The following is a 57573-nucleotide window of genomic DNA, read 5'->3' as shown; positions in this document are numbered from 1 at the left end:
CGAACCGGACATGTCAACGGTCCGATCTAGTGCTAAAACCGGAAGTTCATGAAAACCATTGAAAACCGGATGAACCGTTCGAACCGTAAACCGACGGTTTTTTTAATTCCTCAACAAAATATCAAAAATGGTGTAGCTCCGATTCGAACCTAAGCTTCCACATTTACATATGACAATTTTACCACTAGACCATAGTTAAGCTTGTTGACAATTCTATTTGACTAAAAATATATTAAAATATCAGGTACAGAAAAAGCAAAGTGCATCAATGCAGATGAACTTTTCTAAATTTTCTTTCCATCAATTACTTTCTCGGCTTCATTAGGCGGCGCTCTCTAGTTCTTCTCTTGATTTTTTTTTTCAATTTTTTCTTCATAACCATTTTAAACCCAAATATCCACAACAAGATTTTCTCAAGTCTTCACCATTATTATCAGGTTATCATCTTTGGCAGATTGTAAACAAGTTGGAAATTTCAACTTTTCTTGTTTTCCATCATTTTGGTAAGTTTAATTTTTCTCTTTTCAAGCTTTTTTTTCTATATTATTATCTTTAGTTGATTTTTTTTTTGCATTTTCTTCTTTTTCCCTCCCCCCCAATTTTCATCTGTTTCCCTAATTTTTGTTTTATTTTTATTTGAGTAATTAAGGATGAAATTTTTGCAAAAGTAGCACACCTCCATGTAGGAATTGGGTAGGACTTACAAATAATAACATTAGGCTGGTAAAAAATATGTTAGTTGGCATATAATCGAAGCTATTGATCATTGAATTTAAAATAATTAATTGTATAGGATCATTGAATTTAATATAACATGTTAATTAGTGATGTTTAGTAATAATTAATTTTTAATGTGTTTAGCTGTATATTTGTTTTTCAAATTTTTTTAGTTTTTTTTAGTTTGAGCAATTAATTTATATTTTTATAATAAAATTTTAACTTTTCCAAGTTAAGTTGATGAAATTGTGAAGGTGGTGTTGTTGCTACTTGTCATGCCACTAATGGAAGTTTGTCATTCAAATGGTTTGTCTTGAGTTGAACTCTTTTATGGATTTTTTTAAGGATTGTAAAAGAATTTCAATATTTATTTTAGTTATTTTTTGTGTTTTTATTTGTGATAATTGGTGAACATTTGGATTGTATCTATTTATGTTTATAATGAATTTATGAAAACTTGTGGTGAATTATGATATTTTAATTATGTTTATCATTCCATGTTTTATGTATAACTTTTAGGAAATTTATTATTATTTCAACTTAAATTTAGTTATGTTGGTGAATGCATTTTAGAAACTTAAGTTATCAATAATTATATTAAATTGTACATTAGCTGTCAAGTAATGAAACTTGCTTAGTAAAAACAAAAAAAACAAAACAGTGAACCTGTGAACCGGCCGGTTGGACCGGTCGAACCGCGAACCGGCCACCTCTCCGGTTCGCTGACCGGTCCAAGTTTAAAAACATCGCTGGTCAGTGTACCTCGGCCTTGCCATTAATGTGGAGTTCTCCTAGATGTCGTAATCCTCGAGTGTGCGATCTTCATCTAGTTGTTTGCCGGCCAATACGAGGCTCTGGTGCTGAGGAGGGATTCCATCTTTCAGCTGAAGCTTGGCCTTGACGACTTGGATGGTATCGGAAATTTCCACCTCGAAAACAATGGTCCTGCTGCTTTGGGATATGACGAAGATCTGCATGCTTGCCCGGAATGGACTTAGAATGGTTAAGATAGTTTCGAGAAAGCGTGGACTGTGTTTAGCTGAGAAGCGTGAATTTTGGATTTGAATCATTAAGCGCGGGTTGATTAAGTGGTAGCATATAAAGCAGGTTATGCGGATTGAAATCCAAAGGGGAAAAGGATTAAGCAATGAAAATCTTTTTTGTGAATCATTCAGGACACACTACTTCACTTTAATCTGAAATTTTGGAAATTTCTATTGCCTTTTGGAAATCCTTTTTACCCTATAAAACTTTTTAAAAAAAAAATTACCAAGGGACGTGTGAGATTTAAAAAGTAAAAATGGAGAAAGAGGATTTGAATCCAAAACTCTTTTACACCATGGATTGGGGCGTGATGTGCCTTTTAATTTAATATTAGTTAGAAGATATCATCCACAGACTATTCTTACATGATTCATGGCCATCGTTAATGTAAAATAAAGGAACATGTGTCACTTTATTATGTGGGGTAAAGAAGTATAATATTAAAAATGTGACAATGTTTGTGAACTCCCAAAATACTAATGTATACTTACTTTATGGAATGAAAAATATAACGTCTAACGAGTAATAAAGAATACATACATATATATATATATATATATATATATATATATAAAAGTATACACATACATCTGATTGGTGTAGAAAGCTACCATTATGAATTTTCTTTGCACTTCTTTCTTGCTTTCTTTGTATTTCCTATGTTTACTTTACTAATCAATCCCTCCATCCCAAATATTTGTCATTTTTGGGCAACTCAACATTTTAACAATAATGACCTAATGGTGATACTTACACAGAGTTTTCAAAGTTCACCCTCCACATTAAGAAATTTGAATGGTGTATATTATCTTTCTAAAAAGGACAAGGAATAGGAGTGGCAAAAGAATAAAAATTATGTACTAATTTTTTGAAAACGACACCAATTTGGAAAACGCAATAATGAGAAAATTACGCTTTTAATGTGAGGCTAGGAGCTTGCCCACCAAAAAAAAAAAAAAAAAAAAAATCGAGGCTAGGAGTTTCACGTAATTAGCAAGATTGTCAAGTGCTGTGAATTGGACCGGTTGGGGTTTATCCCCATAAATCTCTGGTTTTGGTGATTTTGTGTTTTATTGGTTTGACTGAACTCAAATTCGACCCACTAAAATTTTAAATTTACATATGTCTCACAGATATACGCAAGTTGCAGGAGCTAGACAAGTCCTCTTCACGGTGCTAGAGACGGCTGTGAATAAGGTGGTGGAGCCTATATTGCGTCGAAAATCGTAGGCGTATATTTCGTGAAAAATCGTGAAAAATCTCAATCGTCTAAATTCAACTAGTTTCTCCATTTTTCGCCCGATTGCTTTGAATTTTTTTTTCTTTCTGCCAAAAACTTCTGTTTTTGAGGGTATATTTGACATGGAAATAATGGGGATGGGCGCAATAGTGATGATGAGGATAGAGATGGAGGCGATAATAGTGGCAGGGATGGAGGTGGAGGAAAATAATAGTGGTGGTGGAGATGGCGGAGGTGATGGAGACGAAGTTGGTGGTAGAACACGTATACATTTTGTTTGTTGGGATTGAAGCATGGAAGCAAAGAAAGAAAACAACTCTCAAAAAAGATCCCAGTCCAAGTCAAAAAAAAAAAAGAGATTCTATATAGGAATTCAATAGAAAATCAATCCTCAACTTGCATCTGATATTATCCCAAATTCTCAAAATTTTCATCCTGAGAACAGTATGATCTTTTGATAGATATGTAGAGAAATAGGTTTAGCTAATTTGCAATATGAAACATAGAAGGATTTTCTTGATCTTTATTGAATCAACAAATATGGTTCAATTGGAACACTCCACAAATTAGCCCAAATTGCATAGATTTGTCTATATTAGAAGAAATGAAAACTGAATAAATATAGATGGATGTTGCGAAGAATCAAAGAATGAGCAATTTTTTATGTTACTGCAATGCAAAATTTCTTCTTCCTAGCAGTCATGGCATTTTCACGTGATCCCTACCACTCAAAGTCAAAGGTGGAAAAGAAAAGAGAAATACGGGAAGACGAAAAGATGACGAGAGAGAGAGATAGTCATGGGGAAAATGAGCGAGGAAATGGGAGAAATGAGACTGTCAGTGAATCATTTAATCCAAGCAGTAATTCAATCATCAACGTGTGTCTAATTTCGTGATTTTACATGGACTCCTGAATCTTTGCTCGAGTCTTGCAACTAGTTATAATTTTTTTTTTCTAGCTTGTACTTATCAGTGACGGTAATTAATGAGCTTGATCTTTCCCTGCACTTAATAGTTAAATACTAAATTTTTTCTTTTTAAATTTTTCAATATAAAATCTAAAGCAATGTGGTATCGGAGATTGAGACGATGGACTGGAGGATTTGAGTTCATGTATCAGAAGATTCCCAGTTCGCCTCTTCCAAACGTTATATTATTATATATCACGGTCCTATAATCAGTAATCACACGTGTCCATGTCATTGTTTCTCCTTTGAAACTTTATGTTGCGTGTAATCCTTCACAAATTAAAAGTAGCTTTCATCGATAAAATAAATTATCGGCTCTTTTTTTTTTTAATTAGAATAGATTAAATTATTAAAAATATTACTGTTACGATAAAATAAAAAACCACAGACAGGAAACATTTGAAAAAAAAAAAAAGCATAATTGTAGAAACAAAAATTCCTTTAGTCAAAAATTGAAAGTCCTTGAAGCATCTTTGAATTTTTATGTCACTTTCCCTATTACACCCGTGGATTGGGTGGGACGCATCTTTGACTTAATGTTGGTTATCAAAAGACATCATCATCATCTTCTGTCATATATTTATGTCTGGCACTCTTGTTATAGTGTAAATTTTGCTATATTTAACATACCTCTTTCTACTGGATCCTTCAATTAAATTTAATAGATTATAAAGTAATTACAAAAGGGTAGAGAGAACAAAGGACAGAAAAATGTCTAACTAGAATTATCTTGGTGAAAACATGATATATCTTTTCTTCTGAAAAAATACACAAAAATTGTAGATAATTACCAAATAACAACAAAAAAAAAGAAAAGGAAAAAATTGTGAAGAATGCCAAAAGCAAGGTTCTATTTGGCACTCTGAATCTACGAGGGTTCTATGATCATTCTAGTTCTTCATCATCTAAAATGGTTGCATGATGTATTAATTGAATGAATGAACTTTGTTCGGATCAAGTGTTTTCCACCGTAGTGTATAACTAGCCTAGGAAAATAACTTGGCATCGATCGTAAGACGACTCTTTTCTCCTAGACTACCTTACACTTGGTGTCATTCCTGGCAACAAAGATATCTTTTTTTTTTTTTTTTTTTTGTCAACAGAATGGGTGTCCGGGTCAAGTCCGTAAAGGCGGCCCGACTAATCCCACTCCGACCCAGCCCGACGCGGCAACAAAGATATCAAATCACATGAAATTTGATAAACAGATTTGGCCTCTCGAAATACACTTGTAAGTGTGTTTGCATTGTTACAACCGAAGCAGAATCGATTGTCAATCTCTGTTGTTGTTGTATGGTACTCTGTCCATATGGGGCCAAGTCAGACTTGAAGGTTGAAACTTAAGACACGGAGATATTAATTGGTTATAATCATGGCATGACTTTAAGATTCATCCAAAATGGACTTTTTTTTTTTTTTTTTTTTTCCTTTGTTGCCAACTTAATTCCACCATTGTCGTGTTCACGAGAAGCATAAGATGGCCGAGATCCACATAAAGATTCGATTTGATGTAATTGCCCTTTGAAACTCTCACAATACGAAGAAAGATCATTTGTCAATTCCTTGCCAGTTTTGGACTTCTATGGCATCTGAATTGTCAGAAAAAATGCACCTAGTTTTTGAGCGACTGATTAATTTATGCATGTAAGTTAGAAGTAGAGTTACCAGCCTTCAAAAAATAGAGTGACACCTAAAAGGTATGAAAATAAAGCATGGATACATTTCTCAGCATACTCAATCTCAATTATTGACTTGGTGGTCCGTACTGTTTGCCAACTCATTTGAAAGCACAAGGCATTTGGAATCCCTCTGGGTTTTCCAAAAACAAAATTAAAAAAAAAAGTAATAATATAAATCTTTGACGTCTTCTAGATGGTAATTAATAACTCCAAGTCATTTATCTGAAAAAAATACATATATATCATTAATATTTTATTATTTACTAAAAATTATTATTTTATTTAATTTTTTAAAAAATAAAATAATTATTTTTTATTTTTTTGAACTCGATCGAATTCAAACTTAGTCGAGATTCAACTTTGATTAAATCAAAATTCGACGCACTCGTTTGCAATGCAGTACTTTGCACTCCAAGTCCCAATTATTGACTAAAAAATTCTCCAGCACATGGGATGGGCAGTGGGCACATGATTAAGCAAAGGGCGGAACCTCCAGTAATTGGTGGTATTATAAAGCAGCAATCCTCCGACGCATGGTACGACTATAATTTCTCCTAAAGAAGGACTAGCTTCTTGAGATAAAAAAATTATCTCAAAGAGCGATGGCACAACCAGCTCCCAATATCACCAAAAAGTTGGAAGGCAAAGTTGCCATCATAACAGGCGGTGCCCGTGGCATAGGCGAGGCAACTGCTCGACTTTTTGCCAACCATGGTGCCAGAGTTGTGATCGCTGACATCCAAGATGAAGAGGGCCAAACCGTGGCCGAATCAATTGGCTCAGAAACCTGCAGCTATGTCCATTGCGATGTAGCTGATGAAGAGCAGGTCAAGAAACTGGTCGATTCAACCATCCATGCCTATGGCCAACTAGATATCATGTTCAGCAACGCAGGAGTATTTAGCAAGTCAAAACAATTGGTGATCGATCTTGACTTTGCAGGACTTGATCGAATCATGGCCATCAACGTACGAGGCACGGCGGCATGTGTAAAACACGCAGCGAAAGCGATGGTGGAAAGGGGAGTAAAGGGTAGCATAGTGTGCACGGCGAGTTTAGCAGCCACCACGGGTGGAGAGAGTTGGACTGATTATTACATGTCAAAACATGCTATGTTGGGGCTGATGAGATGTGCTAGCAAGCAGCTGGGGCCACATGGGATTAGGGTCAACGCTGTTTCACCATTTGCTGTTGCTACACCGCTAACGTGCAGCTCGTTTCAGATGGATGCTGAGGAATTTGAGAAGTTGAATCAGCCTCTTTCTTGCTTAAAAGGAACTGTATTGAAAGTTAATCATATTGCTGATGCTGCTTTATTCCTTGCCTCTGATGATTCTGCATTTATCACAGGGCATAATCTGGTGGTTGACGGCGGATGTACGGTTTGATTATCGATTATCATCGCAACAGAAGTTCGTACTTTTTTTTTTTTTTTTTGTTAATTTGTTTCAATGGGTGTTTGAAGGTTTCAAATTATTGCATCCACAGCAGAAGTTAAGAATTTTAAACTAGAATAAATACTTATATCGGACAGAAATATGTGTCTAAGATGCTGTTGTTTTGAATTTGTCGAATTCTGTCAACATAAAATAAGACGACCTATTTAATTTACCTTTTTTTTGTTTTCTGTTGACATGGTAGAGATCAAGAGTACTTTTTTAGTTTCCTTGTTTTGATAAAGGAAATAACGCTAGATTAAGACTAAAGAAGTCAGAGGATGTTTTCATCTCCATACTGGTTTATTCATGTTTGAATTATTTTTTTTGTTTGATCTTCATTGACTAATTTTGTTTTGTAAAATTTAGGTTAAAGGAGGATAAATAAGGTGAAGTGATTAATTTTGTGAGTATTTTTCTGTCGAGAGATAGAAACACACACTCAATTAAATTAAAAACACTCGGGAGGTTAACAGTTGGAGAACCCAATCTATATCTATATGTATTGCAAAAGAGATTTTTAGTAGAGACCCTCTCAATGGCTTCCAAACTTCTCATTCTTTTTTCTAGATTTTTATATTTATTTTAATACATAAAAAGTAGTGGGTTATAACCAACCCTATCACCAATCAAATATTTCAACTATCTACTTCATAAACCGTTTATAATTTGTTATTTATACTTTAAATCTTTTTTACTCCTTAAAAAGAAATTCGATAGATTTAAAACTTATTTTTTCGGGAAAAAAATTACCAACTTTTTTTTAAAGACAAATGCTCATTCGTATGTTATTTTAATACAACGTTACATTTTTATAATTAAAAATATTTGTCACCACTAGAGCTGTTAAACGAGTCGAGTCGACCTCGAGCATAGAACAATCGAGATCGACTCGAACCTTTAATCGAGCTAGCTCGAGCTCGCTCGATTAATAATTCGAGTTTCACAAGGCGCTCGAGATCGACTCGATGTACTGGTAGAAAACTCGAGCTCGGGCTCGAACTCGAGTTTGAGATCGAGCCGAGCTCATCAAGCTCGAGCTCGAGCTCGTCTACGGGAGATACCACATCAGGTCCCGCCACACTCGTATTTAGCCTAACAAAAGAAGATAAACTTTCCCTGATTTATCATCTTCAATTCAACATTTTCACAACACATCAATGACCAAAATGTCCAAAACAGATCATCTATCGCGGATCTGTGACGGTACATGAGCTCAATCGCTTTATATACTTGGGCAAAATAAATATAAATTAATAAAAAAGTTTCCATTCACAAATTTTAGTCCAGACAAAGCAAGAAAAGTTTACGATCCGGGGACAAATTTGGTGGCATAGACCAGGCATTGTTAGCAACTGGGTTGTCAAGATGGTCCAAGAGATTTTCAAGAGGGCCTTTGCCAGTGACAATAGCTTGGACAAAGAAACCGAACACGGAGAACATTGCAAGCCTTCCATTCTTGATTTCCTTCACCTTAAGCTCAGCAAAGGTAACAGGGTCATCGGCTAAACCAAGAGGATCAAAGTACTGGCCACCGTAGAGATCATTGCCCTCTTCGACGCCTTCAAGACCATTGATTCTATATCCTTCAACAAGACCCATGAGAACAACTTGGAAGCCGAGCACTGCCAGCATGCTCTGAGCATGGACAAGGTTGGGGTTTCCCAAGTAGTCAAGCCCACCTTCTGAGAAGATCTGTGCTCCGGCTTTGAACCGCACTGGCTCCTTAAAGTCCACTTTAAGATATTTCTCAAGGACTTCTGGGGTGATGCATCCCAGTGCTCCGAGCATAGCCCCTGGCTCTACCGAGGTGGCTCCGTATGGTGCTGCTCATGGAGTCACGAGAAGGAGGGTGCGGCTGCTTCCTATGGTGAGTCGGTGACAGTGGTGAGAATGGAGGGTGCGGCTGCGGGTGTGGAACTGGAAAAGAGTTGACAGAAAAAGGAAATAGGGGAGGTTAGGGATGGCGTCTGGCGGTGAGAATGGAGGGTCCGTGCGGCGTGAGGCGTGTGACTGAGAATGGAGGGTGATGGCTCATGGCTGCTATGCGGGAAAAGGTTAGTAAAAGAGGAAAGAAAAATTAGGGCTACAGAGTACAGACGGGAGATGACTTAGGTTTAGTACCACATATACGATGAAATGACGACAATACCCTTACCCTTCGAGCCTCACGAGCTTCAACGAGCCGAGCTGTGCTCGGCTCGTTTAATAAACGAGTATTAAGTAGAGCTCGAGCTCGGCTCGTTTCTCTCTGTAAACGAGCCGAGTCGAGCTCTTATCGAGCCGGGTCGAGCTCGGCTCGCGAGCTACCCGATTCGATTAACAGCTCTAGTCACCACACTAACCCTATAATCACCCCTATAAATGAGCTTTACAAATTACAATCACGTTTCAAAAAAATCACAAATGTTCAACTAAATGTAAAGTTGAGGGAGTGAAGTGCAGCTAAATGTAAAGTTAAGGGATATACTATATTTAACCCTAAAAAAAATTCTAAAAAAGGAACAAGTAGTGGGTTATAGATTTTTGTATTTATTTTAATGCATAAAAAGTAGTGGGTTATAACCAACTCTATAACAGGTTGTCGAAACCTGTGCAATAATAAAGTTAAACCTAATTGTCAGTTAAAATGACCAAAATCCAATTCCAAGTACTGGAGCAGGGACTCTAGGTGTGCAATGGGTTACTTGATTCACCCTGTTCCCGAAGAGTTTGCTTGATCCGATATACCCGAGTGGAATGGTTATTCCTTTTCACAAATAATTATGAATTTGTAGACAGGACAAGTAGGGTCGTATCCACAGAGACTGAGTATATTTGTTTCTTAAGAAATTCAAAATAACACAGGGGGTGATTTTGTAGGAACGGCGATAATTAACTAAATTCCAATGAGAAAATAAAAATAAACAACTAACTAGAAATTAAACCACAATTTACCGAACTCAGGATAACAATAATTAAAGGTCTAAATCAATTAAAACAAGGAAACATTCAAAAATAAAATAAAGTAGGCAATTAAAAGTCAAATGGCAATCCACTACAATCAAGGAAATATTAACTAAAGATCTAGCCAAGAAGTAAATTCAGCAACGGTTCACCTAATTGATCATTGATGCAAGGCAATCCCAATTATTTATCAATAAATAGGTTATAACTACCAAACAAACGATGGCAGTCAACCCCTTCTTACTGTGTCGGTGATCAAGGTACGCCCGTTAATCACTGCTCTAATTGAGAAATAATCCTAGGTACGCCCGTAGAATTTAATTCCCCAATTGTCTTACGTATTAGAGGAGCCCTATTCTAACCAAATAACACACTACCAGGGTTATTTTAGATTAGCCCGCGTATCCCCCTGACACGAATCTAATCGTGCCAGTTGTCACTATTTTGAGGTAATTAAACAATTACGAATTTAATACCCCAATTGATAGTAGATTACCAAATCAATTAATTATCCGGATCCAAGACAATCAACTAATTAAATAACCATAAGCATAGTAATCAGGGAATATACGAATACCAATAAAGAAAAGGGAAAGATTAAATTAAATCGATCTCACAATTTTTAGGCGAGCCAGAGCCTTCGTTACTCCTTGACTAGGATTGGAAAATTAGCTCATAATTGATGAACTAAATCCACGGGAAATTGGAAAGAAACCAGCAGCCATTAGCTGCGTTTCAGGAAGTTGCAATTCGTCGAACAGTAAGAACGCAAATGAAAGTCTCAAGCTGCAATTGAATCTATTTATTATTCCCAGCATCCGTATGGCAAAACCATACCAGCGGTACAAGGAGGAAAAGTCAAAGCTAAAAGAGAAAGTTGCTTCCTCCTCACATGCGTGGAGAAAAGCCAAAGGAAAACTAACAAGAAAAGTCCCAGTCAAGTCAAGTCAAAAATTTCTCCTAAGCTACGGATGAAGGGCCCAGCAAAAAGCCAGCCGTCCCCTCTCCCCTCTTTTTTTTTGGTTTTTATCCCCTCCTTTTCTCCTGCCTGCTGCCGCAGCTCTCCAGCCAGGGAAGGAACAAAGCCCTTCTTCGGTTCAGCCCATGCCCAAAAGAAAGGGCCCAAAGATTTCTGCCATTTCCAAAATTGCCCCTGAGACAAGCGCTGCTACTTGCTCTCCTTTTCTATCAAATTGATACTTGTTATCATCTGTTTGTTCTACTCCCTGAAATATACGTAAATTAAGAAAAATGAGTAGAATCCAGCAATTAATCCACATCAAGTCAGGTAATAGGGGGAATTAATAATAAAATAAATGAATAAATTGCAACCTATCACTCTATCATCAGTCAAATTTAAAATTTAAAACTTTCTCATAATCTACTTCATAAATCGTTTATAGTTTGTTATTTATATTTTAAATCCTTTTTTCTCCTTAATTAAAGACAAATACTCATTCACATGCTATTTTAATACAATTTTAATTCGGAAGCATACAACATGATCAAGAAACAGCAGAACCAATTAGGTCTAGATTTTGACCCAAAAAAATTAAGCGTAGATGCCACTAACACGTTACTATAACTTGCGATGCGAATTAGGACTATTTAGCGCTTTTTTTTTTTTGCAAGGAATTAGGACACTATAAAGCTTATTTAGGCAAACTTTGCCCCATCGGCGATTTGAGTATCAACTTAGGGTCTGTTTGATAACATAAAAAAATGCTGAATCTGAATTTTTTCAGACATTCAGATGTTTTGAGTGTTTGATAAATGAAAATTCATTTGCTGAACTTGTTAAGTAGTGCTGAATTTGTGTGTATTTTTTTCAACTCAAGAATCCTAACTGAATACTTAATTCTGATAATAATCAATAGAATTATTTCACTTACCTTATCTTATCTACCAAATCTACTATTGTTTATTAATTATGTTCAAAATTCTTATATAATTAAACAATCTAATATTTTCTATCTAATGATTTTCTATTTATCTTTTCTCTCTTTTGAATGACTTTCACTTTTTTTCTATACTTCTCATATAATATAATTCATCTTTTATATTAATTTGATTTAAAAATAAATATTATCATTTTCATACCTAATTTTTAGCTAATTAAATCATAGGTTCTATTTTTTTTTTGGGTGAAAAGATATAAGGGCAAAATTATCAAATTTAATTTATTAAACATTCAGTTATAAATATTTATCAAATATTATAAATAGGTTTAGCATTAAAATTCAGACATTCATATATTTCTTTTTAGTGTTTAAAATTTAGCAAATTAATTATTTCACTATTCAGATTTCAGAATTCACACTTCAAAATTCAGATTTAGTTTTATCAAACGGAACCTTATTGTGTATACTACAAATTCTATAATATTAGTTTGTTACAAAAAATAATATTTTACTAGCATGTGATATTTGCGTACGAAATTTCAGAGATAAATCAAATGTTTTTACTTATATTCTATATATTTTAATAGTTTTTTAGCGAATATAACCATACTATGCAGGACCATCACTTTGTACAATTGGAACAAGCAAATTGTATATCAATCACAATTTAAATTTTTTTCGATACCTGCATAATTGGTGAGTTCCATCAGTAACACTACATCAAACTTTTAATGTTATTTCATTCTCTAATCAACATGTATTTCAAAAAATTGTAGGTTTGAAAATGATACATGTGCTCGAAAGTTATTTACGTGGTTGAGGTCAAACAATTTTACAACATCACAAGCATTATTGATAGCAAATTCAAAAAGAATATGAATATCCGAATATACAATCATGCATACGGTAAACTTACTCTATTTAATTTAATTACTACACAAATTTTTTAAATTTATAATCATAACAAATACCTTCTTTCATTCTTACTAGATTAAATATTTTTAAATACTTACTTATATTCAGAGCATTAACATAGAAAACATGTTCTATAAGTTATGCAAAAATTGTGGACAACTATGTGAAGGTCATTTTTTAAAAACAGTATGTATGCATTGCAATAACGTGGTCAACACTGTTGTTAGGTAATTAATTTCATGTACCTTTAATTTGAACAAATTTTTCTATATTGTATATAACATTTTATTTGTCAAAAAGGTATAATGTTAACATACAAATCAAAGATTCCAGTAGTAACATGCATCTTAGGCTTGTTTGGATAGCCATTTTTCGATGAAAAATGGCCTTGTTTTTCGTGAACACATTTCTCTATCACATTTTTACCTCACATACATCAAATCGCTACAGTAATTTTCCAACGAAAAATTCATGAAAAATGCAATCCAAACACACTCTAATCTACAGGACAGACATGCATGATTCGTATTTGGTTGTGACGCTTCTTATCTCAGAGAACTATAAAGGAAGGTAGAATTTCTTGATATACGTTTATTTTTTATAATGCTATTTATAAACTATGTAAACAAAATACAATAATTTTAAATTTCGCACGTACTTAATTCTCAGGACAATGGTGATAGGTTGTTTAACCAACAAATCAATTCATGCAAAGATCATGCATTTTCATTTGTAGTACGCATTCTACAAAATTCAACAGAATTAATTAAATCACCAATTTTGATTTTTGTACTAAAAATTGATTGGTGTGAAGAGTGTTCGTACCTTCATGCAAGATTATCAAATCGAATGCATAATATTTGTAAGTATTTCATGTTAACAACATTTAATTACATTCATTTTTATTCATATATAATTCATTTTCTAATATAAATTTCTATTATTTTTTCAGGATCTATCTTCCAAAAAAAGTAATTTTTGAATAATATACACATTCTATCATATTTCAAACTATTGTTAGATAAATATTATATTTTAATTGTGTTGGTATAATTTTTTAATCTTTTTTAATTCACCCATTTATTTTCATTTTTTCAATAATGTTAGCACCGTGCATTCACACTAGTTAAGAGTAATCTAAGGGGAATCCATAAGAAACCCACATCTAGCCAATTGGTAACTGAACGAGGGCCCTATAAACTTTAAACCCAAGTTGAAGAACCCACATCCAATTAATTTTGTGAGTAGGTGCATAACTTCTTTCTTTCTCGAGAAGTTTAGGATAACTAGTGTGAATACCCGTGCTACGCACGGTGCTTACATTATTAAAAAAAAATTACAATCTATGGAAGAATTTAAAAATAATAAAATATTATTTTACTATAAAATAATATTATAAAATATTATTTTTTAATTAATGAATGGTAATATGTGTATTTAATAGTAAGATTTGAGAAAATCTATCCTTAATTTGGTAATGTTTCTGATAGTAGTTGATAATATTTTATGTTTGAGACATTATTTAGTGGGTGAACTCGATGTGAAATGTGAAGCATGATTTCGACCATATGAGTTTTGAGTCACTATATTTTTTATGATATGTAATTAAACATTTAGAATAGTAAAATATATTTTTTATTATGTTAATTATTGCCTCAAACAAATTGTCAATTTTGGTAGTAAAAATGACAATATATTTATGTTAACCTTTGATATTAGATAAGATTGTAGTGATCCTATTCATTAGGATTGACCACTGCATATGCAATAATAGCTTTTAGTACTATTTGTTAACATGTAACATATTAACAAAGCCATTGGGGAGCTTGCGGTGGCATTTATTAAAGTGCTTATAAACAATTGGTACTATTTCCACATTCTTATAAACAATGAAAACAACAATAATATTATAATATTCGAAATGTTATTAATACTTAGAAGTACAATAATAATCCCAATAATATTCCCAAATTTTAAAGAATACATAAGACCTAAATTTCTAACTTGATTCTTACAAACAATGAAAACAACAATAATAATATAATATTGAGAATATTATTAATAATTGAAATAACAATGGAAACACCAATATTTAAAGAATAAGTACTGTAACGTCTAACTTGATTCTTATAAACAATGGAAACAGCAATAATATTATAATATTGAAAATATTATTAATAATTGCAATTATAATGAAAATGGCAATATATAAAGAATAGATAATACCGGCTTGATTCTTATAAACAATGAAAACAATAATAATATTATAATATTAGAAATATTATTAATAATTGTAAGTATAATGAAAATACCAATATTTAAAGAATAAATAGTGGCGAAACTTCTAACTTGATTCTTATAAACAATGGAACCCATCTAATTCTGGATTGTGCCCATGCATAGCACAATCAAGATGTGACATGAATTTTAATTTTTTTTAGAACCTCATTCCTAGGATCCATCGACTACAACACACACACAAGCTGTTGAGACAATTTTGCGACTAAATATATAACTAAGGTTCGAGTATGTTGGGGGATTCATTTTATTTGACGCTTAAGAAATATAGGATTTTTTCCAGAGTTCGAAATTTTTAATATATATATATATATATGTAAGATTTTATCCGGAGAGAGTTTGGGCACGACATGATTTTATCCCGATTTGAATAGCCCAAGGACATGTAATGCAGTAAGACACAAAATCTGCCAAAAAAAAAAAAACCCAAAACACAAAAAACAAACCTACCCGCTAGTAGTAATCTCTTAATGTCAACCTTCTAAACATCTTATTTCAAAGTAATGAAGAAACTCCACAGATCACAACTCATAATTAATAGTAGTATTATTTTTCGTGATCAAAATTGATGGTACTACAATATGTTACCATATTAAGAGTTTGGGGTAAAAACTACATAAGTCACATCATGAGCACAACTCATGATATGATCAGGTTTTCAATATTAAAAGAATATCAATATTAAAAGAATAAATAGTACCGAAACTTCTAATTTGATTGGCGCGGCGTTTGAGTCGATGTAGTCGAGATTTTATCCATCGTAGTTGATGTGAGATTTCTCTTTCGTCGGCGCAAAATTGTTGGAACTGTTCCAATTCTTGTGCGGGACCGTGGTGGCGTCCTTTTCGTTTCATTAGCAAATGTTTCCTCCGTTGCAATCTTGCGAGTTTGAAATTCAGGTGTTGATGACATGCCTGTAAACGGCCATGTTCTATTGTGAAGCTAATTAGAGAGGTTCGAGAAGGAAGTTGATTGAAAGGGTTTTAATTGAAATGGAAATGTGGGTGTGGAGTGAAATTGTAAGAGTAATTCCCAAAAGTAGTAATTCCCAAAAGTAGTACCAAGTATATTCCGTGGCAGTTGGGAAGAGATCAAGTGCAATCCTCAATTCCGTTGGATCAGGGGCCAAGTACCAACTATATTGTAAGTGGGAAGAGTTTTAATGTAAGTGGAAGTTATTTTTTTGTTTGAGGGAACGTGGGAGTGTTAGAGTTTTAATGTAAGTGGAAGTTACATTTTTGTTTGAGAGAACGTGGGAGTTTTAGTTGGAATTAACTTCTTATTTGAGGGAAACGTGGGGATGTAATGGGCCCATGATATTTGTTACGAAATAAGATAAATGTAAAATGCTAGGAAAATAGAGTTGAGAGTGGGAAGGGTTGTGGAGGCTTGTTCCTGAAAATCCCTTCTCAAATTTATATAGATATAGATGTAAGGAGATTGTGGATGATGAATTAAAGGCTGGAGACAATAACGGACTGGAACGGTTGCTGAACTGATGGCTTTCTAGAAACGTTTACAGGTAGGATAGCTCAGATTTTAAGTTTAGAAAAAATGTATGGTTGAGATAACATTTTATACATTTTTTTCAACATTGTTGCAAAATGGTATTTTAATTTTGAATTAATCTTTTATATACTAATAATATACATATTATTATCATTAAATATATGACAATTAATAAAACTTTTAATTTAAAATTCACATCTTGCATAATATAATATGTATTTAATAATGATAGTGTATATATTATTAGTATACCCACATCCCATTTAATAGTGTATTTTTTAAATTTATTTATTTTTATCAAAATAAGACCAAAAGATAACCTACTTTATGACTAGACTGATTAAAAACATGACGTTAGAACAAAATTAGCCATAACCACCCGTTTGTTTGATAGCAATAATTATCACAATTACAGATCAATGATAATGAATTTGTGTAGATTTCTTCCGATAAAATCTGACGTTTGATGGTGACCATAATGTCAATGACTTTTTGAATAAAAAAATTTATTATCCTTTTCTTCCACGTGATTGAAGGCTTGGAAATTGGAAAGCCACGTCAGTGGGATGAAGACAGAGGTGTGCTACATCCTTTTAATGACCTGACACAGAGCATTAAACAAACTGACTACCTTCCCACTTAACATACAAAAGGGAAGGAAAACATCGGTTCATCATTTACTGTGCCTGCAACGAAGAGTAAACGAAAGTATGGTTGCATCGGTACTTGTGGGGTTTGGGTTGGGTAGATAAGTTTTTGAGCGCCTTCAAAAGTTGTCGACTTTTGAATGTTGCTCGAAAAGTTAGATTTATTTATCGAATTCTTGCTTTCGTCAAGAAAATGTTAGAAAAAAAAAAAAAGTATGGTTGCATCAGCATTCAGCAGGGAGGGAGTTCGATTCTTGTAGTCAAAATTTTTCAAAAGAGTTCATCGGAGCAGTCAGAAACTGTAGCTTTAAATGAGGAGGAGGCAACGGTGGGTACTTTGGTTCATTCTGGGCCTTCTCAATTTCTACCTTTCTTAATGGATCCAAATATTAGGCCGCCTTCCAAAAATTTGCAGGATATAATGCAAGCTGGCCCAGCCACTTCTCTTTCTCATAACATCTCAAGTTTTGGTTTCTAGTGATAGGCCTCTAACGGATTGTTTTGATCGTCTTTTCTGTAAATGAACAAGTGTGGGTCTTCTCGCTTTTCAAGGCTCGTGTGATGGGGCATTGTGAAAACAGATCAAAGTAACACAACGGGGACCATTGAGGAAGCTTTCATGAAGCAAGCTATCAGTCTCTGGATCTAGTAAGAGGCAACATCACCAGAGGGACCATGCAACTTACTTCCTTATGGGTTTCATATTTCCACCTAATGTCAATTTCCAAATGCTTGGTCACCAGACTAAAGTTTCAACTCTTCGAGGCATGAAGAGGAAAGCTCCAGTGGACGGAGAATCTAATTCTTGTTGTCGACGACGTCGGTTGGATCTTTGGCCTGACATTTGGTCTTCGTTGACCATTTATCAGCCTTCACCACGACAAGATTCTCTGTCTGGGGAACCTGGCCCTATATTGGGCAATCTTATTCTGGACCGTTCTGATATCTCTACTATGGGTTTGCAGGTGGTTGTCTTAGAACAACCGCCTAATGCTCTATGAGGATTCTAAGTTGGAACTGTAGAGGGATGGGTCAACACCTTGCAGTTCAATTTCTGACAATGTGCTTATAGCATATGAGGTGCTAGAGTTTTTAAGGAAGGCGAAGAAGGGGAAACCTTGAGGTCACAAGTTCGAATTTCCGTTCCGCTGGATTCCTCCGCGCACTTAACGTGTTCGGGTCAGGTTGGGGCGCCAGGCCCGGGCTGCAGGGAATTAGTTGGGCCCCGTAAAGATTGACCCGGACACCCTTGTGTCGACCAAAAAAAAAAAAAAAAAAGAAGAAGGGGAAAACCTATCTGGCTGCCTTAAAGCTCGATATCAGCAAAGCTTGTGATAGGGTTCTTGACAATTCTTAATAGCTGTACTTCGTAAAATGGGCTTTCTAGACTCTTGGATCAGGATCATTTCTCAATACATCTCTTCGGTCTCTTTCAATGGGGTATCTTCACGTACAATTTATCCTACTTGAGGCCTCCGTCAAGGTTGTCTGTTATTCCTCTATTCATTCATCCTATATCAACAAACTCAGTCCTTTCTCTTAACATCTTTGGCAGAGACGAATTCATACCCACTTTTACGGGTTTGTCGTGGTGGCCCTTCTTTATCCCACTTGATGTTTTCGGATGAGACTATGGTATTTTTCAAATGCGTACCATAGAGGCAGCTGGGAAGCTAAAAGATACGCTTGACACATATCGAGATGTTTCGGGTCAGGAAATTAATTTTGCTTAGTCAAACTTCGTTGTTAGTCCAAACTAGAGGTGGCAAAATGGGTGGGATGAGTGGGATTTGCTTGGGTTTGAAATGGAACCAAGTCATATGAGTTTTGGCTCAATCTTATCCATATGTATTTTGGGACTAGCTTGGGCGGGATCACTTTAGAATGGGTTTAGATTGATCCCGTCCAATACCCAAATTTATTTACTACATATTTTTTTCTTTTAATTCATTTTTTATTTTTTAAATAACTTTAATATTTTTTATTTATTAAATTTCTTTTAGTCTTATTTTGAATTTATATTTTCATGAATTCATTTTACACTCTAGAATGATTTACACTCTAGAACGATTAACAGTTATTTCAAAAAGGCATAACATTTCATAAGAATGAACATATCTTCTCCTTTATCGGGAAATGTCAAAATGTCTCAACATAACAGAGGAAATAGTACAGTGCTTTTACAACGTCAAATTGTAGCAAGCCTCAGACCTGCAAAATCACAAACTATGCAAGTTCTTATGACAACTACTTAGCTGCCTTGATACTCGATAACATAAAACACTTGATTAAAGCTATGCAATTGAACAGAAAATTACAAGATAAGCTCGCAGCAAGAAGGGATCCTTCTCTTTGATCACCCAAAGAGAAATTGGCATTCCTAGATGTAAGTTAAGCCTATGTGAACGCTGCTTCAATTTCTTTGTATAATATTGGAACATTTAAAATACAAAGAAAATGACAGAAGAAAAATCTACTGAGATCTACCATGTCGAAATTTTGTTAACCTCAACATTTCCATTGTTTTATTTCATGATTCTATCTAGGGGTTTCACTCTGGATACAATAAAAAGTATTAAGTGGAAGTTGTGTCAAAGTACTTGTTTATACACCATTAGTTCCATTCTCAATGAGTAGGATCTGGATTAAATTTTACAGATTCCCGCCAAATAAGCTCCTTGATGTTCTCTTCAGTGAAGGATAGCTGCTCAAAATCGAAAACAAAAGGCCTAGGACAAACAGGCTCCTCATTGACATCATGAAGAGGTGCCAAATATGGGTGGGGAGATATTTGGGTCCAATGGATACCCAAGTATTTCTCAACATTTTCCATCAATTAATGGGTATAATTGGGATATGTCCCATTTTAAAGCCAATATCAAATTATAATACCCATTCCGCCCAAAGTTCCTTTGGGTATGAGTAGCCCATTGAGACTTGGGATAAATTGCCACCTCTAATCCAAACACTTCCACTAACATAAGAATGGCCTTCTCAAGAGTATTTAATGTTCAATTTGTAGTAGGAATGGGAAGATACCTGGGTTCAATCATGATTTTTCTGAAAATAAATATCAGATGTTTGCTAAACTCAAATCACGAATTTCCAGGCATATTGGGAAATGGAGGTCATCCAATCTTTCAGTTATGGGACGGATTGTGTTAGCAAAGCATGTGCTAAGTGCCCTGTCATAGTATACCCTTCCAATGTTTCGCATCCCGCGCACTATAGCCAAAACAATTGACAAGTACATAGCTCGATTTATTTGGACTGGGGATGTTGAAGGACGTGGGATCCATTGGAAATCGTGGTCTATTCTAACTATGTCCAAATTTAGAGGGGGTTTGGGAATGCTATCTACAGAAGAAATGAACAGAGCCATAGTTGTTAAATCAGCTTGGCGAATACTTTCTCAGCCGAAAACTCTATTTAGCCGCTTCTTCTTATCTAAGTATTGCAGGAAAATAGATTTTTTAAGTGTGCGTTGTGCAACTAATGCCACTTGGGGATGGCGAAGCATCTTGTGGGGAAGAGATTTACTGAAGTTGGGACTTAATTGGCGAGTAGTAAATGGAGCAAAAATAAAGTTAGAGGATAATTGGATTCTTGAATGTCAAAATCCTCTTCGTGGCATTTACAGTTTACCCCTACTGCTAAACATGACAGCTGCGGATTTGATTGATTCTACTGGGCACCGGAGGGATTCATTGATTAAACTGTTTTTTCCTACCATGGTAGCCTGTAAAATTCTTACAATTTACATTCCGCAACATGGAAGAGAGGATCCCATGAAATGGGAGTTCAAAAGAAGCGGGGCTTATTCTGTCAAGTTGGGATACCATTTGGCTGTTACTGTCCGTCAGAGTCAGAATCCATCATCATCTTCACCATCCCAAGGGTCAACAATTCCACATAGTGTTTGGAAACGGTTATGGAGCCTAAGAATTCCATCGATCATCCAGTTCTTTGTCTGGCGATTGTCTATGCATCAAATTTTTATAGCATATTTTTTGATGAATGGGATGGAAATCTAGCCAATTCCTTCATAATTGTCAAGTGGAATATTACATGATACGGCATGATAAAATGGATTCGCTCAAAAAAAGAAAAACATTTTCTAAGATTTTTTTCACGTCACCAAATTGTTCTCTAGGTAAGTAGACCAGAATCCCTTTTCTACATATAAAACCACTAAAAATTCATTGTAATAATGCAAATAAATATAGCCAGATCCCGTCCTTTGTGAATCAAAATTCCAAGCTGTAAGCCTATAACACGTAATTGAACTCTTAATATTGTTTCACCATAGCTCACTATATTCCAAACCCATCCCTCTTAACGTACAGATGATTTTACAAGATTCTTGCTTCAATTGTGCTACATATTTTCAAACGAAGTTAGACAGGATAATTTTTTATAATCGATATAAAATCAACCAAAACAAAGAAATGGACAACAAGGTATTACATAATTGCTGGAAAATGCTCCTTTTCTCCAGCAGAATGCTGCAAATTAATTTAAATAAGGTAGCCAGTCCTGGAGCTATGGTTGAAAACAGAAACTAGCCTCTGAATACGCAGCCGTTGAATTAAAAAACCCGACCTGTTAATTCGACCAAATCTTTTGTTTTAAACAAATCAAGCCTATGGTCTAGAAACAAAAAAGATTGTTCTTCTGGAAAAAAATAAGAAAAAAAAAAATCAAGAAGAAGAAGAGCAGTAAATTAGGAACCCTAACAGAATAGTTTCATTTTCATTTCTGGGTAAGCTAGGAATATTTTCAGCTATACCTTATTTGCTGGATCTGAAAAAGATTAATTTCAAAGAAATGTTGTAAACGCTAGTGCCGTCGTCAGTAATGGTATCCGACTTGTAGAATGCAAATTTGCAAGAAATCTTTCTATGGATAATGATTATGCATGAATGGGTTTGTCTGCAGTGGTCAGGGAAGTAATTTTCTTTGTTAGATTACGAAATCTGTACTTGGCAATTGAGAATAGTGAGGATGTGACGAGGAGTGGAAGAATAAAAAAAAAAAAAGAGAGTTTGTCTAACAAGAAGGTCTCCAAGTGTGAATGTTTGGAAAAGCGAAATTAAATCGTACAAGTCTTAAAATGGAAGGACCGCAATAAATATGAGGTGTGAGTTTGCTTGACAGCTTGTGCTTACTAACTAGTTCCCTTCTAATGACAGCTTGAAAAACCTTTTTTGTTTTTAAATTCACAATGGGACAAATCAATATAATTTATTGATTGTGTAATCTTCAAACAAGATCCAAAGACTTTTCCCTTCTAATGACGAATTCTAGATGCCAATTCTCACTTTAGGGAAAATAAGATAAGATAAAAATGTCCTCAAGCGTATTACATATAACGAGAATGGCAATATCATAATTTGTAGTACTAACTTTTTTTAAAGTTACAACAACTTGGAACCACATACTTGTTTTTAGGAGAATAGGACGACCAACTTCACTGATAAAATGGTTAAGCCATTCAACTCTCCCTTATGCTCGTGGAAACTCCACCACAACTCAACCTTCAATTCCAACTTCACGAAAAAATTGGCTATTCCACCACAGTTGGGCAATACACATGTATCAAGAAACCCTGTATCCTTACTTTCATTTACCTATTGCCTAGATTGATTACTATTCTCATTTCTTAGTGAACTCAAATCTTTTTTCTTGTGTTACCTTTCTTCCACTTCATTTTTAGAACATATCCTTGAAGAAACTTTAAACCAATGTGAAATTTGGCCAAACCATTCACGAAATCCAAATAAGAGGGGGGAGGGAGGAGAGAAGAAAGAGATAGCCAGATTGTATTGATCACATAAGGGAAGAAGAAACGGGGAGAGGCTGAAGGCTAGATGAGGAGAGGGGAGGTAGAGAGGGAAGGTTGGGTCTAGGAGGTAAGATACTAACAGAAACAACTTAAAAAGTCAAAATTTCATTGTGTACGGAGAAATATCACATACCTTTGACTTTCTGAAATAATATTTCATCTGGCTTCATAACTACAAGTTAAGCCCATAACCTCCTTTCTCATTTCATATAGGGATGCAAACGAGCCGAACTCGAGTTAATTTTGTGAAACTCGATCTCGAGGTCGAGCTCGACGAGCTCAAAATATCAAACTCGAGCTCGAGTCAAATTCGAGTCGAACTCGAGCTTAAAAAATAAAAAAATAATTATAATTATTTTATTTTTTAAAAAATAAAAAATAAATATTTATTTTTAAAAATAAATAAAATAATAATTTTTTAACAAATAATAAAATATTAGGGATATATATGTAATTTTACTATCAAATAAAAAATAAAAAATAAATATATAATTGAGCTCGTGAGCCGCTCGCGAGCCAACAAGCTTAATGTTTTTGAGCTCGAGCTCGAGATCGAGATCGACTTAATTGGCTCGAGCTCGACTCGAACTCGATATTGACGAGCTCGAGTCAAGCTCGTATTCGAGCCACTCGCGACCGGCTCGCGAGCGGCTCGATTCGCGAAACACCCCTAATTCCATACACTATAAATTGTTCCTCCTTTGCGAAAGGCAACAACCAAACTTAAGGAAAGAAACCTGTAGTACACTTTGTCATTCATTCCGTAATTATTTCTTATTCAAAATGGGTTTTTTGTTTAATATATGGATTTTTGTGTTCATGGGATTGGTCAGGTTTGACATGCAGTTTGTTCTTGGTGCACCTCAAGTGCCATGTTACTTTAGTTTTGGTGATTCTATAGCTGATAATGGCAATAACAATAACCTCCCAACAATAGCAAAGGCAAATTATCCACCTTATGGGATTGATTTTCCTGACGGCTCAACAGGAAGATACACCAACGGTCGAAACATTCCTGACTTTATTGGTAATTATATTTTTGAAGGACCAAATTAAACCTTCATATTTTCTTTGTCAATTTAGCTTATGGTGCAGAAAAGCACAATCCATTTTTGTTTTTTGTTTTTTTGCCATGATCATCTTTTTGGTGAATTTTCTTGCAGCTCAGCTCCTCGGATTTGATAATTTTATCCCCCCATACGCAACTGCAAGAGGACAGGACATTATCAAAGGTGTAAATTATGGTTCTGGTGGAGCTGGAATTCGCGATGAGACAAGTTTTCAGCAGGTAATTTCGTCAAATTGTTGCATACAATTCTTACCAGTTTGCTCATGTCCATAAGTCCCTACCGGCTGGCTATACTAATTTACTCATATCGAAATTGTTGTGGCTATGTGCTAATATATATAGGTTAATTCTAGCAGATTTGAAGAATCTCATTGAATTCCTAACGTTTGAAATTCTAAAAAAAAAAAAAAAAAATCATGACATGAAGTCAATTAATTGATTTTCCATCTTGTGAAACCATACTCAACTTTAGCAGTTTAAAGCAAAAGAATAAGAACTTTTGCGCCTCGCGCCCACACATACACATACATATATATATATATATAGTAAGCGGGAGGTTTCGAATTTGAAACTTCTCACTCGTACTCTTTCTCTCCTCTATTGCTCAAGCCATCCCTCTGCCATAATAATTTGATTATGCAAGTTTTCGGTATGTTGTCCTTCATCTAAATATTGTCTCCCTCGGATTAATTTCTTATGTTTGATAATTAAGCGTGGACAACTTAATGACTCAATTAATTTCACAGGGTGCTCGTATCAGCTTTAACCAACAGCTGCAGAATCATGGTAGAACAATTTCACGTATTAGTCTCTTACACGGAGGTCCGACTTCTGCAAAAGATTATCTAAGCAAATGCTTGTATACTGTTCTGATTGGAAGCAATGATTACCTCAACAATTACTTCCTGCCACAAATTTATTCAACAAGTAGGACCTATACCCCAGATCAATATGCTGAAGTTTTGATTCGACAATTTTCTCAACAACTAAAGGTCGGTGCTATAATTACATAATTACATATATTTTGTTCTCCCTCATCATAGACTTTTCTTTATTTAACATTTCTATATCATACTAATTTCCATAACAACAAAGCATTAATATTCTTTTATGTACTGCAGTGCAACAAATACACACCGCATGGCCTAAGAACATCTGATAAACAGGGTCTAATTGACCATTTGCTGATCAGTTTTGTACTATTTTGAAATGCATATTTGTTACACTTTAATTGAGTGCATGATGCTTCTTAACCAACTCGAACAAGCATTAAGTTATCTACCATACTATCTTTTCTTTTCATGCCAATATTATATTAATTTCATTGTAAAAATTCTCTCCCTCCTCTTCTATTTTAACGTGTGAAATATTTGCAAAGAAAAACTAGGACAACTGACTTGTTAATCTTCTTATTCTAGACTTTGTACAATTATGGAGCTAGAAAAATTGCACTGTTTGGATTGGGCGCCCTTGGTTGTATTCCTGCAGTGATAGATAGTTCCGGGGGGACTACGTGCGTGGATTCAGTCAATGCCGCAGTTCAAATATTTAATGGCAGACTTAAACCACTTGTAGATGACCTTAATTCACAATTAGTGGGCGCAAAGTTCATCTATTTAAATACTAGCAGCATTCAGTCAGGAGATCCAACAAGTCTTGGTAAGGACTGTTTCTATTTACACCTAGGATTTTCATGGGTTAATTATCCTTGAAAATCGTCTAATTACTTTCCGAAAGCATCTTTTCTTGGTCCTTTAACTTTCTAATTGTGAATTGTTAGTACACAGAAAAAAATTCTTGTGAGATGAAAAAGAGAAGTCATTTTATGCCGCTTGAAATTCAAAATTAAGGCCCTTTGTCTTCTATGGTTTTGCAAACAAAATATTGATTGGAATTCCCCCTTTTGGACTAGTGGATTCTATATACCATTTTCAGCTACATACATTCTATCAAAGAAAAGCAATATCAAAATTTTACCACTAAACTCGAGTAGTCGATGTACTGGTTAGATTCTAAGGAGAGAAAGATGAACCTAATTTAAGAATTTTGGAGGTATTTTTTGGACTTGTTTTAGTCAATAATACCACAAGTACTTTATTTCCAAAAATTCTACAATTTTCTACTTTGTATTAAGAATTTTTTTTAAAAAAAAATTGTAACAACTAACGACGTACAAAACCTGTTGAAAATTATAGTAACACTTTTCTCTTCTATATATAAGGCATACAATTTTTCACTGAACCCTGCTGCCAAGTTGATTCATCAACTGGACTCTGCATTTCTGGAAGTACCCCGTGCTGCAATAGGACCCAGTACGCGTTTTATGATGCCATACATCCTACCGAGACTGTGTATCAAGCTTACTCGGTCAGAGCCTTTTATTCAGTACTGCCCTCGGATGCTTATCCAATGGACATTCGCCACCTTGCTCAACTGTGATGAAGTTTTCAAGTAATTTGATCATGTAACTCATATCATATCTCGTTTCAAACTTATTCAGGGTACAAGTGCCTTGTGTGTTTTTTTTTTTTTTTTTTTTCATTCAATGCAAAGAAATAATGGTGTCTGGAATCTGGCGGCGGCGAGACAAAGCTGAGTTTGCCCTCGCTAGAGGCAGGCACATATGCAAAATGCTAGTATGAATTATTTGTACTTTGTTAGTTTCTGTTTGGACACTCGATTAAATTTGAATAAAAAGAAAAGAGTAATTATTTAAGATATTCTTTTATGGGTTTGGGGTCTCATAAGTTTCAGTTCAAACTAGTTATGTAAATCTAATAACATTTGGTGTGAACTCGTATCATTTTGATATAATCATGAATTTTTGTATAAGCTTAGTTAAATAAGTTATAAACTCAAGTTTTATACTAAAATTGTACCAAGATGTTGTAAGAATTATATAATGGGTTTGAAATCGATAACAACTCAATTTGTGAGACTTCAACTCTATATGTGCAAATTGGGTTGCAAGATATTGCCATCAGCAAAATATAAACTATTACCAAACAACAGCAAGTCCACAAACACTTATCAGCTGTGCTCAAGGCGCCCTTCACGTTTATTTGTAAAAGATTGAGGTTACTTCTGGATCATGCCCAAGAGGCGAATCAACAAGGCATTCGTGACAAAAGACCTATTGTAATTCAAATTTGCAAGCAAATATAGAGTGTTATTTCTTTAAATTATCACCGAGTTTCTGAACATCAAATTTGACATACTTTACATTTTACGAGGGGTTAAAAGTAATGACACATTTTGTAATATCGTAAAGGCTGCTTAAGTAGTCCGTTCGTATCAAAGAAATTGGTTTCTCCACCACAGTGGGGTAATACAAATGTATGAAGTAACCCCATATCCTTCTTTCGTTTACCCATTGCCTAGATCGAAGATTATTCTCATTTCTTAGTGAACTCAACATTTTTCTTCTTATGTTACCTATCTTCCAATTCATTGTTATAACAAATCCTTGAAGAAACTATGAACCAATCTGATATTTGGCCAAACCGTTCGTGAAAACCAACTAAGAGGAGGGAGGAAGGAGAGAAGAAAGAGGTAGCTAGATTGGAGCCCAGGTAGATGAGGAAAGGGGAGGTAGAGGGGGAAGGCAGGGTCTAGGAGGTGAGGGACACTAACAGAAGTACCTCAAGTGCCGTGTTACATTAATTTTGGTGATTCTCTAGTTGATAATGGCAATAACAATAACCTCCTAACAACAGCCAAGGCAAATTACCCACCTTATGGGGTTGATTTTCCTGATGGCGCAACTGGAAGATACACCAATTAATGGTCGGAATATTTTCCTCCATTAATGTTTTCCTTCTTTTTTTGTTTTCTCCATCAATGTTTTATAAATTCACGTCTTCCCAAATCTTTAATTGTCTGGTCCACTCGGTTCAAGTAAGATAAGTTTGGGGGAAAATGTTTACAGCGTATCTGCCTAAATATAACTTGTGGAAGTGATAACGCTACTATTAGCCACTGTACAGCCACCCCTAGACACCAATTTGCAATCAGATGTTCGTGTCAAAAAATTGGATGCATGCTATTCTAGTTTCTTGAAGGTTAATTCCTTTTTTGTGAGTATCAAAGTCAAATTACGGGTATTCTAGGTTACTTAACAAATGCATTTAAGAAAAAACTAATACAGTATTCTTCATATGGTCAAACCGGACTCATGGTAGTAGGTACAATTGAGATTTCCGTATTTCTATTGAGTTTGATGATTTGATGGTTTAGTAATTTAGATTTTTTCCTGCAATGCCCTCATTATAAATTTGAATCGCTCTATTATATTCCGAACATGAGTGCACTCTTTAAATTATTATTGGGGGGTGGTTTTTTTTTTAGGTAGTTTGGACCTTGAGGTCTTGTTTTAGAAACACAATTTCTTATGGAAAAAAAGTTCTAGGATCTCTTTCATAAATAAAATTTAGTTGAAATAAATTTCCTTGCATCATATAAGTGTCTGACTTTTATCCCCATCAGTATACACAGGTGCAGCTATATCCATCATGTACTCAACAGCGCAAAAACAAAAGAGAAGATGTATATTTTTGCCTGAAGAGAAAGGAAGATTGAACAATATAACGGGCTGAGGCTGATCCACGTAGAGCACCATTAATAGACCGTTGGCATAGGTGGCATCAAGGGCTTTGGTAATTGCCACGGAGAACTGTACCGTACAGTACAGACAATAGCATAATAAATGTAAATACCAACACAATAACATCTAAAATTACAATAAATTTTTTGGTACATTTTGTTATGTTGCATTTTGTTATGTTGTTAATTTTTTTTCTTTTTAATATTTATTGATGTAGCGTGTACACTTATTATGTTACAGCCTATTCTGCATGGTACAGCTTTCATCAGTAATTATACAAACCCTTGATCTATTAATTAGATCAAGCCTAACAAATTACAAAAGTTTTTAAATGATTATTTAGCTGTTAGTTATCTTGATGAGAATGGACAAATTAACGAAAATTGATTTTCGTGCCTCAATCAATTTCTCAGGGTCGTGCTGAAGTCAGCTTTGAGGAGCAGCTATGGGATCATGGTGAAACAATTATTATAAGCCTTGGATTGTTAATTGGAAATCAGACAGCAACAGAGTATCTAGAAAAATGCTTGCATACTGTTCGCATTGGTCGCAACGATTTCCTCAACGGCTACTTCCCTGCCACTGAGCCAATAAGTAGGATCTATGAGGAAGATGAATCTGCGGATCGCTCGATTCACCGATTATCTCGAGGTTGGTACTAGAACTGCAGTTGTTCTGTCCTCCCTCAATTCTTTTCTTTAGCAAAAATATGTTGTTAATAATACTAATTTACACAGTTACCAAGCGTTGCAACCCTCAAGATAAAATGGCTGCTGGCTGCACGATTTATTATTCACCTCTTGGTTTGCCTTTTGTGAAGGGCTGAAACTGTCCCTTCTGTCATGAGCTTAAACGGCTTTTTTTGGATGATTCATACACATCGACTTGCGTAGGATCTTAATTAATAATAAAATGATTGAGGAGCCAAAACGTGTAAAGATAATAGTTTGAGGGCCGATTAGATGATTTAACCTTTTAGAGGTCAGTTCAATGGGTAAAAACTATAAGATGCGAATTGTCGGTTTGTTTTGGCACAGACTGTAGTGGAATTAAAAAGAAAAAACATAAACAACTTAAAAGTCAAAAATTTTGTATCCCATAACTTCCTTGGAAATAAATAGAGCCCATAATAATAAATAATGGCCATTCCTTGACTTTGCACTGCATTGAAAAAAGAAAAAAAATTATAGCCCACCTACATTCCTTGAATTCCTGAGAATGTTATAAATCGAAACCATAACCTGCATTCCCTCCATCCTCCTATAAGTTAATTCTTTCCTTGTTTGGGAGGAAAGAACTTGAGAAACGTCTATCAGCACTTACGTATTTTCTTACCTTTTTGGGGTTCCATGTCTTTTATGGCTAATACATGGCTTGTAGCGTCCATAATATTGGTCATTTTCTACCTACAGCCAATATTAGCTGCACAAGAAGCGCCATGTTACATTAGCTTTGGTGACTTTCTAGTTGACAACGGCAATAACAATAACCTAAATGCAATGTCGAAGGCCAATTGATTTCCGTATGGAATTGACAGTATGAATGAAGTTGAAATTGAGGAGGGATCACTTAAAACTAACCTAAGTGTATACACCTATCCTTCTCACTGTACATACGAGTGTATGTCCATAGTCATAGACTAATAATGAGTTGAAGGAGGGACCATTTAAAATTTTAGTTAAATTTAATTTTAGACCCTTAAATTGTAGATGTATTCTTACTTTAGCTCTCATTAAATCTTAATTTTGGACATTTTAACTCATACAGAATGAAATCCATCCACTTTGATTTTAAGCTTCAATTTTGGACAATTTGCACCCTCTAAACTACGCAATCTATTCACTTTATATCTTAAACTTTGAATATCACTTGTATGAAATCTATTCACTTTATACCTTAATTTTTGACAATTTTAAAGATTAATTTCACATTTGAAGGGATAAAGTATCTAGAATTAAAGTGGGATAAAATTCATGCCTTAGATTGTAAAGTATCTAAGATTAATGCTTAAGTACTAGTAAAATGGAAATGCGTCTGCAAATTAAGGGTCCAAAGTACAATTTCAACCCTTAAACTTTTCTTGATCACTTTTAGTGTGGGAGCAAATATTGCAAGAGAGGAAATTCTTAGCCTAATATTAAGGCTTTGATCTTAATATTTGGGCTCTCATCTTTCTCACGTTAGTCAACACACAGTATGATTCTATGTGATGACTACTTTCCATGTAGTATGTGACTATGTGCAGGTATTCGCCAATTGTATGATACAGCAGTTGAGATGATAATTGCACATAGAATAGTGATTGGACAGCAAGCAGGGCTGAACTTTTTATTCATACCTTCTTTTCTGAAACAAGCGTTGTTAACAATGTAATATTGTTGGAGTTGAAAAACTAATTATTTAAAAAACAGGTGGTCATAAAAATATGATAAAGCCACAAACAAATCAACAACACTGCCGAATATCTTGTTGAGTCTTATAAGTTATTCCAACAATTTTATATTCTATAAAACTTAAAAATCGTAGCAAAGTATATTGGATCACTTGAGACCATCTTTAAGATGTTAACAATCAGGAATTTTGTCAACTTTGAACTTTTGATCGATTGAGTGCCTTGACACACTTCCTTTTTTGTTCGCTCAGGAACTCTAAATTAATGGACTCGAGAATTATACTAAAAACAAAATCATTTGACTATCAAAATCATAATCATAAAACGCCTTTAGTTTTCATGTGAGCTGCCTAAGTTGTCCGGGTGTCACACATAGTGGACAAAAGCAATAATTGTATGAACTATGGAGAAGTCAGAAGCCCATTATTTATTCCTTGGTAGTTATGCCCGTGTGTCCCGCATACTTTTTGTAGATGGGCTAGATGGCACATAAACGAAAATCATACTAAAGAAAGCTTGTTCATTCTTGATGGTTATTTAATTAATGGGATGCGAGGAGCATATTTTGGATCGGAATCGATGGAATGCTTCTTGATCCTTTCTATTAATTTAAGCCTTACTACAACCACAAGTTGGACTTGAAAAAAAAAATATATATCCATTACTAATTCGTTGTACAATTTCTTCCTCCTAACCATCCACTGACATTTAGCCAACCAATCTTACATTGACTTCCCGGTAAGCATGTCAAGTTGTACGCTCTCTTTTGAGCTCTACTATAATGCCGTGACAAAAGTTCAGTTGCCACCTGCCATGCCATCAGAGATTACCAATGTTGTCACCTGCCTGTAGTGCCAAAAAAATTCCGTGTTCCTTGCGTGTTTTTGGGATGATATCGTTATTATTATTATTTTTTAATGAAATCAGATAGACTCTAAACGTTATAAAATGGAAGGGGAAAATGGGAAGTTTCAAAAGTTGAGTTAAAAACATCAAAATTTACTTCGTTAGTTTTCTGTCAACTAAGTTGGATCTTGAACTAACTCTATATTATTAGCATTTTTTTTTACGTCAATCGTCTTACAAATATTGATACTATCATGTTGTGTCAATGGCCTAGATGTTGATGTTAATATGCTTAGAATTCAAATTAAGCTTTTTTTTTTATAAACTATTTTTATATACGGGAAGGGATAGACTGAGTGGTTCAAGAAGAAGAAGTGTAAGTTAGAGGTATAAATTCAAAAGTTTTCATTGGTACGCCAAAACTCGAGGGTGAGGCAATTTCAATTACACAAATAGATCCAAATCTAGCTTTAGAATAACCATTTGTACCCTTACTTTCATTCTATTTCTTTATACACATGTATGCGTGGGTGTGTGCGTATACATACGTCTATATATTTGCTTCTTTGGCCAGATAACGAAACTAAACAAACCTCTCCTTTCCGCCGTCACTGGGGCAATTATGGCTGTTAAGTTTTGTATATGGTTTATACTGCCAATAGCATTGGTCTTTTGCAATATTGAGCCAATTTGGGGTGCACCTCAAGTGCCATGTTACTTTAGCTTTGGAGACTCATTAGTTGATAACGGCAATAACAACAACCTATCAACTTTGGCAAAAGTGAATTATCCACCTTATGGGATCGATTTTCCCGATGGTCCCACAGGCAGATTCACCAATGGCCGGACCATTCTTGACATCCTAGGTACATATCTCCCAACCCTACATCTTGGAAATTTAATAAAATTTGGCGTTGTTTTTGTGGAAGGGAATAGCATAAAAAAACTTGGAGATCGTTTCAATAAGGGTTATCTTGCTTAGCTATTCACACATCATTTGATTAGTTCAACTTTCTTCTAATATTCTTTGTCTATTTAATTTCTCTGGTTCCACCTTTCTTTTTTCCTCCTTTTTTTCAACAATCGATTGCAACCCTGCTTTGGAAAAGCTGAAAATGATATTGTTTGAACATTAATTACCAAGTCCTCTTGCCAAGACATTAGCTTTTATCTTTCATTTTCACTCCAACTTATTAGACATTACTGACCCACGATGGGAACAAATTTATCTTTCAGGTCAGCTCGTAGGATTTGAGAACTATATTCCTCCATTTGCAACAGCAACAAGTCAGGACATCATAAAAGGTGTCAATTACGGTTCAGGGGCAGCTGGAATTCGCGATGAGACTAGCAGACAAATGGTGAGTACTTTCTTGATAGCAGTCTTTGCTATATGGGATTAAAGGTCATACATACATGCATGTAACTTGCCAGGAGTTTGGGTCAAGTGAGGCTGTATTTTTCTGTTAATTTGCTGTATTTGTTACATTATTTGGTGCACAATAATACAATGTCATTATAATAGTGAAAAATAGATAGTTTATTAAGTACAACAACCATACAAAATCATATAGAACTCAACGGTATCTACTATTCCAAATCCTTGTAAAAGTAAACAAGCGAAGGATAAACTATTATCTATGTCATTGACTCGCGGTTTGCAGTTTCTTGTTTTTAATCTTTCGATTTCATAACGTATGCTATTACATTTTATCTCGGGGGATCGATTCTGCTAGAGTTTATTAGTTTATTTATTCCTAAATCACAAGGAAATTAGACATTCCATTTCATTTAATTGAAAATTAGATTTTTGGGCGTAAATTGGTTGCAAAATAGTTAGCACGAAATGAGTACACTGCGAAAACATCTGTCACAGAATAAACCTGCTTAGCATAGTCAATATAAGAAGACAAATTACCCTTGGTTTGGTGAGCATGCATTCAAAAGGAAACCAAGAGTTCAAGCATGGAATCATACTAGTTGCAGTTTCGGAAATGGAAATTTTAATGGCGCTCCGATTATCTTTTTTTTTTTTTTTTGCACAAACTGCCAAAAGCACTCTTACCCACAAGTACAGCAGAGATGACTTTTCTTTTGCACTATTTGAAAATTTAAATCTTTGTAAAATTCTAAATGGTTGATATTAGGTGGAGAAAGTGACAAAATATTTTTTTTTTCAAGTTCTATAATCCTCATATCTTTGAAGTTCTTTTTTATATTTCAACAGTACCAATTAGAATTCCCAACTTTTCAAAATTCTTTGCCTGCATTATAGAAGTATTTTGTTGCAATTTCAGAACTTAACAAAGAAAGCTTTTCATTCTTGAAAAACAACTTTCATTATATTAGTTCCCTGCGTTGTTATCTAGTAATATCATTGTATAATGTCTCTTGATGAACAATTCAACAAATTTAAGTAGTAAACAGCCAATGGTTAAACTAGTCCTACAAGCAAGTTTGGTAATAAGAGTTAAAATTTGTTGTGTTACTCGATAGCAATCCATAAGGGACTTACCTAAATGAATATAGATTTGATAAGAGGGATTTTAGAAACTAGGTACGTTACCCAATGCCCCCTAATTAGTTCTTTGTTTTGTTGCTGGTATAGCTTGTAAATTGAGTATTAATCTCTATGTATCACATCTCGAGGAATTAAATGAGCCCTATTTGCCTACAAAATACGTATATCATCTACATATAGTCATGTAAAACATAGCCCCTTTTTTTGGGCAAGATCTTTCTTCCTATTTACTTAATCACAAACTAATTTTCTACAATTTTCCTTAGGGTGATCGCATCAGCTTCAACAAACAATTGCTAAATCATCAAAAAGTAGTTTCAAAAATTGCTTCTTTACTTGGAAGCCAGGCTGCAGCAAACGAGTATCTTGGGAGATGTCTGTACACTGTTGTCATTGGGAGCAATGATTACATCAACAACTACTTAATGCCACAGATCTATCCTACGAGCAAATTATATACACCAGCTCAATACGCAGAAGTCTTGGTTCAACAATATTCTCAACAACTAATGGTTTGTGTTACCATTGGCGTTTCCATTTCCATCCTTCATTTTTCTCAGTGTGGTTAGCAATCGAATTTTTTCCTTCGAAGATCTACTAAATCTAAAAAGAAAACTGTATAGAACTAGTTAAGTTTATAGAAAATTATGATATAACCCCAATATATCAATTAAACAATCACAATGGCTTATAAAAGAATAAGGAATTATCTGATGACACTTTCAAACGTATTTAAATGAATATAATGACATAAGAGACATAGGAAGGTGCAATCATTGTAGTAACGAGTATTGGGTTTGCGTTTTATTCCACTAAATGTGTGAGATAAAATCCAAGTTCAACAAATAAAACGGTTGGTGGAATAAAATTCAAATTTAATAATAAGTTACCGCTAAATTAAATTTGGATTGGTTCTAGATAACTCTTACAGGACGTTCTAACACAACATTACAAGGATGAAAATTCCCCTAATATCTGAGATTATAAATGCTGAATTATGAAGCCATCAAAGGTTGCCATGAGGTATCAATATCAAAAAATTCAAAATGACGTACATTTTAAGTTTGTGCCACTAAAGGCAACAACTTTAGATACACCCTGTATAAAACCTCACTACTTTCTTTATGGTAAACTGAGTTATTAGTACAATCACTCTTATTTCTTTCGTGATTGTGTCATCTGATAATTCTACTATGCCAACCATAGTTTGGCCTTATCAAGCACGGATTTCCTTGATTATAATAATAAATATTATTTTTTGGTGAGTGAGATTAATTGTTGTTTGTTTCGTGCTAGACTTTGTATAACAATGGAGCAAGAAAAATAGCCCTATTTGGACTGGGTCCAATTGGTTGTACACCAGCTGAGATAAGCACATACCGGACTACTACATGTGTGGATTCAGTTAATGCTGCAGTTCAACTATTCAATGATAAGCTCAAATTTCTTGTGGATGACTTCAACAGACAACTCACAGATGCAAAGTTCATCTACATAAATATCACTAGCATTCAATCGGGAGATCCTGCAACCATTGGTAGGTTTTAACAAAACTTAGGCATGTGCAGTTTTTTGCTTGGTGTTTGAATATCAGCATTTTCCCAATGACATATTAAACAAAAGAAATTGAAAAAGGAATGGGGAAGATAAGTTTGGGAAAATTTTATGCTGATCCTTATTTTCATGATGATACATCTAAAGCTTGTCTACCTAGTTTCATGTGAATGAATGTTTTGCATTCTGGGGTCAATCAATCAAATATTATGTGAAAAGTTTGTAAATGACAACTGATATGATCTTTTGAGCTAGAATTACAAAGAACAGCAGTCCATCTATGTTTTAATAAATATAGTAATTACTTAACTCTACACTATTGTTCAGCATGAACAAGTTACTGAAATCTTCTATTATTTGTTAACATTTTATGACTTTGAATGCGGCATATTAACTCGTATATAATAAGTAAACAAATTCTTTCTCTAAGCATGTACAAAATATTCTAAGAAATGTTATACTAAGAAATACACATATGATATCACCTCAAGTATAAATAAATTTCTTTCAAAAATCAATTTTGGTCCTTTTTGCATGCAAAGAAGAAGAAGAGGAAGAAGAAACTAGGCATCTTACCATACAAAACTTAACCAATTGTAACTTTACACTGATTATGTTTCTCTTAGGGTTGCAAATTCTCAACCAACCATGCTGCAAAGTTTCAGAAACTGGTCTATGCAAACCTGGAGTAAGGCCATGCACCTTTAGAGCCATATACCTATTCTGGGATAGTTTCCATCCTACAGAGACTGTCAATGTGTTAACGGCAACAAGAGCATATAATGCTCTATTACCTACTGATGCCTATCCAATGGACATTCGTCACCTTGTTCAACAATGACGAAATGTATAAACTCTAATGTAATAAAATTCATAGCAAATGCAATCACCTACATGATGGTATGGAATTCCGATCATAAAGTTGTCCTAATATACAACACCATGACGTTAATGCTGTAGAGTTCAGATACATATATTTGGAAAATTCACTATTAGTCTTCAAAGCTGGGGGTTGGACCAAATTAGTCCTTAATATTTCAGCTAAAAACATATAGTCTCCAAAGTATTCAATTTTGACCAAATCGATTGTTAATCTTTTCGATCAAAACAAATGCAGTCCTTGTAGTATGTTAATTTGACGAAATTGATCCCTAACAAGAGTGCTGAACCTATGGGTGTTAGTCCAAGAACAAGTTTTCAAAGTTTAAGTTGAATGATGTTTACTGCTAAATGTAAGCACACTTTTGAAAAATTGGAGAAAAAATGTTTATTTTACATAGACTATCATTGACTTTAACTCTATTGTTATTATATTCCATATGCTGGCAGAGATTGGCCAACCTACTATATCCCATGTGCTATTGGAGATTGACCCTTATAATCTTATGGTCCTGACCTCGTCACTGAATTTGATGATCATGTAAAAATTGAGAATCAAAACTGCATTTTTCCCTTAAAAGAAAAAGGAAGAAAAAAAAAGAGTTGCACTCACAATGAGCAGGCGCAACTAATTAAATAAATTTCCAAGGTAGCTAAGCATTCAAATAACGATGGAGTTAAACAGTTTATCTAATTTCAGATGATTTTCTTCCGTCTATATAATGCTTCAATTTACATCTCGTCCGGAACTCCGGATAGACTCCTGGGAATCCGGAGATTTTGTCCGAGGGTAGTTCAAAACTATAAAAAAAATTGCCTAACAACATGTAGAGTTTGTCGATTCTCATGTTTTTTAATTAGTTGCTGCAACTATATATGCACAATTAAATCGACAACCACCATTTGGCACCATAACCTTGAATCTCTTCATCCTTCTCTTAGTCAGTTTTATATACATCTCTCTCCAGTTCCTATGTCTTTTAAAGTCTGTACATGTTTTCTGGTATTCATAGGTTTCATCATTTTCAACCCGCAAACAACTTTAGGTGCACAAGAGATCCCTTGTTTCTTTAGCTTTGGGGACTCATTAGTTGATAATGGCAATAACAATAACCTTGATACAACTTCCAAGGCCAATTACCGGCCCTACGGAATTGATTTTCCTGATGGGCCAACAGGCAGATTCACAAATGGAAGAACAATCATCGATATTGTTGGTATCCTCTCTTTCGTTATTCTAGATTTTTCTTTGGAATTATAAGTTTCCTTAAATTCATTTCTTCTGCACTTTTGGCTTTTATTCCTTATTTTTTTTTGGTAATTTCTTTTGTTCTGCTTGGAAAGCAAGAAAGACCCTCTCTCAATTAATTCTCAAAATTTATTGTTATTGAGGTCCTTTTTAACAATGATTAACCTGTTCTATTCATTCAGTTTACATGACATGGTAACAAACCCATTTTTGATAATCTATTGCAGCTCAGCTCCTTGGATTCAATGATTTCATTCCACCATTTGCAACTGCAAGCGGTCAAGAAATCATCAAAGGCATAAATTATGGTTCAGGAGGAGCTGGAATTCGCGATGAGACTGGTAAACATCGGGTAATTTCTCCCACAACCTTGTAGTTGTGTGCTCCTTTTGTGCATCAACACTAGCATACTATTGTCATTGGATATTTTGGGGTTGAACTAAGGAAGCATATAAGAAAGGTACATACATGACCCAATTTAAAAGAACAAAAGAATGAAAGATATGCACCACAAATTTCTATTTCTTTCAAGCTACCCCCGACTTTACTACATAAAATCAATTAATCAAGAAAAATATTAAGTGCAGCCATTGGACCCTATTTTTCATGCAGCAAGTCAATCCTGATAAAGAATGAAAGTTCGACCATATTCTTCATCTTCCCCCTAAACTTCTCATCTGAGGACACTTTAGCAAAAAGTCAGAAAATTTTCCGTTAGATGGATTGTTCACACTACTTAATCTGATAGGATACAAGTTAATATTCTTCCCAGATAACCCTATTTGCTAATGGAATCAAATTATAAAAACCACCTAGTAGTTATTGGAGTTCAAACAGTTGAGGGAGATGATAAATGTGAGGGTACTAGAAATCTGCATCCTTGAACTGTAAAAGATTCGCGGTTCGGTTCCTAATTCACAAAGGGTTGTATTCAGGTGCCTTACACTACCATAGTTCATTCCTCTAATCGGTTGAAAACCAATGAGCTTCAACACTTATTTTTTTTTGAAGAAAAATACTTCAGTAGCTGCAGACGAATAATAGTATCTGTATAAACAGTTGCAAATTAAGGGCGCCAAGGAAATTTGATTTCAAAATAAATAGAGACAATTCGTTGATAACCAATATGATAGGAAAATGTGTGATAATTTGATGCTTTAAGGTATTAAATAGTAAAGCTAACGGATAGAGTGAAAGCTGGAAGTAATTGATCATACATCCCTTACCTGGCTGTCATCTTCTTTGAGTGCCACTTTCCAATTCCAAGGAGTACAGCCAATATTGCAAAAGTTTTTTGCCTCACGCAAATTAATGTTTGGAGTGCATTTCCGACAAACTTGCTGCCCTAGGTCACGTAACTGATCACACGCTCAACTATTTTAAAGTGACAACAGAGACGAATGAACAGGTAAAAACCAACCATGCATGATGGGTATTAAGTTTTAATTGAGATGGAAAACTAAGTCAAGTAACTTGGTACTGCCAACCTGTGAGGGAAAAAACAAGAGAATATAGCGTTGTCTAGGTGCAACTAATGTTCAAAAGTATAACTAAAATTTCACAACAAGAGATTGTAGCTACTACACCAATTAATTACGCAGAGAATATAGTGTGGTTTAGGTTTAACTAACTGTGAGAATTGTAATTAAGCTATTATGTGTGAAAATGGTCTATTAGTGTGACCCCATCTTATTTCAAGGATATCAAAAATGGATGTCATACATGTTTGGAGTTAAAAGTCGTCAACAGATAGGACAACCCAAACGGGTACCAGAGAATGAGCATTCCCATCAAGTTTTAGAATATTACTTTTTTAAGCTTTAAAGCGTTTGAAATTTTTTTAAAGTTCTTTCCTATTTGTCTCCCCTCCCCCAACCCCACCGCCACCCCCCTTGAATTATATTTGCTCTCCACATTCATCCCTCTCCTGAAAGAAAGAAAAAAAATTAATGGTTTATGATTATTACACTTCACGAGAGTGCTGGATCTATTTAAAGTTAACTATCAATGCTAATCCAAATTAAATCTTTTTGACGTTTCTAAACTCTTTATGCTAAATTTTAGACTTGAAAGTGCATTTCAAAGAAAAAAAAGGTGTGTTTTATTAAGGACATCCTTTTGGCTTAACTCTACTATTGCAACATATATATGATGTGTTGAAGGTTAACCCCTAAACCAAGGGTGCTGGCTTGATCTGCCACCGACATATCATACAAGAAATTAGGAGAACGAGTGGTCATACAACAGACCAAGTGAACCCTTTGTTCCATTTTCATCTTATCAAATTTTTGTTCATATTTTCCAGTTTTGTAGTCACTATTTGCAAAGGACTATTATTAACTAGCTCACTTTCCCAAATTCATCTCAGGGTGATAACCTCAGCTTCAACAAGCAAATGCTTAACCATCGAACAACAATTTCACGCATTGCTTCCTTGATTGGAAACGAGACCTCAGCAAGAAAGCACCTAAGCAAATGTCTGTACAGTGTTATGATCGGTAGTAATGATTACATCAACAACTATTATTTGCCACAAAATTATAACTCAAGTAGCAAATATACACCGGATCAATATGCTGCAGCCTTGATTCAACAATATTTGGATCAACTAATGGTTCGTATTTCAATCAATATTTTGTTTGCGCTTAGTTGGCATTTTTTATAACACTTAAAATCATCTTTCCCCATACTTCAATGTAGTTTTGATGTTGTCCCTCAAGGATACATTTTATAATTTAACACCCTGGACTATTTGTCTCACTAATAAATCCAATTTCTCGTATGGTCTAGGATAGAGTGGAGACATATATGACACCTCAAACGTTACAAAATATGATACATCGTAGTTTTTTTTTTTTTTTTTTTTTGAGTCCTTTTAGAGCCTTAAGACTTCCTAGTTACTTGGCACTTGCAGAAGAAAAAGTCAAGAAACATGTCTTACTCTATGCTCCATGAGATTAAAAAAAACCGTGCATAATTTTTTCTCTAAATCAAATCAAAAGGTGATCATAATTTTCTATTTTTAATGTAATCATGATTTACAAAATCAACATCTATCATATTCAGAGAATTTTTAGCACGTAACTTTAGATTGAAATGAACTAGCTGTCGATTGTGTCCAGATAAATGAATTGTTCCTCTGCGTTTAATTCATTGTCAAACTATTTTGAGATAAATTTGTACATTTTTTTTTAGTTTTCTTTTAATTTATGTGAACTTCACAGGAGCAATCAACAACCATGAAAATTTCAAGTGTAATTGCAACACTTCATTTGCCATAGTATTTTATTAGGTGGTTTTCCTCGTTTAATGCTGTTAAATGTTGAATTGTTGTGATATATTTTTGTAAAAGGAAATAACTGCTAGACAATTTTTTGCAGACTTTGTATAATTATGGAGCAAGAAAATTGGTCCTATTTGGATTGGGTCCTCTTGGTTGCATCCCAACTGAGATAAGTATGTTTCCCACACCAACATGCGTTGACTCAATTAATGACGCAGTTCAACTATTTAATGACAGACTTAAGCAACTTGTTGAAGACCTTAATACGAGGCTCAGCCAGGCAAAGTTAATTTACATCAATGTCTCTAGCATTCAATTTGGTGCTCCGGCAAGTATTGGTATGTATTATCTTAGCATTTACAGAAAACCAAATTTTTTTTTTGTTTTTGTTTTGAGGACTTGTTGTGTTTCAGTGCATTTTGCTTCTTTCCAATGACAAAAACAGCAACAAAACAATTTTCCAACAAAAAATAAAAGGAAGAAGAAGAAGATAAAATTAAGCTTGAGAAACTAAAAATAATGCCAATTCCTAAATGAGATATCATTGGCAATGCCATTTAATCGTAGTGGTAACAAAAATTCTCTTATCCAGCACCTGGTCTAGAGCAAAATTGCAAGAAGGTATTTAATATAGGAGCTTATCCAATCTAATTTTGCAAATATATAGTCCATGTGGCCCATCACCCCCATGCCTCTATTTTTCTACAATTATGGTTTTATTTTGCCAACATGTCATTTTTTTTTTACGCTAATAAGTATGGATACATAATACATTACTTTCATAAAAATTTTTAATTTTTTTGCTAACTCGGCATACATTTAATCTTGCAAGTTTGTGTCTATATATTTATAGAGTGTGTGTGTCAAACATTAATCTAGTAAATAATCCCACCACTACCCCTTGACTTTCAAACTAAGGTAGCATACTGGTACCATAACTTTTTCCTTAAGTCGGATAGGTAGATTTTGAAGTTCAAAAAACAAAAAGAATGTAAATTTTGCATTTTGATTATTATTGTAATTATTTTCTATCAGGATTGCAAATTTTCAATCAACCATGCTGCCAAGTTTCATCCACCACGGGTTTATGCATTCCTGGACAAAAACCATGCATTACTAGAGCTCTTAACTTGTTTTGGGATGATTTTCATCCTTGTGAAACTCTGAACCTGTACACTGCAGCAAGAGCATACAAGAAGTTGCTACCTTGGGATGCCTATCCAACGGACATCAGCCACCTCGTTCTGGAATCATGATAATTAAGAGATTTTTCTCTTTTTTTTTTTATTTGTTGAGACGTCTTCATTATCAAAATTCAGAAATTAAAAGACGTCCTTGCCGCTTAAACAATATTTCAAACAGTCACTAACATAAGGTCTGAAATTGTAGGTTTCATAAATGACATGAAACGAGGTACCTTCAAATTCGTCCGCGGGGTAGTTCGGCCGGTCATGTAGTCTTTTTTTAAGCCATTGATCAGTATTCGGGTCCCGTGGTTACCGTGCTCAGAGTGAGTTGGGGCGCCCTCTCCCGGACTGTAGACAGATTAGTCAGGCCGAAAGCCTGGATATCCCCTGTGTCATCAAAAAAAAAAAAAAAAGGAGGAACCCTCAAATTCAAGAACCCATGGCCCGTATCCAATAAGCTACTCAAGAAGCATATTAAGCTTCTTAATTAGGGTAGAATTCAAAATTTTTATTAGTATTTTTGTTTAATTTATTTAACAACATTAGTATTAGTCATTATTGTACCAATAAATGATGGTGCATGAAGAACATATAAAGACTGAAAAAATTTGCAATTATTGCTAAATGAAGGATCCATGACCGGGTCCACACCTACTTGTCCCGGATCCCTCTGCGGATCGCGGTTAGGGGCTGCTGTCTTGGATCTGCTAGTTGGATCCGACCCTCAGAGCAATGCGTCCGTGCGCAGATCCTTATGGCATCCAAATACGATATTTGTTCATTTTAGAGTATTTTCACCTGTTTTTGTATCCTTATTAGAGTAAAACTTTCTAAACTATAAATAGTCATATCCCTAGAACTATTGTTATCACCCTATTATCAACTATTATATCAAACCGTCTTACCAATTGTTCTGAGTTCTCTCATGTATTGATGAATCTTTAATTCATGTTTGAGATCCATTCATGTAAAGCTTCTCTTTTAGAGGGTGTTCGTGTAACTTTTTCGTCTTCTCTCGCTTCGACACTACATCAATAAAGGACTAGGACAAAGTGACTTAGCAAATTGCCATGCCCGATAATTAGTTTCAACTTGACTAAAATGTCTCAATTTATAATTTAGAGACGAAAGTTGAAATGAGAGTATAGTTTAGAGATAGAGATCAAAATGTCTCATTATAAATTTTAGGGACCAAAATAAGAATCAGGATATATTTGAAAGGTGTAAAATAGAATTCACCTTTTCATTAGATAAATGTGCATGCAAGATGAAAGCACAATTTTGATCACGTGTCTAAAAATTTTGAGCATTACTTTAGATACATACGTACATATATATATATATACGAGGGGCATTTAACCCCTAAAAGGCTAAAGTATTGTCCTGAGTCCACTGCACCTCTTACTGTGAAAACCATACCAAGAGCCCGACAAAATGAGAATTTATCAGACTAGGAAAAATAATTTACCCTAACATGCTGACAAGATTTCCCAAATAGAGCAAAATGCAAACAATATGATTCTGTTAAACAAAAATCGTTCAAGTTGCTAAATAATTTTCAAAAGAACGAAACTTATTACGGGTGAATCAATTCAAACTATTGCCTTGTCTTTACATGGAAATCAACGTGGATAACTATTTACTGCACCTTGTCTTGTACAATATCTGCAGTTTCTTCTTCCTGGATAGCTATTAAAGCTCATTTTTATTCCCACTTCACTAATTTCCAAAGAAATGCTTTAACTTTCTTCCTACAATCTGGTTTGCTATTTTATTCCTATTTTGGTTTATATTACTTCGTTTCTTCAACAAGTAGTTTACTGCAAACAACATGTGCCATGTTTCTTCATATTTGGCGAGTCGATGCTTCACAATGGAAATAACAATTTCCTCAATACTTCTTTTAAAGCTAAATATCCACCTTACGGGGTTGATTATCCAGATGGTCGGGTTGGAAGATTTTCAAATGGTCGCAATATTATTCTAAAATTAAAACCTGAGTTGGATTGATTTGCCTGTGTATCTCTTATGTACCAATAGCTAATTTGTTTAGAGATTTACTATTTCACTCCTAAAGTTGAAAATTTCTGATGTTTGCTGAAAGTTTACTTAATGTGCAGCTGAGCTTGTAGGTTTGGAGCGTGGCATTCCACCATTTGCAAATACGAAAAGGCTAAGCATAATGAAAGGTGTCAATTATTATTCTTCCAGCGGATCTGGAATTCTTGATGCTACTGGCCACGAACTTGTCCGAGTTCTCGTGATCCCTTCTTACCTTTCTTCTCTTTTCCTTTTCTCTTGAAAATTTTAGTTTTCCTCTTATTCCTTCCCCATGTGTTCGCTTAATATCTTCTTCTGTGACTTACCAATTATTTAGATTTGTGAACATCATTGATTTACATGTCTTGAAATTGTTTAAAATCCCTTGAAAATGAAAAAAATATTGTTCATACAACATATATATATATATATATATATGTTTATACAACTTGAGGATTGTGAAAGTGTCATTTTTGTGATATTAAAAATGCACACTAAAGGGTACACAATATTTCACTTACTTTAACTACTTTACTTCGTTTGATTAATTAGATTTCATTTTCAATGTGAGGGCTACTCATAAAGGAGGAGGTTGTTAGGTTCATGAGTAGGAAATTGCATCCTATTTTGATTCAGAAGATAAAAAAAAAAACACTTAGTATGTAAGTAAAGACCTGAAAACTAACAATTTAAACTTTTGGGTAATCATAGAGTTCTTGACTTGCACAATCAGAAGGGGAATGATCGTTTAGAATTAAAATACATATCAATTAAAATAATCTGTCTCTCTTATTATGCTTATACATACAGCTCTGATTGCATAATTTTATAGGCTACATCTGCTTGATATGTTTTCTTGCACTACTTTTGTAACATTTGTTTTAGAACTCATGGTAAAGTTACAAGTCATGAGGACTAAATCATTTTGTTTTCTTTTGCAATATTTTTGTAACATATGTTTTAGAACTCATGGTAAAGTTACTTTTGTAACATATATATGGACAACATTAATCTGTTTAGGAACATTGTGCCATGATATATAGTTTCCTTCCAACTTTTCTTTTGTAGGCAGAAGTATGGAATTTTGTTTTCCATTGGTCAATTGAAAGTCATGATTTTTGCTTATGAACCCTCTCGTTTCTCATATTTCCTTCCTTCTTTCTTTCTGGGATGAACTTTATAGGCTTCAACGTTTCACAAGTTCCTTGCTATCAGTCATGTTTCGGAAGGTATGGGACTCCGCCGCCCAAATGGATACATTTGTACAAACAGAGAAATGTACAAATATTTTGATGCACTGCATCCCAGTGATGCTTCCGCATTGATCATTGCAAGTAGAGCATATTCTGCTGATTTACCCTCAGATGGTTACCCAGTTGATATCAGAACATTGCCAAAAGATGTATATTCAGAGATGATCGCAACTTGTGTTCTTTAATGAATATATGTAGTTAAGGATGTAAGTCAGGTTGGAGAAATCGAGGTGCTGCAACCACAATTTGAGCTGGCTTTCTTGCAAAATATTGGAAGGATGTCACTTCAAGATAAAGGGTTCTTTCCGTTTTATTGGAAGTGAGGGAAGATCATTAGGATTTCTTTGGAATTAGAACGTGTTGGAATTATAAATATGTATCTCAAGTTTGAGAATTGCTAAATTTATTTCTGTACAATAGGAATTAGGACAAAATATTAATCAAGCCTAAAGGGCACCAAGTAGTTAGTCCCCCCAACATAAGATTATAGTATCTGCCAGTGTTTTTGGGAAGCCCTTCATTCAGTGCACAAGAGCTTCTATTTGGCTCTGAAATGAGCCTCAAATATCAAATTTAAAATTCGAGCAAGATAGAAAATTAGGAAAATGGCATATGCAGAAAATTAAACAATCACGAGGCTAAGTAATTGTAGCAATCCAATTATTCAGGCGTTAAAACATTTTTTTGTTATTGAGTTTGGTCCCTTAAAGTGGGGAAAGTTACAGTGGGAAAGTGCTTGATGGCTAAACTTCCTATATACCTTTCTTGTCTTTGTGAATATGAAACAAGCAATCTTTTCTTGGCAAATGAGACGGAACTTTTACTTATAACATGCCATCAAATTTTAATTTTCTGCAGCTTATGATACATAGACATAGTATTTCACGCTTTCGATTCCTTCCATAGAAGTTCAAAAGAGTATAACAACGTGGAGGAATAGTTATAAGCATTTATAAGTATAATCATTTGGGAAGTAAAGAAGAAAGATGTTATCAATAGAAATTGGAAGAAAATGGACTATATATTCTGTCCAACAGCATACTTATTTTAAGAATGAAGCTTCGCCTCCACCAACACCGATCAATCCCCAGATTTCTTGAAGAATTTAGTCCTTGCTGGCAAGCTTAGCGACAGAACTTCCAAACAAGAAATGAGAGATGGAGAAATCTCAACCTCATTAAGCAATATCAGCTGCAAAATATGAGAGGAAATGCAATCAGTTCCAATATGCCAGAAAAAAAAAACTTTATTATTTTGTGGGGAAAATAACCAGAAAAACTAGAGATGCATAATGAGAGGTCTAAGCATATATGTTAATTGGTGTGTTGTAAACAGTGAAGTGAGGAAATCATACACTAGTTGAAGAGGCCTCTGTTCCTGGCGAGGGTAATGATTATTTAATTGCAGCCCATTAACTTGGAGGAAAGTCCTAGCATCAAATGGCTGAGCTGACACTAGTTCATAGTCAGAGCTCCCAGGCACCAAGTTCATGTCATGCTGGGCTCTTTCAGTTTCAGCTATCTACAAGAAAATTTGAACAACACAATGAAATATTCTGGTTAGGCTTTAGAAGAGAAAACTGCATAAATTCGTGTGTGTGTATGTGTACAAATGCTCGCGCACACACAATCACACATATATACGTTAAATAACACACACACACACACACACACAGAGTCACTTGGAGGAACTGACCTTTGATCGAAGGTATTGATTGTTGTTATGTAAATCAACCTCCTGCATTCAAGATTGATGTATGGCAAATTGAGTAAGTGTGCAACAGGAGCCTTGCAAGATCAAGCTAGTGTAACTGCTACAAGGTTTACATATCAGTGCCATTTTCTTGTCTTAGCACTAACATTTCAAGGCTTTCTTTAGGTCTCTCAACTCTTAAAAGCAGGAAAGTGAATTTTATTTTATAGCTCTTCCGGCAAACTGGATTGACTGAATTCTTGAGGGAGGATTTAGATCAATAATAGATATGACAAGCATCAGGGTCATAAATTTTTATTTGGCAATAGAATGAGTTCAAATAAATCATCACAATATTTCTCCTCTTTTTACCACCAAAAAAAAAAAAAAAAAAAAAGAACACACACACACACACAAATATTGAAAAATCATGGTCAAATTTGTTTGTATTGAGAATCCTAATTCCTAGCTATTACATGTTAGAAAAGATGGAGATTATGAGTACAAAATGATGCTTGCCACCCTTGACAGATACCATATTATTAAATCTCTTAATCATGCTTCTAATATGTTTCAGCTCCCAAATATCTATGACCCCTATTTACGAACTTTTCAATTGTTCTTTAAAATTTTTAGTCTAGCATATTTTTCCAACCCAACCTCTTACTCTTACAAATCATAATTCGTTATCAAGTACAAAGAAAGAAAATCATGTCAAAATGAATGCTGAATAAAACGGGTAACCATATTATAGTGCTATGTACTTCATGTACTCTCAACTTCCTTTTCGCAAGGCTCATTTGCAGATAAGATGCATTCAAGAAGTCTAGATTAATTCATCAAAACTTACCCTCTTCTGCATGAACTCAATTTCCGCGAACAAAAGTTCATTCTGCAATGTCAGAGAGGGAAGAAATGGACACGTTATGTTCGGAAGCATAGATAAACTGTGCAAGACTATAATACCAGGAAAAAATCAGTTGAATAAAATTTAATAACAGGTACCTTTTTGGATCGGACTCTGCTAATGCCTCTCTCAACCTTGCTTTCTATATTCTTGAGCTCCCTCAGATTCAACGACCCTAAAGATTCACCAAGCATGTTCCTGAAAGACATCAAGTAAAAGGGTTAATTGAACAGTGGATCTAACAGGTCATAGAAATAACTGTATAGAGGAATTTTGACCACAGAAATCACCTGTTTGAGTTCTGCAAATTACTGATCTGTGCACGCAGTTTCGATGCTTCCTGTTGGTAGTGCTGTCATGACATGCAACGTAAAGTCAGTGCTGCTGAAAACACAGTACCATTTATGGCATGCAAGATGGAGCTTCATTAATTAAAAGAAAATTCAAAAAAAAATAAAATTGTGAAGCATCACCATAAATTGGAAGGCCTAACTTGTCTAAAGGTCTGATGGTGCAAGTTTGTTAAGAATGGATCTATACTTACCCATGTTTCAAAACTAATTTGTTACGTTAAGAGTTCTTCAGAAATGCATGGGATGATAATTTAAAATGAACCACAAATGTGGACAGAAAATTATACTATCTCACGGAATTTTCAAGAAAAACCTCTTTGGAAGACTAAATCTCTAACATCATACCTGAGCATTGGCTTCTGAAATAGAGCCGGTGTTCGCAGAATCTGAATTTACCGTTTTGTACCTCTTAATTGTCTCTTTGACACTGAACCACATGGCATCAACTTGTTAGTATGTGCATTCTAAGTATTAAATTGCATCAATCAGATATTAAGAAAATAGCTGGATTCACAATTTCCTCCAAGTTACCAAAAATCTCCCCCAGCTGACCACAAGTATTACCAGCAAAAGTAAAGAAATAGCAGAACAGAAAACTGCTGTTGGTTAAAAACATTTACTTGGGGGGGGGGGGGGGGGGGTTGGGGATTGAGTAGGAAAATAAATTTTGTTATTTTGTCAAGTTCTTTATTATATCTTTAGCAAGAAAATTGATCTTATCATAATTTCATAAGCTATTCAACCACCTTTTATTGCGTGTGTGAAAATTGCAGATTAAACTAGAATCATAAGAAGTTGTATCATATACAAGAGAATAAGCATGAGATTTCAAGTTCCTTGGACAATAGGTGAATTTATTTATGTGATTTCAGTTCTGAAAATATCAGTATTTCTTTCAAGGCATTTAGAGAAGTTAAGTAATAGACTATTGTTATTTAAATCCCCTTGAGTAATCAGAGAAATGAGTCTATATCCCAAAAGATCCAGTTCCTGTATTTCAATCCCCAAATATTAATTGTTTATCCAATTATATCCATGCTGTTAAAGATACAGTTAGGACCTCATGAGTATTATCCTAAAATTAGACAAGATCTACCTTGAGGAAATCATCAAAGCATAGTTTTTTTTTCCCTTTTTTTTGGTGAGGTGGGGGGGGGGGGGCGTATCATCAAAGACAGGATGAATAACTGAAGTTAAGACTTTGCGCCAATCCACATAAATTAAGCCCAAGAGGTTCTTTTTATATATATTTCCAGACTATTGAAAATATAATCTCCTCATTTTAAGTAAATAAGACTTAGCTATGTAACACTATTCAAGGTACTGTTTGTCCCTCCGCAGTTTTCATCGGGCAAAATCATAACTACTATGGTAATTTGCATATAGCCGTTATCCTTTATTTACCTTCACCTGGTAACTAGTGATATGGCTGTGATGTGAAGTATAAATAGCCCAAGTTACCAGTCTAACAAATTCTAAAGAAAAATCTCTGCCATGATAAATTTTGAAGTTCAAATAGGAATAGCAATGCGGTCAATGCTTATCTAAAAGGAGGAAAAACAAACCCCTTAACCACAACATTAGTCAGACAGAATTCATTCAGGACTAATATTGTAAAAGGTTGCTAAAAACTCTATATGTTGTGAAAGTTACTTCACCTCACAAGATCTGATAACTCTTGTTATTATGCCACAATGACTTTATTATGATGGCAAGAAAAGATGGCAGATGAATGAGGATTTCCTTTTATTGGATAGCAAAAAGGGAAAAACACTTCTATGTCTAGTTTCTGTTAAAGTTCTCAATGATAACATAACAGCATGGAGAAAAACTATTCTTCCAATTTAGTGGCTCCAAAATTTAATTTATGACAAATAGGGAGAAAAATGTTTAAAAAAAATTGAAAAGAAAGAAAGAGATTCATTAATTGATATTTTCATTTAGTAAAAAAAAAAAAAAAAAAAACCGCTGGAACCTCCACTACTTGCTTTTTAGGAAAAATGTTTTGATAAGTTACGTATGCTAGCTAGGGGAAAAGAAAAGCCAAGCCAAATGTTGCCACCAATCAATAGAGCTAATTCCAAAAACAAAATATTGGTTACGTGTACACAGGGATCCGTGCAATAGTTAAGAAATTTCTTCCACATGACCTGATTTCTGCTTTAAAACCTACTAATTAATCTATATCTCAACTTCTTGTACGTTCCAACATTCAAAATCTGGTTCAAAATAAATAAAGCTACTAGGTCATTCATGGCAAATAAGGTGAAAGGGTGCTTAATAACAATTAGTAATAATTGTTGTTCACCTGCCTGAAATCCAATTTCCAGAGCTCCACATTGTCTAGTTTTCTTAGCTAATCAATCCCAACACGTAAAGCAAAGATACAAAATGAACAAAAATTTGTCAGTCAGAATCATTTCCTGTTTATTAAAGTCCCAAGATGACATGATGTAATATTGTGCGCAAATTATACCCAACAGTGCAGAATCAACCCCCATTTCCCAGTCAGATGTTTCCTTAATTTCGTCGAGACACTGATTGGCTGCTGCTGCCAAGCTGGCACAATTTCCCACAATGTAATTGGCCCCATTTTCTACGGTCAGATTTTTACCACGTGTCAGAAACCCTTTACACATTGGATTAAACCCTTTTACTCAGCTAGGTAACTGCAAGAAAACTACTTAAAATGCAGACAACATTTATTACAGCAAAAGACCATTCTGCAAGATCGGTAATTATAGGCTATGGTACTGACTCATTTTTGGTCTAATGCATCCGAGCCCTCCATTTATAAACCCTACACATGCAAAAAAGGTGCAACTTACAAGAAGTCTCCCATTGGTTGGCAGTTTCTCCAAAAAAAAAAAAGGACTTACTCAAATATATCTATGCAAAATCTGAAAGAAATGCTGAGCTTAAATACGCTTGCCTAAAGTTAAAGTTGTTTCATTTCTGTTGCTTTGTTGTTTAGGTTATTTAGCAGTTTCAGAAGATGTCAAATAACGAGAAAAGAAAAAAGTTGTATTTGTACAATTGCTGAGGGACAAATTTCATGAATAGAGAGATAGAGGGAAAGACCAATTAAAAGGGTGTCGTAACTTATTACGCTCTTTTGTCAGAAGTTTGAGAACTGGAAAAATCATGTATGACGTGAGAAAAGATTCTTGTAACCAATACAAAACAAAAGTCACCTAACTGGGTGTTGAAAGCTAACTACGCTAGAAGAATCCATGTCCCAAAAAGACTACAAAATGTACGTAGTGGCAAGCTGGTAATGGGCATATGAACATAACCCATGTCAAAATTGACTAGGTTTTGATTTGATTTTGGACGAGATTTAGTGCAAACCCTTCTGAAACCCTAGTTTTGTTCAATTTGGTTATTTAAACATTTTGACTTGTTGAACAGTTGCCAAGCGTTCTACAGTAAGCCCAATTATATTCATGTTGATTATGAAGATGAATTTTACATTTTTACTTCTGAGAAACCATTGACTTTTGGTAGGCAAGAGTAGAAATGCATCATTGAGCATGCGTTCCAGTTTTCCACTATGGCTGGCTAATAGCATGTTGAAAATTTTTGTAAGTCTCGGCAAAAAGGAAAAAGAAAGTAATTTTTCTGAGTCTCCTAGACCATGACCTTTACCTTTCAACGATAAAAGAAAAAAAAAATTGTGAATTTGAAACCCAAAAAGAAATGGAAAAAACAACAAAAAAATGCTCTGAGTCCTAGGGCTGAGTCTGATGACAACTTTAGACCTGTCCTACGGCCTGGTTTTGATTGATCACGTCCAACTTGCTATTAAGGATGCATCAACTGATATCTGAAATGGGCAAATAGGAAGATGACAACTTTCTTGCTAGGCATCAGAAATGACATGTGGCAAGAGAGAAAGGTAGAAGGAAAAAAGCAAAAACTTGACAGCAATGGAGGAAAAGAGGAAGCTGATCTCACAGTTCTGAATGCCTTCCCAAGATTCTACTCATTTCATACAATAGATCATAATGTTGCTTGCTTCCTTTTCTATCTTTAACAACAGATCTGTGCCTAAGCCGACCATGATTTCAAATGCAATCATCAAAATAGAAAACTCATAAAGCAGATTGCGGAAAAAGAACCAAACACAAAACAAGAAAGCCCAGTCAAATTTTTTTTTTTGGTTACAAAGCAAACAACTCCAAATCTACTACTGTATGGCAACAAGTATGATGATCAATGCTTATCCCATTAAAGAAAAAGTCCGAAGCAAAAATAGCAAAAAGAGAAAGTAAATAGTGAAAAAGAAAAGCTCAAAAAAGAATGTCTCTTCAGAGCTGAAGTAGAAGAAAAGGTTGAGATCTTTGGGATTAACTCTGCTGATGTAAATTTGTACCTGTTATTTGCATACTCATAAAGACGGCCACGGTTGGAGAAGACGATCAAGGCAACTTCAGCATCACAGAGAACAGATAATTCATAGGCTTTCTTCAGCAAACCATTGCGGCGCTTGCAGAAGGTGACCTGACGATTTGTGGTGTTTTCAATCCTCTTGATCTCAATTTTCCCCCTACCCAGTTTTCTTTGTGGAGAGGTCTCTCTGGATGGATCACTTTGGCATGACATGGCTGCAGCTGATTCAGTCAAATGATCAAAATGGTCCACCAGAACATGTTCAAGAAAAGGTACAAATATGATCAGTAACCAGTGTATATAAGAAAGTTGTTTGATGCTGTATTAAGCAACTAATTCTTGAAACAATAAATGAAGATGCAGAAGTATCCCATCGAGGCATTCATAAGTACAACTCTGTACTAAGGATTCAAACTGAAAAATATTGAAGATTTGTTAGTATAATATTTGGATGCCGGATTATAATAAATTGGATTGAGCGAGAAACTGAGTTCAATCATTTCTTTGAGTAGAATATTTTCAGCTCCATTACTAACCTGGTGAGGAAACTGAGGAAGATTAAAGAGGTAAGAGTAGACGTTTCTGTTTTCTTCTCTTGCTTAACTTCCTACAAAATCTGCGCACGGGATATGCAGAAAATAGGAATGAGTTGGAGAGGGAAATAAGTATTTATAAGGGAACGGTGACTTTATTTACAGGTGAATATAACAACCATGATTTCTTGTCTTTATACCAAATTGATTGTTTTCCCTATATTTCCTAAAATAATATTTATGTGTCACTTTTTTATTGATTAGTTAAATTGAAGATCAAAATTGGAAAGTATGGAAAATTCTAGGAGATCATTCTTAGTTTCTTGGACATTGGCCATTCATTTGACCAACTTTTCCCCTCAATTACTTTCTTATTAGCTTTTTTCTACCATTCTTGACTAGTCATCATTACTTATGACATAAAGATATACGGAAAACATTTATCATCTTTAACTTCATATCAGTATTTACCGCAAAAAATGAGAGGCCAAATTTGAATCATTTATTTAGAATAGGATAAGATGGCAATTAAAATACTCCATTTAATTAATAGCCTTTGACATTTTTAAGAATAAAACTGTATCCCAAACTAATAAGTATATATGATAATGGTACACCTATATATACCAGTCCATGTGGTACATGACTAACGTTTTTGTACAATTTCAACTATTGCATTACAGTTGTGTTGATTAATCGCTCAATCCTCAACTATTCACTCTGAAATTGATTTGTGCATATCGTATAGCTTTGAAAGATCATAATCTGATACACAAGGCTCGACTTGTATCGTCATGTCTACCCAAGACCAAGTAGGCCAAGAATTTGTATAAGAGGACCAATTAACTGTAGTCCTTTACAATTTTCATTTTTCCTCTGTCAATTTTGCATTACACCCCTGACGAATCACTAATTTACAATTTGGACGCTGAACTGATCAAGTGAAACGCTTAATTGTCTTGCACGTACAATTAATTTGTAGTACATTGCCCTAATTGGTTGAGCACCAATGAATTTTGGCAGCTGTTTTTTTAATCAAATGATGTTATTCGCCTTAAAAGTACAACAATATTTTAGCAAATAGCCACAAATAAGGGGTACTAGTTAAAGTCTGAAAACGATTATTTTTCGTGCTAATTGAACAACATGCCATAAATTGACAGCATGAGCTATTAAAGTGGTAAAATTGATTCCTTTTGTTGTTGAACTCCATTTTGTAACTACTTCTTGCTCTACTTGACGAAAAGCTTTATTTCACGTTAAAACAGAAATAAAAAAGTTGGTAGATTTGATAGGATTCTTTTATTATCTCTCCAATAACATAGGAAAAGAGTGGGGCTGATTTATTTTTGTCTGAGTTCAAGTTTCAACGATAAAGTATCCTAAGTTCAGGACATGAGTGATATATTGCGTGCGTATTTAGTGTGGGACATGAAACATAGAAAGTCAATTTGATAACTTAGGGTGAAAAGAGAAATCGAGAGATTGTTTGTGGTGGTGGTGGTTTGGGGGGGGGGGGAGGCATAATTCAATTAATCCTTTTCTCAAGAAAAGTGAAGTTAGATAAAGAAAATGGCTAAAAAAAAAAAAAGAGACAATAAATGTGAGTTTTACGTTTAAATAATAAGTTAGCTGACGAATTCCTTGCATAATATGGAGAAGATAGATTGTCTTCGAGAATACTATAGTCTATTCTTCCATCCAAAGCTGCACTGAGAGTCAACGTGGTGTTCCATTTGCGTATTTTGCTTTCTTTTTCCGACCATCTCCCTTTCTTAATCAATAGAGAAGAAAACTCTCTAAATTATTTGCAGCAATGGCACTTGTCAAGAGTTTTGCACAACTGTGTTGGCTAATATACGTCATGTATATACAAATCCACATACAACCCCTTGAACTAACTTAGTAAAAGTGACCTTTTTTCTTTTTTTCCCTAAACAGTGAAGGAGTGAGATTTAAAAAGCGAAAAAGGAGAAGAGAGATTTAAACCCAGAATTTTAAATTTTTAGGATGGATCTCAACTTGTAAAAATGTCATGTGCAATATATAAATCTAAAATTATGCCCCTTTGTTAACTAAACAGACCATTTATACAAATTCTTTCGAGATTCGAAAATTTACAACTAAATATGTTATTTGTCAAAATGGAAAATTTCTATAACTGTTGGACCTAAAGTGGAAAAGCATGTTTTATCCTCAAATTCCTTGTTCCCCCCCCCCCACCCTACCAGGGAATAGATGCTGCTCGTAGGAGTGGTGAGGACCCATTTGCGGATACTCTCTCCGTCTTACTTTGATAGTTCTGGTTATTTTTTTACACAGTTTAAGAAAAAGTAATTAACTTAGTTGGAACAATCAATTTAGGTAGCTATTTTCCTAAAATACACTCACATTAATTAGAGTATAATTTTAAGGGGACTTGAATTGATGGTAAAAAAAGAATTAACTCTCATTAAATGGGATAAGTTTATAGTAACAACAACTTACATTGAATAAGGGTATTTTAGAAAAATTAAAATACAACTACATTTTTCAATTGGAAACTGGACTACAATTTGGGACAGACAAAAAAGGAAAACAGGACTATCAAAGTGGGACGGGGGGAGTATTATTTACAAATGGTTCTGTTCTCCTTGAAAAATTCAGAGTTACAAATCTCAGAGTTGTAATGTGTTTGAATTTTCTAAGAAAAATTTATTCCCAAAATTAAGTGATAAATTATTTATTTATCATTGAATGTGATATGCATTCAAACATATTATATTTAATAAATAACTTAATGAATTCAAATTTCAGATTTCAGTTTTCAAATTTCAATTTTATCAACTGCATCCTGACAGAGTTGTAATGTGTTTGAAATACCACTGGGTTGCATATTTTCGTTGATTCACGAATAATTCAACGAATACAGCACAAAAAGAATTACAAAAAATAAAGACAAATGATATAAAGCTTCTCTAGCCGTTGCTGAGGGAATCCTGATAATTATTTAGACATTGCATTTCATTAGCCTTCCATGTGCATTTAAGACCCATAAATTTTCAGTGAAAAGTGAAAAAGATTTCGTTAAATTCATTTTCAAAGCTCAACCGCCCTGTCGTTGTGAGTTCCGACCGGCAACATCACAAGGAAATTTGTGCCGTTTTCCTCTGTCCTACCACTTTACGTAGAAAAGAGAAGTCCAAAATGAATATAGTAGCAAATATAGCAACCGTTTTGCTGCAAAACTGATCTTAATTAGGGAAAAAAAAACACTTAGTTGCTTTTTTGTTCATAGATTACCAAAGGGTACTGATATTCATTATCACATGCATAAATCTACATACACAGATTTAAATTTTCATGGAAAAGTGAAAAATTGCTTGTAACTGCTAAAGCTAAATTAAACGGACTAATTAGGTTTTATGTCAAGTACGACTGTTAGACATAATTGATCTTACCGAATTGAACACTACAATTTCTTATGATTTGGGATTAAAGCACCTATGGTAGAACCAAATATACCAATTTATCGTGGTCATAGTCATGTTTGCCTCGCTTAATTGTCACCCCAAATCACATCTTCTTAATATAATCTTTTTCTTCCAGGCTATTAAATTTATAATGACTTGTACGTAGTTGTATTAGCAACCTCCTTTAAAAGCTGATTTTATTTGCACTTGAGGGCCACATGTT

General features: G+C 34.5%; 6 protein-coding genes across 9 annotated transcripts; 4 read left to right on the top strand and 2 right to left on the bottom strand.

Annotated features, from left to right (window-relative positions):
* The first annotated feature begins 6051 nt into the window (after positions 1–6051).
* On the top strand, positions 6052–7259 carry LOC113726241 (short-chain dehydrogenase reductase 3b-like). The gene has a single exon (XM_027249848.2). It carries the CDS (start codon positions 6251–6253, stop codon positions 7034–7036), a length of 786 nt encoding a protein of 261 aa, XP_027105649.1. The 5' UTR covers positions 6052–6250; the 3' UTR covers positions 7037–7259.
* Positions 7260–8327: 1068 nt separating this feature from the next.
* Positions 8328–9033, bottom strand: LOC113722377 (chlorophyll a-b binding protein 3, chloroplastic-like). The gene has a single exon (XM_072077230.1). The coding sequence runs from the start codon at positions 8873–8875 to the stop codon at positions 8366–8368; it is 510 nt and encodes a 169-aa protein (XP_071933331.1). The 5' UTR covers positions 8876–9033; the 3' UTR covers positions 8328–8365.
* Positions 9034–23876: 14843 nt separating this feature from the next.
* Positions 23877–26887, top strand: LOC113722361 (GDSL esterase/lipase At1g29670-like). The gene is made up of 5 exons (XM_027245718.2): positions 23877–24172; positions 24309–24433; positions 24961–25206; positions 25633–25873; positions 26436–26887. The coding sequence occupies exons 1-5, from the start codon at positions 23929–23931 to the stop codon at positions 26651–26653; spliced, it is 1074 nt and encodes a 357-aa protein (XP_027101519.1). The 5' UTR covers positions 23877–23928; the 3' UTR covers positions 26654–26887.
* A 5789-nt stretch (positions 26888–32676) lies between these two features.
* Positions 32677–36971, top strand: LOC113723977 (GDSL esterase/lipase At1g29670-like). The gene is made up of 5 exons (XM_027246934.2): positions 32677–32921; positions 33292–33416; positions 34843–35088; positions 35873–36113; positions 36757–36971. The coding sequence occupies exons 1-5, from the start codon at positions 32678–32680 to the stop codon at positions 36969–36971; spliced, it is 1071 nt and encodes a 356-aa protein (XP_027102735.2). The 5' UTR covers position 32677.
* Positions 36972–37902: 931 nt separating this feature from the next.
* On the top strand, positions 37903–43514 carry LOC140035842 (GDSL esterase/lipase At1g29670-like). 2 transcript variants are annotated; one of them, XM_072077229.1, is made up of 5 exons: positions 37903–38226; positions 38486–38610; positions 40627–40872; positions 41639–41879; positions 42931–43514. In XM_072077229.1, the coding sequence occupies exons 1-5, from the start codon at positions 37983–37985 to the stop codon at positions 42996–42998; spliced, it is 924 nt and encodes a 307-aa protein (XP_071933330.1). In that variant the 5' UTR covers positions 37903–37982; the 3' UTR covers positions 42999–43514. The 2 variants fall into 2 exon arrangements, with proteins under 2 accessions (XP_071933330.1, XP_071933329.1); XM_072077228.1 differs by lacking the exon at positions 42931–43514 and adding an exon at positions 42577–42924.
* Positions 43515–46950: 3436 nt separating this feature from the next.
* Positions 46951–54041, bottom strand: LOC113722334 (floral homeotic protein AGAMOUS). 3 transcript variants are annotated; one of them, XM_072074515.1, is made up of 10 exons: positions 53902–54041; positions 53349–53586; positions 52931–53023; positions 49319–49400; positions 48911–48972; positions 48719–48818; positions 48564–48605; positions 47717–47758; positions 47376–47542; positions 46951–47212 (listed from the first exon to the last, which is right to left on the bottom strand). In XM_072074515.1, exons 2-10 carry the CDS (start codon positions 53576–53578, stop codon positions 47209–47211), a joined length of 822 nt encoding a protein of 273 aa, XP_071930616.1. In that variant the 5' UTR covers positions 53579–53586; positions 53902–54041; the 3' UTR covers positions 46951–47208. The 3 variants fall into 3 exon arrangements, with proteins under 3 accessions (XP_071930616.1, XP_027101517.2, XP_027101518.2); XM_027245716.2 differs by lacking the exon at positions 52931–53023; XM_027245717.2 differs by lacking the exon at positions 52931–53023 and having other exon boundaries at positions 53349–53580; positions 53902–54038.
* Between the last annotated feature and the right edge of the window lie 3532 nt (positions 54042–57573).

This window comes from Coffea arabica, chromosome 2c (genome assembly GCF_036785885.1).
Source record: "Coffea arabica cultivar ET-39 chromosome 2c, Coffea Arabica ET-39 HiFi, whole genome shotgun sequence".
NCBI lineage: Eukaryota > Viridiplantae > Streptophyta > Magnoliopsida > Gentianales > Rubiaceae > Coffea > Coffea arabica.
The sequence above is the reverse complement of the archived record's forward strand: the minus strand, read 5'-3'. Positions and strand labels throughout refer to the sequence as shown.

Coding starts and splice junctions, on each gene's coding strand:
- LOC113726241 (XM_027249848.2), top strand. CDS start 6,251: ATGGCACAACCAGCTCCCAATATCACCAAAAAGTTGGAAGGCAAAGTT.
- LOC113722377 (XM_072077230.1), bottom strand. CDS start 8,875: ATGCTCGGAGCACTGGGATGCATCACCCCAGAAGTCCTTGAGAAATAT.
- LOC113722361 (XM_027245718.2), top strand. CDS start 23,929: ATGGGTTTTTTGTTTAATATATGGATTTTTGTGTTCATGGGATTGGTC. Junction 24,434..24,960: donor ATGAGACAAGTTTTCAGCAG/GTAATTTCGTCA, acceptor TTAATTTCACAG/GGTGCTCGTATCAGCTTTAA. Junction 25,207..25,632: donor AATTTTCTCAACAACTAAAG/GTCGGTGCTATA, acceptor TTCTTATTCTAG/ACTTTGTACAATTATGGAGC.
- LOC113723977 (XM_027246934.2), top strand. CDS start 32,678: ATGGCTGTTAAGTTTTGTATATGGTTTATACTGCCAATAGCATTGGTC. Junction 32,922..33,291: donor GACCATTCTTGACATCCTAG/GTACATATCTCC, acceptor TTTATCTTTCAG/GTCAGCTCGTAGGATTTGAG. Junction 33,417..34,842: donor ATGAGACTAGCAGACAAATG/GTGAGTACTTTC, acceptor AATTTTCCTTAG/GGTGATCGCATCAGCTTCAA.
- LOC140035842 (XM_072077228.1), top strand. CDS start 37,983: ATGTCTTTTAAAGTCTGTACATGTTTTCTGGTATTCATAGGTTTCATC. Junction 38,611..40,626: donor ATGAGACTGGTAAACATCGG/GTAATTTCTCCC, acceptor AATTCATCTCAG/GGTGATAACCTCAGCTTCAA. Junction 40,873..41,638: donor AATATTTGGATCAACTAATG/GTTCGTATTTCA, acceptor AATTTTTTGCAG/ACTTTGTATAATTATGGAGC.
- LOC113722334 (XM_072074515.1), bottom strand. CDS start 53,578: ATGTCATGCCAAAGTGATCCATCCAGAGAGACCTCTCCACAAAGAAAA. Junction 48,819..48,910: donor AATTTGCAGAACTCAAACAG/GTGATTTCTGTG, acceptor GATGTCTTTCAG/GAACATGCTTGGTGAATCTT. Junction 47,543..47,716: donor ATCAATACCTTCGATCAAAG/GTCAGTTCCTCC, acceptor ATTTTCTTGTAG/ATAGCTGAAACTGAAAGAGC.